Source organism: Lathamus discolor, chromosome 5 (genome assembly GCF_037157495.1).
Source record: "Lathamus discolor isolate bLatDis1 chromosome 5, bLatDis1.hap1, whole genome shotgun sequence".
Classification (NCBI taxonomy): domain Eukaryota; kingdom Metazoa; phylum Chordata; class Aves; order Psittaciformes; family Psittacidae; genus Lathamus; species Lathamus discolor.
This window is the reverse complement of record NC_088888.1, coordinates 116,349,712-116,421,800: the sequence shown is the minus strand read 5'-3', so window position 1 is coordinate 116,421,800 and position 72,089 is coordinate 116,349,712. Positions and strand designations below refer to the sequence as shown.

At 41.7% G+C, this 72,089-nt stretch overlaps 1 long non-coding RNA gene across 3 annotated transcripts; it reads left to right on the top strand.

Moving 5' to 3' along the window:
• The first annotated feature begins 36,512 nt into the window (after positions 1–36,512).
• Positions 36,513–52,329, top strand: LOC136015805 (uncharacterized). Of its 3 annotated transcripts, XR_010613359.1 has the most exons (7): positions 36,519–36,559; positions 36,984–37,111; positions 46,487–46,629; positions 47,467–47,542; positions 48,329–48,439; positions 50,405–50,582; positions 50,686–52,329. It is a non-coding gene; the product is annotated as an uncharacterized LOC136015805 (long non-coding RNA). The 3 variants fall into 3 exon arrangements; XR_010613360.1 differs by lacking the exon at positions 36,984–37,111 and having other exon boundaries at positions 36,513–36,559; positions 47,471–47,542; XR_010613358.1 differs by lacking the exon at positions 36,984–37,111 and having other exon boundaries at positions 36,513–36,559.
• Positions 52,330–72,089: the final 19,760 nt, after the last annotated feature.

The window sequence follows — 72,089 nt, the reverse complement described above, 5'->3', positions numbered from 1 at the left end:
TTTTCAATAGCTCTTCAGTCATGATACAGGAACTGCTTCCATGAATAGAAGAGCACTTTTCTAAGGAGCTTTCTTTCAAATCATTTCGACTGGCCCCTCCTAGCTGCCAGTGGACTTTGAATCCTGTTTACATTAAAACAATAGTAGCAGCTTCATAAATAAACAGGGGCACACATGCCTCAAAGCCGTCTTGTAACTGGAAAGTTAACGTTTTCTTGTGCTCAGGCTCTTCTGTTTTATCCAGCTTATTGTGGGTTGAGCTAAATTTAAAACTAAAATTCTGTCTTTATACTTATAGATCATATTCTGTTCATGTGCCCTACAGTGAAAGTTTTGAATTAAAACATTGAGGTTCCCCTATGTCAATATTTTAGAACCAACAGATATTTGCTAAGACAAACAAACACTTTTCCCTCTCTCAAGCATGGGGTAACATCCTGTCAATACCTGTGAGTAAATAAAACCTCAAGACTGAGCAACCTTTTATGTGCTTTTGAGCTACTGCTACTTTTCTGTTTGTTTTCTACCTTTTCCTCTGGCTGGCTGCAAATGCCAGGTGATGGAATTAGGGTGATGATAGAGAGATGTAATGTGTTGGGTTACCTAAGAAGTACTTGTCAGGGGTCTTTTAAATCTCTCATATCTCAGGTTCAGTGTTTGCTCTGGGCACTATAGGAAAATGTCTTGCACTTAATTTTTAATCCTTTTACATTTAGCATTTCCAACAGCTTACTTGTAATTTCGTGCTCAGAAATAGGATGCAAAAGCACCTAAGTGACTCCAGAGTTAAAAAAAAACCTGGGTAATACTGAAATCTGAATTCAGCTGGCCAGAAGCTAGCTCAGACTCTGAGTTCATGCTGAGTTAACTGGACAGGTAAGATGCTGTGTATCTGCACATCGGATGTGGCTGTAGATGTGATAAATTATGTGTACCAAGTTAGGTACTGGTCTTAGGAGCAAACTCACACTGTCACATCTGTGTGATGTGTTATCAGCAGACCTTTGCACAGGCAAAAAATCTACTTGTTGGACCAGCTGACAGTTTGCTGGCCATGGGCATTGTTATGAGCATTCTGGTCTCTTAAAGTGCCACATAGAGCTGTGAGTATAATAAATGCCTGTGGATAAAATGCTGTGCTTTCCATTTCCTTTTGGAAAAATATACCCATAATTTATAGGAACTTTCTGTAATCAAAGGAAACGGAGTTCTTTAAGTTGCACTGCTTATAATCCAGCTCCAACCTCAGAAACTTGATAAAATACTTTTAGCCAGGACTATTTATATTTCCCCCCTGGCAAGTGAAACAATGGCATCTCTAGCTGGCCTGACATCCTTCCTGGCACGTCCAGAGGAGCAGAGGGCTGGGAAAATGGCTCAGCAGTTGGCTCAAACACCCCATGCTTCTCTCGTTAAGAGAGAGGTTTGGAAACATTTCCACAGCTCTAATTTGATCTCTGGGAAACCGAAAGGTTAATTGCACAATGTACAGGGGCAAAATAGATTTCCAAGAACATCTGGCACTGTATTATTGAGTCTGAAATGAGATTAAAGCCATTCTTCTGGGACACAAGCTCTTGCCAGCCACCATGGGGAAGGTGTGCAAACTTTATCTGGGTTTAATAAAGACATGGTGTATATATTTATACACACATACACACACATGCACATGTTGCGTTTTTTTTTTTCTTCTTTTGTCTATGGCCTGTGATACCTGGGCTTGGTTTTACAGGCTTTCCTTCTCACTTTATTTCCACAAGTCTCCATTATGAGACATTTTGGTTCTTGCAATAAATCTGTGTTGCAGGGAATGTGGTCTTTTCTCTTTCGTTTAAAAATGAAAAATCATCAGGCATCTTTTCCTCTCGTATCTGCTGCAGTTGCTCTTTGCCACCTATCAATAACCTGATGCCTCAGAAAGAAATCATGGAGAAGGGAATATCAGGGGACACAGCAGTAGCTTTTGAAAGCCACCATAATTAAAGGTCAAGGCAAGCATTTTCCATGTTCTAAACACCAATTTTATCCTGAAGATAGCTGGGAGTGTAATTAGGGATGGAAGAAACACTTGCTTGGAAAACGTGAGCTGTGCTTGTGTCCGAGGGAGCTCTGCAAAAAGACCTGTCAAAGGGTGCAGGGGTGGGAGTGGGTGGTGACGAGGTTACTCATTCCTTCTCGGGGAGTTTTCCTTTGCCGAGGTTGGCTGTGATCTACACCCTGTTGCCCAGCCTTTCTAAGGATGAAGGAGGAATCAGTCAGCGGAAGAAATGGTAATGAAAAATGAATGCAGGATCATCTCTTGTACTGGAGAAGCCCAAGTGGAGAGGCCCTCTCTGAGCCATCCGTTTCCCCGAGCGGATGGCTCGCTATTACTGGCTTATCTGCCTGATATGTGACACTCTGGTGTCTTTAGTATGTCACAAATTCTGACAGATTTGGCAGGTCTTTAGCTTGGAGATCAGCTGCAGAACTGGTTGGTTGAGTAGACGGTAGAGGGCAGTCTGAGACCGCTGGTGATGGGCTGCTGCGTCTGCCGGAGGTGGGCAGGGGCTAATATCGGCTACCTGTGAGGAGGGGGTTTGGGGGGTAGGGAGGGTGGGGTGGGGGGTGGTGCGGCGTGTTCGGGGGTGGAAAGATAAAGGTAGAAAATAAGGGGGAAGCTGCTTTGTTGGATTTGCAGTAAATGTTGATTTGGCTTCACCTAAAAGAAATTCTATATAGGACTTTTCTTTAAACTCTCCCCCTTCCCCCAGCTTGCTGTGTCTGAAAACAGCTAACGCTGCTACTGGCCGAACAGCATGCTTTCACACTGCAATCACTCTTCGAGGGAGAGAAGCAAGTTGTGTAAATCCTTCTGCTGACAGTTGAGATGATTTTTAGTCCGTTCACAATGAGTTTGACTTCACCACACAGTGAATGAACATGATAGCGAGCGGGGTGGCGTTCTTCACACACCACTTACTGCTCGCCAGTGCCACAAGGCAGACAGCAATCCCAGCATCCGAGGTGGGGTGCTGCCAAGGCAAGCACCAATGATGGATCCAGTGATAGATAGGGTCTCCCTGCAAGGGGAGGCAGGACACGGTGCTGGACCTGGGCAAACAGGATTTTGCTTACATGAGGGGTACAAAGCAAGCTCTTGGGCAAAACTCTTTAATTTTTTTCATACTCAGTCTGTGAAGTGTGAGAGTTGGGGCTTGCCTGAATAGTTCAATCCTGCCGGTCTGCCCAGGGAAATGTAATGTAGCCATAGCTGTGATATTACACGTTTCAAGTCAAGGGCATGGATCATTGGCAGCTCTCTTAAAGATGGCAGTTGGGGTCACCAGAAGGGGAGTTGCTTGACACAGGAGCTCCTCTCTTGATGGTCTCTTCATGATGAGGGGGGTATATCTGAGGTGTCTCATATTGTTAGTGAAAAAGGAGCAGGCGCTGGTATAACTGCAATGTCAAAACAGTCTCACTTTTCTGCATGAAACCCTTCATGAGAGAGCATCATCTGAATTAATAAGCTGGAGGAAGGGATTGTTCCTGTCTGATTCTGAAATTCCTGGCAGCAAAGTTTTTAGCTGCTTTTTGCTTTCTGCAATAATCAGAGCAACAAAAAGCTACTAATAAACTGCTACCCAGTTTTCTTCTCAGGATCTGATCCTACCGACTTGATTTCTATAATTACTCTTCTATGCAGTCAGGATCAGTCATGCAGAGCCTGCCCCTGTAAACACCTTCATGCGTATTTTTATTCATGTTAATATTCTTTTAGATTTCATTGGAACAGTTTGTGCTTGTAAAGCCAGAGTCTGCAGAATTTGGTCCAGAACTTCATTTGATTTTAAGTACCCTTTCTTTCTAATAAGTCTCTGCAAGGCAGAGTTTTTTTCATGTAGCTGCCCTGGTTTTGATACTGGCCCTTTGCTTACAGTATGCATGGTATTTCTTGCCTGTCTTCTGAAGGACTTAGTAGTTGCCATTATTAACTTAGCTTCACAGAGCTCCCTTGGAGGGGATGGGAAGCTTAGAGCCTGTGTAAACTGAGGCAGAACAAAGCCAAGAGGTTGTTTTCCCTTAGGTCTCACGGCAAGCCTCTGGCAGAGCTGGGAATGCAAGTAGCTTTCCTCATCCCCAGCCCTCTTCTGTAACCATAGGCAAGCTGGAGCAAATTAAACCCAGGCAAAGGCGGGTACAGCTCCTATAGCAAGCAGGGAGAATTGTGCCCATTGCAGGAGCTCTGCATTTGGCCCATTGCCTGCATGCTCCTAGAATAACAGACATATGGAACATGTTGCCAAGTTAGGCCCTTAAATCAAGCTTTTATAAATGAGTTCAGGAGGAGAGGAGACATATTTTATTTCTGCAGAGAGAGAGGGGGATTGAAGGAGGTGGTGTTCAGCTAACCCCAAAGGGGGAAAGTTTATTAGGCCAAGTGGCCTTTTCCTTCCCTGTAATGCCTTCGGTTCATAACTAAGAATTCACTTTGCAAAAAGATAACAAAATACCAGCCTTGCTTCCAAGTACATGTTAACACTTTCGTTTCAGGTGATCAAATTCTGGTAGGGACCCATGCTGTATCCCAGCTGTTAGACCAGCTAAGCAAGAGTCTGCAGTACTGCCTGTGCTAGAGGAAGGAGGAGAGCTCCATTTTTAGGCTGGAGAGCACATATTCCACGCGGACCTCTTTTGCAACAGAGTAGGGGTCCAAGAATCCACTTAAGGCAAAAGAATGCTGCCATGCTAAACCCTTGGCTGTAAGCCTCAGTCAATTGCCAGCATCAACAATTGCTTTTCCCATGAAAAAGGACATTTTCTGCTCTGGCAATGTGAACATTGCCTGCTTTTAAATCAAGGCAGACTGTGCTGATACAGGGCATGGCTTTGCAGTGCCAGCCTATGCTGCGTTAAAGCATTTGCAAACTCTCCTCCATTCTGTTTACTTCTGAGCTCTGACAAGGTCTTTTCTGTTTTCTTTTTCCTTGTTTTCTTTTCTCCTTCCTTCAGTGGGTGTAGACTTCTGTAGTATCAGCCTGTAACATTGTGAGTCGCTCAGATGCCGTCCATCTTCTTGTGCTTGATCTTGTCTTACTAAAAATGAGCTTTGGTGGGAAGGAGAATTTTAAACCAGACAGTCAGTTTAGAAGGCTTTGCAGCCCACGCCATACCTATGTGTCCTGTGGGCTTTCATAAAGTGACAGTGAACGAAAGGGAGACAAGATGGCTTACAGCAGAAATTAGGTAGATTGCTTGGCTTTTCCTTTTAAGCTGAAAAATGCAGGAGAGAATCTAATTTGTGTGCATTAGGATCTTGTAGAGCTCTCAGGAACATAGACTAGAGAACTACATACTTAATGTCAGTGTTTCCAAGTAGAACTAGTGAAGTCCTATGTGCTTAATCAATCTTTAAAGGACTATTTGAGGCAGTCACAGTGTTGTGCCTTTCCTCTTCACTGTCATACTTAATAAGCAGAAGTTCACTGTTCTCACAGAACCAGCTCTGTCCTCACACAAACAGGAAGTTTACTACCTGATTTTCTTTGCTGTTTTATCAGAAATTAAACACAAAAACCAGAATGAAAAGTAATTCATTCAGGATCTATGAATATTCTATCAAAATGACTAGAGTGTGTAAGCTGGACTTCACAAGTCTTGAATGGAGGATGCTCAAAATGAACATTTCATAAGTATTGTGTTGGCCGAGGTATGTTCACATCTGTTCTTTGGGGAACAAACCATGTGTTAACCCTAAGTGGTTTCAGGAATGGACAAAACTATGGTTTTCAGGCAGCTTATTCATGACCAAGAATGCAGTTAACTCTGTTACTAATAACTTCTGCAGACTTCTCCTTTCTTTATTTACAAAAGGAGATCCTGCATGGTGAAGACAGGTTGATGATAAGAATCGAGCTGTACTGGGTTGTTGGCAGAGACATCTAAAGCCACATTGAACTATTTACCCCATTTAGTAGTTTAGCAACTGAGAGGTATTTTTTGAATACAGTAAACAGCGGCAGTTTTCAGTTCTGCTAACAGCTTTATCAGGTTTTCCCCATAGCAATCTCCATACACTAATGAGATAAGTCTCACCCCTGTCCCTATGCCAGGTGGATAATCGTTACTGCATCCACTGTGTAGGTGGCTATGTGTGCACAGGTCTAAAGACTTCCTAGAGATAAAGAGCAAGTCAGAAGCAAAGAATAAGTATCAGTTTCCAGACCTTGTGCTCCTCTTTTCTAGCTCCTACGACTGAAGCAGTCTTTATATAGGGTTTAAAACTCAAATCCACCTAAAAACTTGCAAAGATCATAGAATAGAATCATAGAATAGTTAGGGTTGGAAAGGACCTTAAGATCATCTAGTTCCAACTGCAAGTCTGACAACTTCAAATGTGTTCCTTATTTACAAATACTTTCCCAGTGATTTAGGGAAATGAATCCTGAGCTGTGTGCAGAATACCTGCTCTGATGAGTAGCTTTTTGTGCCTTGTGTTTGGATATGATTGTCTAACTCATGCAGTACTTACTCTGCACCCTGACTGGATGACAGAACTAGTTTAAACAGAGGATAACTAATATCAAGTTTACTGCAAACAGAAGAGAGTATTGACTCTCCTTATTTGCATGTGAATGTGTATACTCATATGAAAAACAGCTATTCCTTCTGTGTTAGGGTTGTTCAGTTTTCTGCTTCATAGCACTCTTCTCAGCCTACTGTACTTTTTCTCCTAAATATAAAAAAAAAGAGGGAGTAGGGGGAATAAACTCAGGCTGTTGATACATACAGGGTATGACCCTAATGAAGAAAACAACTTATTGCACTTACTTTGTTTTAGACAGTCCCTTGAATGAACACTCCCCAGTTACGGCTGAGCAGAGGTTGTATGTTTCAGTTACCCTCCATCTGAGAATAAAAAAACCCTTAGCAGTGCATTTTTGTGCTGTTGTTTAGGGAGGTTATCAAACATATCAAACATGCTTGACCACTTTCTTCTCTGGCCACAGAGCTGTTTATTTTGGCAGTGTTGTGAAGATCCTTGGTTAGTATTGACTTCAGTGCTGAATTGGGGCTAGCTGAGACTCTGTTGTCTCCCTCAGCATTTTATCCTTCATTAATGTTTTGAGTGAATGTTGAAACCAGCAATAAGAAGTTCAGACTTAAAACTGAGCCTGCTCTCTGGTACTTCAGGAGTCTCCTGTTAGTTGATAGCTGGGTTCTCTGTGTTCTGAGGAGAAATAGATTAACACCAACGCTTGGAGAAACCAGTATCTCTCTTCAGAATATCCCAGTGAGACTATCCATCAGTCAAGAATCTGTCTGAAGAACTTCACAGAACTGATTCTTATTTTAGTCATATTTATGTACGTTATGGTCTTTTATAAAAAATTCTCAAACAACGTATAAATTACATCTAATCCCTACTGCTAAAGCTTTTCTCTACTGCTGAATTCCTGCATGCGGGAATCAGTCCTTTCATTTGTACAATTAACAAGAAGTAAGCTTAACTCCAACCTGGAGATACAGATTTTTAAATAGCAAGGATTGGAAGTATTCCATACTAATTAAGTAGGAAAAGTAGCATATGGAATCTAGAGTAAGAGCACATGGGGGAAAGACATCCTGCATTAAGTGGTGTGTGTACTTAACATTGCAAGCACTAGGCTTGTAACACACAGTCTGAGTGACAGTCTGTACACATCCTCAGCTGGTGATTGATAATGCAACTGAGAACATTTTAAATGAACAAAAGTGCATATAGTTGCTGTTGGCCTCCTTTTGAAGTGCTTTTAGAGCAACTGAGAGCTGAAAAGCCACTCCCTGCAGCTGCAGTGGGGACATGAAGAAAGCAGCTGCAAGGGTTTGTTTTCATATTTCATACTCATGTGCCTTGCAAACAGGAATGCTGGAAGAGAGCTGGTGTGGGATCATGCACCTACATGGTATGGACCCAGCCTTCAGTGCTTGCCCAGGCAAAAGTCCCATTGATGGACTTCCGGCAGCATTTCCATTTTTCTGGGGAGCTGCAGCTTTGCTTTCAAAGTGAAGACTGGCTTTTGAGCACAAGTAGAGAGCAGTAGCTTGCCAGCTGTGCGATGGGCTGTGAACCTGTTTGTGTGAGCACTTGCAGCAGTCTCTGTGATGGGAGTGAGGTATTTCAATAAATCTGGGACTAAGCAACACAGTTTACTCGGGATGGCTGTTTACATGGGATTCATGTTTTCCCCAGGGCCTGGCTCAGTGTTAGCTGAATGCAGTGGGTGGCTAATCCCTGACCACTTTTTCTTGCTCAGTTTGCCTTCAGGAAATCCTTTCTGAAAAGTTCCAGGTCAGGCGAAGTTTTCTTCTGAGCGCAGCTTGGTCGTGGCTTAAAAGAGCTAAGACTAAGCAACTTGCTGTCTCAGAACATGTATCTTTCTCTGCTGTCCTGTTAACAACCTAGCAGACAATTCAAATTAAACGTGGTAGAAGGAGATCTCAAAGTTTCATTATTCCAACATGCCTTGTAATGAAAAGGCAGCAAGGTATTGGAGAGAAACCCTATTAGTGTCTCCACTGGGGAAGGGGTTTGAGCTCATGCTGTATTAAATCCTGAAGTGTCCACCTGAAAGAGCCTTTAATAATGTCCCAAACTGGAAGAAGCATACACCTTTCTAAAAATGAGGAACCTGATCATGAGGAGCAAACCCATAGCAGAGCAGAATTCATACATTGCTTACAGATTTTTAATTTGTGGCATAAAGTAGCTAATGCCAATAGCAGCACAGGTCCAAGAGTGAAATCCACGTATGGACATTGTGATTTAAGGATTTAAAACTGTTGAATCTAGGCTTCCTGGAATGGACCCATTTGTAAATAATGGTTTCACTGGTGGCAGCAGGTTTCAGGTGAGGAGTAATTCTGCAAGAGCTCAGTGCTCCATGGTGAGCTCTCAGAAATTCCCACAGTCGTTGCTCAGCTCCAGGTGGGATGAATAAATAGGAAGGTGGACTTCCCCTACCACGCTCTGTTAAAGCTGGGGAGCAGTTTCCTTCATAGTTCTCCTTTCACTCAGCTTATGCTAAGAGTTTTCTTTCCTGTTCTCCAGCTCACCTAATTAATTTTTACCTGAACCTTATCCAAACTATCTGAACTTCTGCCTTCACAACTGCTCAGAAAACCTCAGACTTTCTAATGAAATTTCCTTTTCCTTCTGTGTCTGCCTGGGCCAGTAACACCTCAAGAACAGCTTTTCCTAAGTGTGTCTGTAGTTCTGCTTCTTGGCGATTAGTGTGCGAATTCATTAAGTAAAGATAATGATTAAAAAAAAAGTTACTCGGGTATTTTTAAATCCACATGAAGCTCTTTCTAGTCCAAATCTTGAATTTGGAGTTTAGAATTGTGAAATGATACAAACGCAGAGTGCAGGAAACTTACTCCCTTGTAGCTGAACAGCCCTTTGAAAACCAGGCTGCTGACGCCAGATTCCTTCCAAGCCTCCGCACTGATTATGTGAAGAGGGAACCACAGATCTGATTGCCCCCATGGTACAAGGCTTAGAGTGATATAGTCAAGGATTTCACTGACCTTGTTGGCAATCCTCTTGGTTTATATAAACATAAAATAAAAAAGAAGAAGAGCCAACAGTTTGTGGCAACATTTTGCTTGGAGAAGATAGACATTCCAGCTAATGTATGGGAATTACAGGTTGGGGAATGTTAGACTAGCGTTTTAGAAAAGCCACAGATATTTGGTTTGTGATTGCACAACAAATATGTGCAAATTTTCTAAGCAACCAGTTGTAGCTACATCAAGTTATGCAGAAAGGAAAATAAAGCCCATTTCCTCCACAGCAAAATAAATACATGCAGTAATGAGAATGATAACTGAAGTTCTAACATGGATATGAGCTAATGTAATGACCCATACTGACCCACATAATGAATTGCATAACAGGAAATAAAATACTAACAGAAACTCTTTTGGAGGAGTTGGGCTTTTGCCTTTATTCTTTATAGCTTTGTGTCGGTGGCCGTCAGATATCATCTTTAATAATGAATTATTGCTGGATTTGAACAAGGCAGTGTCGTTTTACCAGGTATATTTTCCCCTTAAAACCCTCTAATTATGAACAAGTTCATTTGAAATTCTGTTTTATTTGTTAGTTTTTGACTCTCAGCCCACTTCTTTCTAAAATTGGGCCCTAAATTTTACTGTTGTTTTGCTTGGGGTTTGATGATTAGTTTTGGAGGTGAGAGCGGAGATCCCACTTGTTGCCAGGTTTGAATTTAGTCTCTCTCCCTTATGTTGTGGGTCATTCACAACACATAGTCAACCTGTCAGCTGTGAGTTGGATCCCCTGTCTTGGCACTGCTCATCTGAAGCCTTTTGGCAGAGTTTGTTTCAGAAAGCCTGTGAAAGCTTCAGAGAGATGGCAGCTGATTCCGCACCATAACTCCCTACCACTGCAGACACCAAAGGGGAGAAAAGTGGGATGCTACAAAAGAAACAAACGTTTGAAATTGGATTCATACTGTTAGGATTAATGATAGGAGGTAGAGGAAAACTGGAGCTGCGTTCCTAAGCCAACACATTGGAATGATAAATTGCGTTAAGGCACTGAAAAGAACAACAGCTGCAGTCCGTGAAAAGCCAAATTTATCTAAATTTCTCCAGCTGATCCGTCAAAATCATCACTGAGACTTTGACTTCGTGGTCGCTTTTTCACAGAAAACCAGAGCAAGCACAGAAGGAAAAAAAAAAAAAAAATCCTGAATTTAGGGATATCTGTATGTATTTTGCTGAATATTTTGTAGCTGGTTACCCCTGATATTGCGGAATTCTGTATTGTTTATTTCCACATAGCTTGTTGAAGCTTGTTCGGGAATAAACCTTCTTTTCCCAAGAAAGTGCAGTACGGGCCCTCTTTAAATAAGCAGCAACTGTTTTAATTTGGAAGTTCAGTATCTAGATGAACTTTTGAGGTGCATGTTTTGAGGTAAGTTCTGCCAGGGCTTCTCATAGGGTAGAATAGGTTACTGCATGGACATGAGTCAAGACACTCGCAAAGAGCTGTCTGGACTTTATTATAGCAGCATTGGTAAGTCTCCATCATGATCAGATATAGGAGGGATTGTTATCTCCAGGGAACAACAGGATGACTGAGATGGGGCAGGGGGTTGAATTACTTTTCTGAAGTGTGTTTTGGTCAACTGTAGCAATCCAAGGATTTGAACCCTCTGTACTAGCAGGTCCTGTCCAAGATTGCCTTTTTTATTCTTTCACAGCTAAGAAATAAGAGACTTCCTACACTTCTAAGCCATATATAACCTAATGCTAATTCAGTGTTTTGCTGTTGATGCCTCCGCTGCGATCTGTGATGTCTGTGAAGTGCTTTTCCGTTATGGTTTACTGTACATACATCTGCTGCTGTTCCACAGAAACAAGGAGAAGGGGTAGTGGGACATGGTTACTAAAAGAGACAGCCAATTTCTAAAGATGGGGTATGTTAGTCTGTGTTAATAAACATAAATTTTCTTATTTGTTATTGCATCCAAAAGTATCTTCTTGGTGCTATTTCAATAACCTCAGATATTCAATAGCATCTGGAAGGGGCTGTTCATCCTGTTCAGCTCTTAAACAGGCCTGACCTGAGTGAGGTCTGTATTAGGCACAGCTTTCCTGTGGACAGTGGGAAGTGTCTGAAATTCTGTGTTGCCCCAGCAGCAGAAAGACACTTTTGGGTTTTTTGTTTTCATGTTGTCAGTCTCTGTAAGCAGACATAGCCTGAGAGAATGTAGGCAGGGACCTGATCAAGCTGGGCACATTTTGCTGCTTGGGCAGCCAGTGGCTTGCAGGCAGCTCCACAGAGCTCCTGTGTTGGATGGGTGGGTGGGGAGGGCATCATCTCCTGGCTTTGGGAAGGACTAAATGAACCTGTTGGGGAGGAGAGGAAGGAGGGCTGGCTCCTGGTATTCTTGGGGGAGAGAACAGAAATAGGGTGCATGGAAGGAGAGGAAAAGTAAAAGCTTGTGTTTCTCTTCTTCCTCTTACAAGCCCCCAAGCGAGGGACAAGCCCAGGATGAATTCAGAGTAAAAGAAGGAAGTCCAAAGCAGAAGTTATTCTGAGAATCCCAGACGGCTCGAGGGGAATGACACTGGGTGTCAAATAGTAATCTGTCAGTCTGTGTGAGATCCATGGGTTTGCCATCTGCAGCTCCCACAGCCCTTTCTGTTCCATGTTGTCTACCACCTACTTGTATGGGACACCAGCTCTGCTGTGAGCTCCTAGATGAGATGATAATGCTAAACCAGCAGTGTGTCTGACACTGGGAACAGTTGAAAATGATGCGGGCTCAGTGCAGCTCTATACGTTAGAACCTGGCTACATTTTGCAAGGGAATCAGTTGAAGCAACTAATAGGAAGAAGCTTTGTCTACCTGAGCAGGCAGGAACCATGGTGGCTGTATCCTGCTGGATTGTGTAGCTCTGATATACCTGGAACAGCCTGATGACAACTGTCTGTCCTCCTCAGTCCCACTGTGGGATCAGGGCCAAGGAAATGATTAAAAATCATAGAACCATAGAATAGTTACGGTTGGAAAGGACCTCAAGATCATCTAGTTCCAACCCCCCTGCCATGGGCAGGGGCACCTCACACTAAACCATGTCACGCAAGGCTCTGTCCAGCCTGGGCTTGAACACCACCAGGGATGGAGCACTCACAACCTCCCTGGGCAACCCATTCCAGTGTCTCACCACCCTAACAGGAAAGAATTTCCTCCTTATATCCAATCTAAACTTCCCCTGTTAAAGTTTGAACCCGTTACCCCTTGTCCTGTCACTACATTCGCTACTGAAGACTCCCTCCGAGCATCCTCATAGGCCCCCTTCAGATAATTCAGAAAATACATTAACTTGGCTATCTGGTCCTCTGGTCAGCAGGTGTGTGTGATACAGCAGAAATGTATGTTGTATTTCCTCCAGTCATTTTCATTATGATGTGACTTTGTTCCTATAGTCTTACAGGAATAATTTCATCCTAGGCAAGTATACATTTATTCATCTTTTTATATCATTAAGTATGCTTTGTTTAGGGGTATACGTGTGTGCGTATATGAATTTTTCTGTGATTGGTTTATAACATTAACAGAAGCTTCCCAATCTTGTGTTCAATTGCAAGTGCTTTAAAACATGGAAAGGAGGTTATTTTCCTTCACTTGGATATTTTTCTGCAAAATACAGCTGTGGATCACTCTAAGAAGCAGTGTCCTTGTCTATTTTGTCTACTTGTTCATTAGGAAATGCTGTTTTCTCTTGTGTTTCCATCCATTACCAGCCACTTACCCAGCATCCGGAGCTGGGTCAGTGATACAAGGTAGTTCCGGTTTCCCAGTGCCAAGGGAGAGGAAGCCATCCCAAACCTTGACCCCCTTCCCTGTATATTCACCCTTCCAAATTCCTGCAGCAATGGTTTCATTTCCTGACCAGCCCAGTAACGCCAAGAACTGAAGAGTGAGTGTTTAACTGCCTTTTGTTTCAGCCTGTGCTCTGTTTATTTTATTTTCTTCCTTTTTGGTTACATTCTGCAGGGGTAAGAGCATATTGAAGTGACAACTCAGCAGCTACTCAGAAAGGTTAAAACTGGCCACTTTGGAGTTGCAAAGTCAATGAGAGTTTCAGTTCTGACTCTTGTGCTATTTAATTGGTGAAACTTTCTGCTGAAGGACATAATATTCTGTTCTTTTGGACCACATTTGTTTAACATGATCAAAGGGAGGAAATACTTGTTCTCTTCAGGGTAACTGAATTAAAAAAACACATATTTTGATTTGCCTGTGTTCATATGTGATTCAATCTTGAGGGCAGATTTTAATCTAGTCTAAACGTGTGTAACTCCATAAACTTCATTGAAGTTGTGCTGATTTATAGCAGCCAAAAATCTGCCTTTTTGTGCTCACATTGCACCAGCATTTGAGTGATGGACTATTATTTGCAGGAATATTCATGAAATACGAAATACATACTTTGTATATTCATTTGTAGTATTTGAGATGTGTGCCATGGTAGTTTGATTACTTAAGCCTTGTAATCAAATATTATGATGGTCACAAGATAGCATTATGTTAAAAATGCTGCATTCTGAGTAGGATTTGTCATTTAATTTTTTTTTTCAAGAAAGCTGACATGTCTTCTTCAATGAAAAAGGCTTTTCATCAAATCAGTGGTGAAAAACAAAAACCCAAATGAAAAATAATTCAACATGTGGGTTGTTACTTGTCCATGGAAAATTAAAAAGGGGGGAAAAAAGAAAAAAAGTGTGCTGGAATCAAAAATATTTCCTGACCAGTCCTGCTTAGAAATTCCTTTTTTTACCATGTCAGTGCCATTCCTCCTTTGCAGGAGCACTTGAATAGCTGCTAGCTCTGTAATGCAGTTTTTATGCAGGTTCTAGTAATGATGCCACGTGATCTGGGGCACTGGCCGATACACCCTGGACATTACATTCAAATGCTGGACATTCACAAAGATCCCTTTGTTAGCTGTCCTGAAGAAATTCACAAAGGAAATCCAAGTGTAATTAGGATTAACAAATAGTCTGCAGCAATTGGTGACGTTCGAGCCAGCCCGCTTCTCTGGCCACTTTTGAGCTGTTGTTTCACTCCTGAGGTTTTGCTGCCTGCAGCACTAGAGACCCTAAACCTTTTCATTTATGAAGCAGTTGGGCCAGAATTACTGTCCTTGTGTTTACAGCCCTCTGGGCACTTAGTGGAGACAATCTGCTTTTGGCAGGTGTTGTATTTATTCTGTTTTTCATTGCATTTTACGTATCAGTACAAGAATCTCTTTTATTTCAAGTTTCCAGAAGCTTTAACCGTAATTAGTTACTATCAAAGCTGCTTTTTGGAGTATGTTTTCTTAATGTCTGCACACTTCTATGTTTGTGCAAAGGACAAGCATTCCTTCTAATTTAATTTCTTCAAAGCATCATATTTAGATATTTTGATCTTTTAATCTCAAGTTCTTCATCTTTTTGCTAGAAAGTAACTTCATATGTCTATCTACATTATCTATAATTTTCTTTGGATGTTTCAGTTGTTAGGAGGATTACAGTTGTGTTTTCTCTGACAGTAGCATTCACATTTGTAGAGGTAAACAAGAGATTTACATCATTAAAAATCCTGTGAATTACTCTGTTACATAGCTGGTTAGAAGGTTTGAGGAAAACTCTTATGGGCATGTTTGATCACCGTCATTAGCTGGTCACTAGGACAGGCAATCGAGTAGGCTGAGGAGTTGCCCACAGTGGGGTTTTCTTGGCTAAATTGTTAATGGGAATTAATTCAAAGCCTCTGCCTAAGAGAAGTACTTTCAATACTTATCTGAAAGCCTGCTTGATGAGGATCCCAAGTACACACAGATATACAGAAATGCTCTTTGCAGAGCTAATGGACTCATTTCCTTAATTTGGGTGCAACCTATTAGTCTCTTGGTAATCCAAGCCACTAATCGGGGATGAAAAAGCCTCAAATAATACAGGTTTTGAGGACTTATCACCGTTAAATCTACGAGTGTGTAGAGTTGAGGAAAAAGAATGATTTATACTGAATTCTAGTACACATTTGACACAGTGACTGATGCTTTTAAGTTTGATGATTATAGGGAAGATCCATCCGGTCAGGCAGGATTGTGTTCATCCTTGTTCACTGTGTTCTCTTCTGTGCACTTGTAATAAAGGGTGTAAATATTCTTCTAAAGGTTTTGAGTACAAGACCTGTTAAATTTGTCTAACTCCTGATCAGAGGTATACTTGCGTATAACTGTGGAAGAAAAAGTGACTCAACTTAAAATGCATTTGGGCATGTGGTTTAAAAATTTGGAGCATAAATTTCACAATGCATTTCAGCTGTTGTTCTGTCCACAAGCATTTTTCTGCTCAGCAAACATAAGCAGGATAACATTTTCCTTAAGGTCCTGCAGAAATCCTTAGGTACCAAACTAAAATGCCGGTTGTTCTAGGCTCCATGTTTAATGAATAGACAGGTAAGTTCTGATGACCTAATTTAGATTGAAGTTTTGTGTGAAGGTGCTTACCTGCTTATTCAGAGAGCAGAAAAGGAGCTCTGTGTACTTTCCATGTGCGGCTGCCTCCTGCCAGAGTAAGTGACAGGAATGGATCACTTGCAGACCACTCTTCATGATCGGTAGGTAGAAACAGCCAGCTTTGAAATTTAGTCCTCGTATTTGTTATGAATTATGCACTCAGTACTAGAAAATGAATTCTTAGCCTACCTACTCATAGCCATTTGAATGTGTGTTTTCAAGGGATAGTTTTAGATTCAGAGAAAATAAAGCTTTTTACTTGATTCTTGGACCTGATGAATGGGATTTTAACACCATTGCTTCCTGGTCTACCTCTGGCCTTTATTATGAGATTAATTCTTCGCTCCACTGATATTGGTGTCTGTCTGACTTAAGTGCAATCAAGATTTTACCCTCAGTGTTTTCAGAGACAAGATGTTACATCAAAATTACATACACTTTGTGAATTCCAGCCTAAACTCTTATCAAGGTACATTTGTTGTAGTTCACAGGGATTTCTGGGGATCACTTTTCCTGGCAAGCTGTTTTGACTCAAACACTTTAAACAGCATCCTACCAATATTAGCTTTGGTTATGCCCATCTTCCTTATTGGATTAGTTTTATTGATTTCAAACCTTTGATCCTTAATACCCATTAGCTAATATAGTGATCTAGCTACATAACAGTATCTAAGGAGTGGCAGCTTGTAAATGAAGTATGTACATCTTATACTGTGTTGTGTATCATTACTTTATCTGAAATTATATTGAATTTTGCATATTGGATTCTGTCTTGTTATTGACTAGTCTTACATAGCTTTTAGAAAGCAACCTTAGCCAGAAGTTACACCCTGAAATAATCCTGCTGTGTGTCATTGCTTGGTTTTGGCCAAATTATCCCTGGTCTAACTCCAATCAGGTCAACAGAGTGAGTGACTTTTATCCCATTGAGTGAAAAGAAGATGAATTTGCCCGGTGATGGAGCTGCAGAAAGGGGGAACATAGTTACCTTTGCTATGGGAATTTATCAGCCATTGCTTGTTGGCCTCACTGGACTTCTGCATGTACTGACTTGCCACTCCTTAGGCTGAATAAGAAACTAAGAGCATGAACACACACTATTCTCACTTAAATGCCTGCTCTTGTGAGTCTGGCATCCACACGGTTCCTCCAGGTTGTCTGTTTTCAATTTGGATTCATCTCCATAAAGATAAAGCAATAACCTGATTTCAAGTAGTATAAACTGTACAAAATTAAATCTTTGACATGGACGTTGAATACTGATATCCTGGTTTGCTATCTCACATGGAAGGTGAAGGGAAATGAAAGGAGGAAACATACTTATTTGAAATGAGATCTGCCCTTATGCCAACCCCTCACCCCCCCAAATGTATAATAACTAATTTCCAGGCCAGGAGTGCCTAATGTTAATCCAACCTTTTTGGCCCTGGGGAAGAAAGTGAGTGTGTCGTGGGGGAGGGGGAAAGGCTTTCATTTGCTGACCTGTGAGAACTGGATTCAAGAGCCTGTATTCAATATTGCCTTTGGTAATACATAGCTTCTCCTACATATTTAGTCTCTGCCACTGGCTATCAGGTCTCCCCCAAAAGACTGTGTCAAGATGTCAAGTCTAACAAGTGGAAATCACACTAGTCAGCGTTACCTCTTTTGTTTTTACTTATATACTTGTAGGAACTGGCAGTTCCTGCAAGCACTTCTGTACAGGGAGAATGTGCTTGTGATGCAGATCGCTTTGATTCTCTGAAGGATTTCACAGACTCTGAGTTTGTCCCTGCAGGGGATTCTACTTTTCAACTCTCTCCGCTGTGCGTGCAGCTCTCTTCTGATCTGGGTTGTTTTATTAATTAAGATCCTTGTGTAGCGTATCACAGTTGAGCAGATACTGCTAGTTTGCAAGGACTCGGTGTAGAGGAAATCTAGCTCTCCAGAAGAGGAATAATATATTTGTAAGTGGACACAGACATTAGGAAATGACAGATAAGAAAAAGCTGGATGGATCGATAGGAAATTGTATGGTAAATTATTTACTGTAAGATTTCTGGAGTGTGAATGAGAATTGATGTCTGAGATCCCCCGTGGCACTTCTGTATAGCAAGCTTAAATTCCGTTAAACCTGACCTATTTCAACAGGTTGGATTTAATGTTTTGCTGGATGAAAAGAAAGTGTGAAATTGACAGAATAGGTTTTGTTTGTGAAAGACGTTGGGTTTGTGTTTTAAGTACACTTGAGGTGAAGTATGTTGAATAAGTATGGACTATTTAAGGGCAGAATTACTGAGGATTTTATTAAACAAAACAGCAAGAAGCTTTGTCATTCCAAGCTGGAAATGATGCCTAGCTGAGCCAGTAAAACACACATCAAAAGTGTACATATGGGTTACATTTTAATATTCTTTCAATATTATTGCAAAGACCTGTTACTAATTTTAAACTGCATTGGTAAAAACTAGGTTTTTTTTTTCTTTTTTGTCTTTTCTTCTATATCACTAAATGATGTAAATCACTAATGTCAATTTTATGCTGATTTATTCCAGCTGAGGATTTGGCCGTGAGAGACATTTCCCCTCTGAATAATCACCCCAAATAGGGAAGGGAAAAGAGGAGGAAGGAATGGTGTCATCTGGATATGTGAATAGTTTGGCTATAATACAACTCTGGAATAGGCTCTGATACAAAGATGGAAATATGGGGATTATCGTAGAAACTCTTGAGATAATCCTATAAATAGCAGAGGAAATTCTGGCTAGAAGTTGTCTATTGAAGCCATTTTGGAATGAGATGGCTGACAGGAAGAGAATTTAAAGCCAGAAACCACAAGGCAGATCCTCACCTGGTGTAAATCAGCATAACTACATTAATTTCAGAGGCATTGACTTGAAAGAACTGTGATGATCTCCACCAGCTGAGGATCTCCAGCTGTAGGTACTGGGAGCCAAATGCTCTCACTCACACCAGTGTAAATCTGGAGTACCTCAAATGACTTGGTGGCGTTATTTTGGATTAACGCTACTGTAAATGAGTGTAGGACACAGTCGTTTGTGTTAGGAGAGTGAAGACAATTGATACATAGGATGTGAAATGTGTGTTTTCAGATCAAGGAATACATTTACTTGAGAGATTGTTTTAGTCTGGTATTGCAGATGTAGGCTGTTTAACAACCAGGAATTTCCTCGCTCACCCTGCTGTTACAGAAAGGTGTTGACTCCATACAAGCATTCATGACAGCCTTGGCCCCATAGCTAGCACATCAATAAATAAGCTAATAAATTCTCCAAAAGGGGAGTGGAGAGCAGTGTTGCATTACATATGTTCCCTACATTGCACTAGTAATGACAACAGTACGTGGCCACTGCAGTTGACCAAGTTACTTTAGTGTTACACCAGCATCAATAAGGAAAGAATTTGTCCCTGTGGTATAAATTAAACAGTGGAGTCAGAAGAGGGGTTCTCTCAAGTATGTGTGTTCACATGTATGTTGTAAGGTCAGTGCAAGTTCTATACATGGGAACATGTTGATGTGAGGGGAAGCCTTGGCTCTTCCTTCAAAGCTATTGCTAAAGGGCCAAGACTTCTAAAGTGTGCTTTCCTTTATGAGAATACATTTGTAAACACACCTCAGGGCCTCTATTTCGCAATCTCTTTTGGTAATTTTACATCTACCTCCTACTATCTGTTAGCATTTAGGACCTAGATCGGGCCCTGGAAAATGTTATCTGTAAAACACCCCAGAAAAGGTTACACAAACGACATTCTGTGTAGCTGCTTTTCCATTCTCTACAGCCAGGGGCTGTATGTGTAGCAGGGAAGGACCTTCTTCAGCTGAGATTGCCCTGGCAGAAGCAGAACGCATGGCTATGCATTTCTAGTTGGCAATTCCTAATGGATCTATTATTAACATTACTGCATTAATACCTCCTGTGGGATCGCAGACGTGAAGCAGCTTTCAAACCATGGCAAGTTATACTGTGCCTTTAACTGTCCTACTGTGCCACATTTTCTAGCTGCTAACATGTGATAACTGTGTTTCAAGGCCACAGTAGACTTTACACCATCTGCTTTCATCACTGTGCTCTAAATAGCATCTAAACCAAAGGGTCCTGGTCTGGATTACTGGGGTTATATGGAAACATGAGAAGAACCAGAAAGATAAATATTTCATATTGTATCCAGAGCATTTCCTGTAATTGCTCTGTTTCCTGCTCTACTTCCTACAGAACTTCTCTACCCTCAGCTGTCCTTTGCCTCCCATTTATTGTATTAACCTTTACCCAGTGTCCCTGAGCATCATCTGTTCCTGGTGACATACTGAATCCTACATCCTGCAGTGCCTACCCCTCATTCTGTGACTAGCACTGATTTTGACAGTGCAGCTCAGCTGCTGTTTCTTAGAGGCAATATAAAATAGTAATAATAATAAAAATAAGTGGCTGCTCTGGATTTATTTCAGCTTGTTCTGTGGGAAGGGTTATATCTCTAAAGCATTATGTAAAAGTTATGCTTCTGTAGCTGGATCTCTTTACCAAGTTTGATTAATCTGTTGGTGCGGAGGCACTCAAGGCTGCTCCCTCTGTTTCCTTCAGGCCTCCAGAACAGTTTTTAGAGTCTTCTGCCTTTTTTTACTTTTGTTTCTCAACTGCTGTTGTCCTGAAAGGACCTATGGACTGGATCGCTGGAGCCAGAGTAGTGATCTGGATCAACAGGTCCACTGCAGTAGCGTGAACATTATCAGCATTATTTACCTTTGACGCAACTGTACTTTTTGGTGACTCCTAATCCTGTCATGGCATTGGCTGGGTTTTTGGTACAGGACTGTGCGTACAGGTGTTGCACATATGCACACAGATACACCTTCAATGTCTCCATGGTTTGGAATTCAAATTCCCAATATAGTTATGACAAAAGTAATCCAGTGAGGACGATGTGGAGGAGAATGAAGGGCAATGATCTGGAGGAAAGGGCCTTGTACTGGGGCTGGGGAGAACTAGTTTATTTTCTAGCTCTGTCTCAGACGTTTCATTTGGCAGACTCCTTTGAGAGGTATTTAAAAGAATTATTTGCTCACTATTGTCCGGAGGAGGACAAGGATGCCCTTGATCTCTGCTGTTCTTTTTGTGTGTGTTTTGTTGGGGACTGGGCCCTGCAGTCACTCTGTTGGATGTCTCCCATCATGCCTTTCTCAGGCCCACTGAGAAGCTCTGCTGTTGCTGGAAGTCAGTAGGAACAAACCATTTAACTCTTGGGTTTGCCTTTGAAAATATCTCCTTGCTCTTTTCCCATGTTCTCCAGTTGCAAAATGAAGATTCCCTGCAGTAATCCAGTTTGGATTTAAATGCTGAGTTACAGTAGCCAGAGGGCTATCTAAGAAGAGCGATGTTTTCTGTTTGTATGTGTGTAGTGTTTAGTGGTGTTGCTGTTGTCTTTGGTTGTTAGTTGGGTTTGACCTTTTCCTCAATTCTGGGTGGGATTTATTGCTCCAGCTTTAGCTATTTAAAAGTTGTCTTAGCAATTTGATCTTAGCAATTTCAGTCAGTGCAGAGAGAAAACACATCTCCAAAAATGGAATCATCCCATCCAAACAGAAGTATCTAGGACTTGAAGGTATGGGAGGAATTCTTATGGAAGAAACTTTTTTTTTTTTTAATTGTGAATTAGACGTAGGAAGAAGATGAAAGTGTCTATTTAAGATGTGTCTTACACATCTGGCATGCAAAACTTACTGTTCCTTAAAATTGGCCAACCTCCCCTTAGTATCCTGGTCAGTCTTTCTGCACACACAGGAAAATGTTTGCCACAGAAGATCTGATTTTAAACCAAAGCAACGATGATACAAGAATTTATAAAAGGATTTTATTCAAACTGATTCCATCCATGTATTCTCAGTTAAGTTTTGCAAGTGTTTTAGCATCAAAATATAGCTATGCTTAATATTTTGCCCCATCAATAGAAAAACAGCTGCATGACTGGTGTAAATAATAAACTTGTATGGTAGGGTGATTTCATTTTACTTTTAAATACAAAAGAGCTCTTCAGGGATTTCGAAGAGGAAATGACTACATTTTCGTATCACCTGCCTGCAAGAGACATGTACTTTTGTACCTCAATTGATTGAGGTGAAGTTAGAAAACCCCAAACATCCCTGATTTATTCATAGCTATATGTACTTCTTGTTTAAAACATTATCTTTTAATAGTGCTGATTTTCTTAAAAACCCCCTTTGCCTGTTTGTGAGTGCTTTCAGCATCTGAGTTTCTCTCTCAGAAGAGTTTAATGAACGCTTCTTATGGGATTGTTTGCACACTTGTGTTTCTTGTTTCCATTCTGCATAACTCAATTTATGTTTGTAGGTATGGGCTAGAAGGGGTGTGACTGCAGGGACTTCAGGTGGGGTCTAAGCAAGAGCAGTTGGTGGGTGACAGAAATAAATAAAGGTGAACTTAAATTGTACAGATAACATGATGCAATATAGAATCATCTGTTGTAGGGATTCATAAATTAAAATCTTATTTCAGATTCTACTTTTCTTTTCTTTTCTTTCCCTTAGAAGTTTTCAAAATACCTCCACTATCTTTCCAGGGTCTTTTCACGTTGGATGAGATGAAAACTTCTGCTCCTCTCCTGAGCAAAAATTGCTCTGATGTTTGTAAAATCTAGCACTGTGAAGCACAGGGTACTGCAAGCAATGAATAAGAGTGGTGCGAGTATTTTGATGGTGTGAAAGAAGGAAAACCTGACCCATTTTGGGTTATGCCCTCAGTAAAGATAAATGATGACAGTATTCACTAAAGCAAATTTGTAATCATGGAGATTTTGGTGCAAATGAAATAAGATTAGTGATTTATTTATAGATGTCTCACAGAAACCGCTTCATCAGCTGCTTCTGGGTCTATATGGCAGCAATTTTCCATGGAAACATCACACAAGAAGTTATGGACAGTAACTGAGAGGAGGTAGACAGGAAGCCTTTTGAGACTAGGAGCCTGGGCAAGGCTGGGCAAAGCTCTGTTGCTCAGGAGGGAGTAGGAGAGACAAAAGCAGAGTAATAAAAGGCATAATGCTTAGTTCTGCAAAGCGGTGATGCAACAAATATTTATCATTTTCAAGTGATGGTGAGGTCTTTGACCTTAGGCTTTATCCTGAAGGTGAACTCTTAACAGCTGTAGCACATTGGTGCCAGGTGCTCTTTGGATCTGGAGATATTGATTCCCTTTCATGCAGCAGATTATCATTATAGGTCTGAAAAAATATGGTTGCTGTTTTTTACCATGGCTTCCAATGAGTTTCTGAGCTGTTCTGACTGGGGAAACCCTACAGATACCTCAAAGCAGAACTTTGGATATGAGAGGAAACTTTCAGCTCAGTTGGGAAGATACCTAGTAAGATTAGGAGCTACAATTTTGTCTTTAGGCATTCAGCTTCTACCTAAATCATTGACTGGATTACTTAGCTTCTACCTAAATCATTTACTTTTACATAGTAATAGGTCATTGACTTACAAAGCTTGTTTATTGTGTTGCCTGTCAGTTCTTGTGAAAGGCAGAGCGTAAAATTGTGGGTTAGCTTTAGTCACTTCTCCTACCCTGAGACAGAAACAGTCTCACTGAATTTTGGCTGTTTAATGGGATATGGCTGATCCTGCTGTACAGTTTTGACCTTTGTGGAAGGTGGATAACAGATTATCTGTAGAGGTCACCTGTAGTAGCCAGAGCTGGCCACCCTCTGCTCCCTGGAGAAGGTGCTCCAGCAGTTATCCATGTCTTAGGATAGAGGATAGGAACTACTGCAACTACCACCAGCTACCAAGGAATTTGGTTCTGGTTGAGGCTGACTACGCAAGTGCCAACGGTAGCCAACACAGACATGCTGGTAGGCAACATGTCAATACGTCCTAAAATCAGATTATGAGAGGGGTGGAACAAAACATATCCTGGAGAAAAACCAAGTCAAATCGTATATACTATGCTCTCCATTATGATTTACAAACAGCAGGGGAGGTATTAACTCTTGTGTAAATGAGGGAGAGGATCATACTGAATGGAGTTTGACCGGCAGATATGTGTCTGGGCACTGGCATTGGCAAAACATTCATGAAGATTTTCAGGAGCATATGATGAGAAAGAGACTGCTTGAAAATGCAGATTACCAGATCTGAAGGCCAGACCCTTAAGGTCATTTAGGTTGTCTTCTTACGTGGAAGAAATTCCCTAATAATTTTTACTTCAAACCCAAGTATGTTAAATGCAAGCTGTAGTGCAAAAAACCCAATAGTAATCTGTCGCACATACCTTGATGAAATAGCCATGAAGTTTAAAAGGCTTAAAATAAACAAGTGTAAAAGCATACTGTGGTTTTTTTCTTCATAAAGATTTTTCAGTTTTGTGCTTGGAGAAGCTTTTTACTGTAAGAATACAGTTTCTGATCTGCTCTTGGTAATATATATATAGTGGGAAACATGTACTGGCTCCCTTCTCTGCAGAGCCAGCATGTTCCCAGCCTGTACCAAGCCCAGGGGCTCTTCTTTCCTGGGGCAAGACTTTGCATTTGTCCTTGCTGAATTTCACTTTCCTCCACCCTTGCTCCCTCTGGGGAGCAGCCCCAGGCTGGGGATATATCGACAGATCCCCAGTTTGAGGTCATTGCAAACTGGCTGAAAGTGCTCTCCATCATCTCCTGGTAACTACTGAGGGTGTGAAACAGCCCAGGTCCCAGGATGGGTGCTGGTTCTACACAGTTGCCTCTGACCCCCAGGTGGAGCCTGACCCGATAACCACTTTCTTCTGAGCATGGTTATCCAGCCCATCTAGTTACCTTGTAGTTGAAACACAGTTTCTGGAATGCAGTATATGATTAGTGATGTCACATAGAAAGTGAACCGAGAAACAGTTAAAATGTAATAAAAAGAAAAATCAGCTTTTTGTGTCCTTTTTTTTTCAGAAGCTTGGCAGTTTCTCTGTTGTATTTAAACATTTTTCTTACGTTTTTCCCGAACAGAGGAGAAGAATTCTATTTCCAGTGTATTATAGAAAAGAATATAATACTCAGCTGCTAAAGAAAAACACTTGTGATACAGGCAACATGTATAATATTTAAAAGCACTGTCACTGATAATCTTGCTTTATGTCATTCAAAGCTTTTAAAGCTGCTCTCTGAGTAGGGATCAAATGTGTAAATGATATTCACGTTACAGTCTATAACTCTGATTGTCACTGTGATTTGCAGAGAGAAAACTATAAGCATTCATAGCAACCTAAATAGTATTTTCTTTTTCTCTTTGTTATAATCAAATGCTCACCTTTAGATTTGAAAAAAATCTAATAATGACTAATGGGCAATGATCGTCTGGATTAGCAGCAGCGCATTCACTATCTCTTTGAGTAGCGATTGCCATCTTTTTTTGGGGGATAGCAATTTAAAGGTCAAGTGCTTTCATAAAAAAGGTGATTATCCAGTATTTCATATGTTGAACAAAAGCTTAGCAAGATTCATTGTGTGTCAGTTTCTTTTGTATATAGCATATATGCAGTGAAATGGATTGCTTAATTATCTAACTACCTGTCTTCGGGGAAGGTATGTGACCATGAATAGGAGCTGTCAAATAGGTGCTTTGCTTTGCTTGTGATATTTAATCAATTACTGTGGTGATTGCAGGCTATAAGTTGGCTTTTTAAAAACAGGCAAAAATTTAAATTACTCCTGTGCCAGCAGCCAGGGATTTGGTTATAAATGGGTGATTTTATTGGGAATGGAATGTGGAACAAAGATGAAAAGGAGAAAGGAGCAAAATGAGGCTAAACTCATGGCTGATCCCTTTCTCTTTTCTTTCAATACTTACACAATTCTTTTACAACCAGGAAATATTTTCTGTTTCTCAGACGTGAAAAAAACGGCTAGGGCTGTACTTAGAATAAATCCCAGCAAGTGAACTGGAAGCTGGTTTTATTCCCTCTTTTTTTCATAATTTTAATTACATAATTTTTTCTGGTGGATTTTTTTTTTATAATTACTACTATATTTTCTGGTGGATAATAAAAACCCACCAGAAAAAATAATATGTAGTTTATATATGTATTATGATATAATATTATAAATATATTTTATAATATATAGAATAGTTAGGGTTGGAAAGGACCTTAAGATCATCTAGTTCCAAACCCCCTGCCATGGGGAGGGACATCTCACACTAAACCATCTCACCCAAGGCTTCATCCAACCTGGCCTTGAACACCGCCAGGGATGGAGCATTCACAGCTTCCCTGGGCAACCCATTCCAGTGCCTCACCACCCTAACAGGAAAGAACTTCTTCCTTATATTCAATGTAAACTTCCCCTGTTAAAATTATAACCCATTACCCCTTGTCCTGTCACTACAGTCCCTGACAAAGAGTCCCTCCCCAGCATCCTTATAGGCCCCCTTCAGATATATATATATATATTTTATATATATTATATATTCCAATTTAATGTAATTGGAGCTATCTTAAATATATTCAAACAACATTCCTAGCAAACACTTCACATTTTTATTTCTTACCAAGTTTACTCTTTCCCCCTTTAGTAAAGTAGCTTGCTTACAGCTGAAGAAATTCTCATTCGTATTGATTAATATGGATTACTGCCTTACTTTGTACATGTTTGTTCTGTTTGCAGATTTTTTTCTTTTTTGATTGCATTCTTTTTTCTACTGATGTGCCTACCAATTGCCAAATAATTCATGTGTGTTTAATCTATTGCGTTTCAAGAAACACTTCCTGTTGGTTTACTGTTTGGTATTTGTGGGATTCTCTTGGTTGCTTTGCATGGCATTGTTACTTCTCCCTTTGTAGGAGAGAACCTGTTAAAATTAGATAGTAATAATTGATGCCCAGTGAATATACTGGGAGCATTGGATCACTAATAAGGTTTGTTGTTCTTCAAACAAAACTTTGTATCTGCGAGAAGAAGGTTTGTGTCAAGTATAGCTGCTGTTTGGACTTCTGTACAGAGATCAACACTGAAAAGTAAAGGTGTAACGAGTGACTCTGTGCTGTGAAGGTTTTTATCAAATGCTTTTGATAAATCAAGTGGTTCTTGCTTTTTTAAAAAAGTAAAATGTCTCTAAAAAGATAATTTCCAAATAAAAAATCCTATTACTGTTGTAGAGGTTATCTCATAAATACTTCAGACATCCCAAGTAGGCTGGGAGCTGTAATGCCTTTCTCATTTCTGGAGACTAACTGAGGATAACCTGTTTTATCGGCTGTGGGGGAGAGGAAGGAGACTGGGAGTTTTATAACATCGTAGATTAATATGAGGGGAAAAAAAAGAAAAAACCCATAAGTTTTCATTAGTGTTATTGTATATTAGTCCCACTGCAAGCATGAAAGTTCTTTTTTAATTATATGAGAGGTGAGTATCAACGCAGTTAAGATAATTCACTTGATGTACACTGCAAAAACCTGTGTTTGGCTTTTGGTCCCTGCAGAGTGTTGTTATCTAGTTCCTGGGTGAACATCCGTATTTTAAACAACAGGCGTTAGCTATTCCTGAGCTTTGTTGCTTCGTTTTTAAAAAGGGTTTTCCTTGTGGCAGCACACATGGTAAATCTTTAACGTCAAGTGTCCTTCTGTGGTGACCAACTAAAATATTAGCAAAATAAATGTTTTATGGGAAAACGTTGGCAGAAACCCCAGCAGAAACAGGTGGTATTGGGCTATTTCAATATAATGTAATGATGCAGCCAGGTTTCCATCTGGACAGCATGTGGTTGTGTCTACTTAGAGAGTATCAAAGACTGTGAGTATGCACCAGGGATAATGGTGGTGCACAAAAGTGTAGCTGGATGGCTACTTTACAAAAGAATAGTCAAGGTTCTAGGTCCTCTGGGTTAAATACTTTTACTGTCAGAATCTGAATTTCTTCATAAAATATTAAAGATGAAGCAAACCTCTGACATGCAATACCGAGCCGTGTAATTATAAGGCAGTTCCTGGAAGCCAAGTATTGTTCACATTATAGCTAGGCGTTTATTATAAAAGAGTTCATTACCCTTGGAAACTAAGACATATTTCAAAGAGAGTGCCCTGGAACAGAGGCACTTTCAGCAAGCTTCACTATACAAGAAAAAAGCCCCAAGCAAGCTGATCAGAATATAGTTAGGATATGGGAGAGGAATTAGTGGATACATGACTGCCGAGAGCTGAATCTATACATAGTGGACCAGATGTGTATCTGGAGCAAATGGCTCCATCCTCACTGACTTCAGTGTAGACATGCTGAATTACACCAGGTAAGGCATTTTTAGTCTAATGTCGGAGGTGGTTTTGCTTTTGGCTGGCAGATGCTCTCACAAACCGCAGGGCACACTTTGCAAAGATATGCCACAGACCATCTTCACATATGTGTGCTCTCTGTACAGAGACAGATTCAATCTGATCACATACACTGTCAAAGACTTAACTGGGGACAAGATTTAGCCTGTTGCATTTAGGAGGAGATTTGGAAAATACCTTTGTAAAACACCTTTTTTATGGGCAAGGGTGTAAGAAGGGAGTTTGCGGAGTAATAGAAGGAGGAGGAGAAACAAATTCAAACTCACTTGGGGCTGTCAGCAGGAGCAGAGTTGACACAAAGCTGTTTCCATCACTTGGAAGTGTGGAGCCATGCATCAACTCTACCCCATGGGAAACAGGCTGTTAATGGATACACAGGGCCTGATTCTTCCCTGCCTTTGTATTTTGTGCACGTTTAGACCTGGTTTACAGTATCAATCAGCTTGATCGTATTTGACACCCTGTGTCATTTGCTCAGCACAAGTGTAAATCATAAAAGCAGAGCTGTGGAAAATTAAGACCAGGTCTTAGGTTGCATGAATCATGTAGCCTTGTGGTCTTCTCTGATGATCCAGTGATTTGCACCAGCTCAGAACTGGCCCGGGCCCTCTTTCTCTGCTGATATATCATTCCTATAGATGTATGTGTTAACAGTCTCAATTTCTCTTCCCTTGCTCTTGGATGACCTGATTACACTGAAAAGAGTTCTTTATGCCAGGATGAAGAACCACCCAAAAGTTTAGGGTGCTGGCCAGCAGCACTTGGCAGCTGAAGATCAACATGCTGCTGCCATTAATCAGCACTACCACACAGAGGTGCCAAGAGCCGTGGAAAATAGATGACATCCAGCAACTGATGAATGTGACGATTAAAAAATCAGCGAAGTATTTAACAGTAATGGGTAGTGGGCAGTTTTTGGAAGAAATGGCCCTCTCCATTCAGTTGATACTGAGAAAAAAAAAGAAGTACACACAACTGATGCTGGGGATAATACCTCTTTGAACCAAATGTAGGTTTCTTCCCCCTTTCCTGGACAAATCCAGCCTCTAGATTTCTTCCATAATGCCTCTATGGAGAGGAAGTGTAGTTACAACAGGTCCCAAGAGCCAGGCATCTCAGGCCTTGATCCAGAACAATTAGGAAAACAGGGAACTTCATCTTCAAGTGACATCCCACTCAAAGTGATGTTATCTCACTTGTATCAGTGCTATAACTTGCAGTCTCAAGTTGCAATATGCTCAAGTGCTTTGCTGGATCAGGGTACTGGATGGTTTTCATGGGGCTTCAGGGATTTGGGGGAAGACACATGATGGTCTAGCCTCAGTTTATTGCTCAGTCTGACTGTCTTTACAGTGTCTCCTATGGGGATCGTGCCTTGGTGTACTGTATTTCATTTCCATTCCCTTTGCCCTTTGAAGATCCATGGATGAACAGTTCTGTTCAAAAACGTTTTACAAGGGCTGGATTGTGGCCTTCTTTCAAGTGAAATCTTTTCAGCAAACTGAAAATATTGATGTATTCCCAGTCCTCTCCAAGTTCAGACCTGTGGCTACTCAGGCCATGTGTCTGTGCAGCTTTTTCTCTTCCTTTCTGAAAACAGAGCCATGCCCAGAGACTAGGCCAGCTTGTTCCTGCGCTTGTCACAAGACTGAAGTTGTTCGGGCAATAGAGAGTTTATCCAGAGGGAATTAAGAAGGAGAAAAAAGCAACAAAGCAAATTGTATATGGCTCCTGAAGTCTCCACAGAAGCCTCAAATGTGACAGCAAACAGGCTGGAAGTACAGAGCTTATGGATGTTGATGCACATGGCTGTTCATCTACATGCTGATTGCAACAGTGATGTAATTGATCTGGTTCAAGGCTTCTTTGCTGCATGAACTATTTGAATTTTGTTGTCCCAAGGATGAGAAAAGCTAAAATGTCCCCGATCTGAGTGTGACAATGTAGGAACGGGAAAAAAATGGGGAGGAGGGTATGACTAACCACCAGTATTACTTATAAAGCCCTGCCATCTCCTGCCTCAGGGATGTTGCTGGAACAGCCCTTTGCCACTTGACTTTCCAGCGCTCTGTGCCTAAAACCAGCCTGTCACCACAGGTAGACTGTAAGTGTAGTCCTTCATGCTGAGATTTTAAGAGTCTTGACAAACTAAGAGGAAATTTGGTACATTCACTCCTGCTCAGAGAATTTTTCATTCAGAGACTGGCTGTGGAAGGAACATGGCTTCTTCGGGCCTGGAAACAGCCAAGAAAATTCAGTGATGCCTCCTCTGAGGAGGCTGTCAGCTGAGAGTGAGCAAGTGGTTGCGGGGAGGGGGAGGGAGAAGAGGGAAATCAGCAACTGGAGAAGCAAGAGCCTTAGCTGTAAAAGCAGCCCTAATTTTTGGCCTAGCATCCTCCCCTGCCACACCTGTATTAACAAGGAGAGCAACTCCTTTGGGCGCTGAGTCAGGCTGAACGAAAGTCATTACCCTCCACTTGTGAAAAAAGAGCAGATGGTCTCAGCTAGTTCCAAGTGTGTGGGAGATTAAGTCATGAAACACACATCAGGAAAGGGAGATTAAGGATCTCTGTTGGGTGACACAAGAGGGAATGAGCTAGTAAGCAGAGCTGTGGATTTCTGCTGGCACAGCCTCTTTGTGCTGTGGGATAGAGGAAGCGTGACAGTGTTAGTGGAGGAGACCTGTGGTTCCCATTCCTTTGTTAACCATTGCCATGAAGTTGGTACTCTGGTGGGATTTGGTTTAAAGGTGCAACTGGTGGTGCAGGGAGCAAACAGCCAGAGGATCTCCATCATCACAAATGGACCTATAACTTTGCAGGGCTTTTTTTTTTTTCCCTTCCTAATCTACAGGTTGACCTATGTAAGGAGTGCTCTGATGAGGACGTAACATTTTAGTGGTTCTGACCCCCTAAAACACTTGGCCAAGCTCTGGGTCTTTTTATGGTGCGCATGGTCCAGAAATACTGCTCTTGCCCAAAAAGCTGTGGAGGTTCCTCAGCTGTCAGCTGACCTCTTCTGCCAGTGCGCATCACAGGTGGACTCGCATCCTCAGCTTGTGGCCTGACGTAACAGACGTACGCAGAGAAATAAGGCTGCCATTTATGCTCCTGTGTGGGATCTCATGACCCCTGGAACGGAGGTGCAGCTCAGGAGGATGACTCTAAAGCCTAAAAGGGACAGACTCCTCTCTGGATTTTTCACATGTACCTGCTGACTTCCTTGTCCCTTTTGGTTGATGGGCACACTGCATCCCCTCAGCATATCTGATATTTCCACTTGAAGCCTGCATGTCGCTTTGAATCGTAGAATCACAGAATGGCTTGGGTTGGAAAAGACCTTAAATATCTATGATACTATTTTCTAGTTCCAACCCCCTTGCCTTCCCAGCCCCATCCAGCCTGGCCTTGAACACTTCCAGAGATGGGCCATCCACAGCTTCTCTGGGCAGTCTGTCTCATTACACTCACAGTGAAGAATTTCTTCCCAATACCTAGTCTAGATCTACCCTCTTTCAGTTCAAAGCCATTGTCCTGTGACGTATCCTTACATTCCCTTGTAAGAAGTCCCTCTTCAGATTTATTGTAGGCCCCCTTTAGGTTCTGGAAGCTGCTGTAAGGTCTCTTGGAAGCCTTCTCTTCTCCAGGCTGAACAACCCCAACTCTCTCAGCCTATCTCCATAGGAGAGGTGCTCCAGCCCTCTGATCGTCTTTGTGTCCTCCTCTAGACTCACTCTAACAAGTCAAATATGACTTTTCATCAACCAACACCCTCAAGTCTTTCTCCTCAGGGCTGCTCTCAATCCAGTCTTTGCCCAGCCTGTGTTTGTGCTTGGGGTTGTCCCAACCTATGTGCAGGACCTTGCGCTTGGCCATCTTGAACGTGATCAGGTTTGTGCTGGCCCACCTCTCAAACCTGTCCAGATCCCTCTGGATAGCATCCCTGCCCTCCAGTGTGTTGTCTGCACCACACAACTTGGTGTCATCAGCAGCCTTGCTGAAGGCTAACTTAATCCCACTGTTCATGCTGCCAACAAAGATGTTGAACATTGGTGGTCCCAACACTGACCCCTGAGGGATACCACTGAGCACTGGTCTCCACTTGGACACAGGGCAACTCTCAAGAGTGTGACCAGCCAATCACATCTTTGCTTAAAGGTCTTCAAGAATGGACCTAGTGGCAATCGGGCACAAACCCCACCAGCACCCAGAAACATTTACAGAAGGGTTTTGTCCTGTTCGCAGTAGGGAACAACTGCATAGCTGCCTTTGAATTTGAAGGCTTTCCATTCCTGTTTTGACAAATGTAAACCACCTGCTATTTACCGAATTGAGGCTGTGCCTGTGTCTGCCACCATGGTTCAGAGGTTTGCATCTCAAAGAACCTTTGGTTCGTTTTGGGTCTATCTGGAGCGGAGAAAGTCTGGGCAGCTGAACTCATTCCAAAGCAGTTCATCAATCCGTAATGTTTTCAAGAAAGTTTTATTTCGCCGCTGTGTCTACTAAAGAGTTTAAGGCTGCCCTGGCAGAGGATCAAAACCTGTGTTATTTGGTACTGCACTGACTTCATAAAGCTTTGCAGCATGGACTCAATTAAGTCTGAAAAATCAAGAAGGTGTGTCTTTCTGGTCTTTACATTAAACACATACTGTATCTCAAGAATTCTGCAGTTGAACATGTGCCATGTTTTAAAGCCAGTATATTTGAAAGCCAACAAAGAAATATACTATGCTAAATATCATATATCTCCTGGAAACAACCTCAGTTACAATTCTATCTTCTCCTGCCATGAGAGATGCTAGTAAGTACTTCCAGTAAAAGAGCGTGTAAAGGTGGATCCTAAAAGCAAGGGCAAAGGATTGTAGAATATTATTATTTATCATTGAGTAACATTGCAAACCTCTCCATCTTCATTTCATTGGAACCCTGGCTGAGTGCTGAAAGGCATAATAAAAACAATCAGTATATTCTCATTTTTCTGTGTGAAAAGATGAAGTCATGGCATATGGTCAGCTCACCAGTGCTGTTAATAATAAACCACAGATAATTAAGCACTGATTTATTCCTCTACGTAAGTGAAACAAATTGCTTTAACGGCTTTTGCTGAGGACCATCTAGTCAAATGGATTATGTATAGGAAGTTCAAACTAAAAATTATTAGAGATCATATTTCAGTGTGGTGGAGGTTTATGGTAGAAACAATTAGAAACCTAACAGAATGTGTCCTGTATTCTCTTTGATGGAAAATCAGATATTAATCTGGGGAGAAGTCTAATTCTCAACACAGCTGCTCCCCTTGCTCTGCTGCACCAGATTTAAGCTGGATGAAAATGGAAACATGTTTAAAAAATTGATCATAGCTTATAATGGCAATAATCACCTTGAAATTGGTTGTTACTATAGTTAATGAACAGAGTATTAGAGCATAAAACGCCCGCAGATTCCCTCAGGCTATTAACTAACAAGCTGGTTGTTAACTGCTGGTCAGATAGCGTCTTTATTTGGTAACTGTCTTTCAAAAGCATGGAGCAGATCCTGGGAAGCTGGGAGATGAAGTGGGATGGGGTAGTGACAGGGACAGAGTGGGACCTTAGGTTACCTCCATTGCGAGACACCCCTTCAGCGGTATATGTAGTCCAGTTCCTCCATCGTTACCTATGCATGTGAAAGCTATGCCACTGGCTGTGAGCTTCCGCCAGTATTCCGTAGCGAGGGAAGATTTTTCCCCAGGATGAGGCAGGGCAGCATGTGGTGGCATATTGCGTGTCTCACACAGGCTCTTTGCAAGCACACGCTTGGCTGTTCTGAACCGAGAGAGGTCTTCCCTTTTCAGAAATGTGTTCTGGTATTTTGCACTCTCACTGGTAGTACTATGGCTTTGTGGCAACAGAAAGGATGACACCAAGTTTCAAACCCCAAATAGGATGAAGAAAGGGAATTAATTCCAGTCTTCGCCCCTAAGCACATTCAGCCAAGAGTGCAGTCTTTACGCAAAAGCAAGTTCCAGCTTTTTTAAGCTTTTGCTGCCTCTGTGGTTATATTGGTTTTGTCCATTTTGCTTTTGGGTTTTGCCCATCAGATATCTTTCTACACTTGGAGGTAGAATCATGTATTAACATGATACCTGATAAGCTGGCTTGTGAGCCGATCAGGTGGCTTGTGGCTTGAAGAGGTCACAAAGCCGCAAGTCTTTTTTTTTCCTTCAAAGGCCGCAGATCTTCCAGTTGTCTGAATTGAAATCCTCTTTCAGTTCTGTGGTATCTGTGATATCACACAGTGCAGTTTCTCCAGGAGGCCAGCAGATTCAACAGCATTATTTCAGACTTTGAAGCTGCATGTGTCAGATAGATAGCCTCATCTTGCAGAGGGACACCATCACTGCTCAGGTATCTCCTGTTAAAGCTCAGCCAGGTCATGACACGATGCTTGGCAATTTCTCACTGGTCTTTGAGTTTGAAACTTTGTAGGAAGAAGTTCTTCGCTATGAGGGTGATGCGGCCGTCGCACAGGGTGCCCAGAGAAGCTGTGTCTGCCCCATCCCTGGCAGTGTTCAAGGCCAGGTTGGACAGGGTTTGGAGCAACCTGCTCTGGTGTGAGGTGTCCCTGCCCATGGCAGGGAGGTTGGAACTGGAAGAGCTTTAAGGTCCCTTCCAACCCAAATTATTCCATGATTCTATGATTCTGTGTATGATCACAAAAATCACAGGAATGCTTCAGTTTATCATACAGAGCTCTGCATAATCTATATTCCCTTTTTGTATTGATTACATAGTCCCTTACAAAATCCAGTCTGACATGGAGATACTGCTTTAATTTAGATGCATGTTGCTTTCTGAGCTGTGAAGTAGTAAGGGGCTAATAAAATGATATCACTGGAATTGCCTTTGCAAACCTAAAGATTTGGTTTTGCCCTCTGGGGTTTTCAGGTGTTCATAAATTTATGGTTTACCAGTCAAAGCTGTGCTATCTTTGGAAAACTTAATGTCACAGAGCATTTATGACTAACTTGGTGTCTTGGTCCCAAGAGTCTGAAGTAATAGGAGCAAATTTCACTATTGCACGTGCTACATTTAAGTATTTCTTCTTTCAGCACTGTTGGGGCCCTTATTCCTAAAGAAATAGCTCTTTAGTTGAAATTTGCGGCAGCAAATTTTTTCCCATGACATGTGACGTGTCCTCGACATTAAAAACGCATATGGAAAAAAGTGGGTGATTTTTGATTAAATTTCTGAGTATTTGATAGGAAAGGTTAAAACAAAACATTTTTTCTTGACTAATACCTGGGTTATAGCACTAGAGAGGTTTGTTGTGCAGACCACCACAAGCTTTTTATGGGACTTAAAAGCAGTTTATATCATGCTACAGCTTCAAATATAATTACGCTAGCTCAGAAAATGCTTTGCAGACATAAAATTCCATGTGTCAGCCTATAGGTTCGATGTCTTAGGTGCAAGAAGGACAGGCTGCTTCAGCAAGGCATTTCAACCCTGTGCTCTGAAAGCTGACTCATTTCCAGGTTGCAAATACTCCGTGGTCTGTTGTGACCTTTTAAACTTTCCTAATCAAATTGAAGAGAGGCAACTTGCTGAATATAATCTCTGTAGAGTGGAAGACTTAAAATAGCATCTTTTTTTCCCCCTTGTTTTTACAATATTTTGGCAGAAGTTATTATAACTTAATTTTCTGTGGCAGCGTCAACCACTCTTTTCTCCTCATTTACAGGCTCCCTCCTCCTGCAGCGCCTGGCAGCTCACCCAAAGCTCCACAGAAGTGGAAATCTGGACCCCATGGCTTGGGGGACTGGTGAGGTTTTCCAACTTGGCCTCACAGCACCCAGTTATGGACAAGCTAATAGCACAGGCTGCTGCAGGGAAGCTGGGAGCAGGGACCAGGCAGTCGCTGCCCCACCATGGTGTAGTCCTTGAGCAGGACCATGGGGCAGCAGTGAATGCTGAGCAAACACTGGTAGCAGACAGATGGGGACAAAGCCAAGGTGAGAGGTATAGTCAGCCTATCCTTTAGGAGCAAGGTAGTTGGGAATCCCAGGTGAGACCCATCAGGGCAATTAAGGGCTCATTAGTGCCCTCAGGAGCCTGGCAGCATTATAAGTGTTTTCCTTGGTCCCCTTGAGGGAGTTGCTTTGTAAGAAGAGATCTGTTTTTTTGAAGATAAGGAGGAGTTTTATAGGTATGTTGAAGGTAGCTCTAAAGGGGGCCTACAAGAAATCTGAGAGTGTCTTTAATAAGAGCATGTAGTGGGGGTGGCTTAAGCTGAAAGAGGGGAGATTTAGATTAGACATTAGGTAAAAATTCTTCATTATGAGGGTGGTGGAAAACTGCTGCAGGTTGTCCAGAAAATCTGTTGCTGCCTCATCCCTGGAAGTGTCCACAGTGAGGTTGGATGAAGCAACCTGGTCTTGGATGAACCAAGGAAGGTGTCCTTGTCTGTTGTGGGGGAGTTGGAACCAGATGATCTTTAAGGTTCATCTAACTCAGACCATTCTGTTATTCTATGCAGGAGAACCTGTTTCTAGGCAATAATTAGATTTTGATGTTATGTTGTCATTAATAGTATCATTTGAGGAAGGTGAGAACAGTATTTCTACCTCTAGGTGTTCTGTTGTGATAGATCGTGTGTGTGGAGAAGTGAAGGTTGGACTGTGCAATTGCTGTGGATGAAAGTAGGACTGTGACCTTCCACCTCTGCTCTGGGTGTCCTCTTTGGGCTGTAAAATTAGTGGTAACTCTGTCTTCTTTATACCTGGCTTTTACTTTAGCAGCGGAAATGTCTGTGTTAAGCGAAATGGTGTGGTTTTTTTGAAGTCTGGGTTTTCTTGGCTCAATGAGATAAAAATTAAACCCATTCAAATTCACTTCAGCTTGTACTGAAGGGTTTTTTCTTTCTTTTTTTTTTTCCTTAGTTTTCATTCAGCTGCCAAATGAAAAATAAATGATTCACACAGTGCTACCTGACAGTTTGCTAGAGAAATAGTCTCCTGAAAAATGTACAAGCTTCTTTTGTAAAAGATCTGTGGTTTCCTCTATGCAAGACTAAAAGCTTCATCCAGAATTGAATGAAACCTGTAGAAGGTTTGCAAAAATTTAATAGGCTTTATCCCAAATCCTGTAATGTTTTCTCTGTAGGTATGGCTACTCAACGCTACCTAATGAGCTCACTGGGCTGATCTAAATTCCATTGAAAGTATAATGATGCTGTTAAAATGTGAACAGGATTTTCTGTTACTGTATGATAAACTACCTGAAACTTTGTAACTAAATGGGTTATTCTGTTTCTGCTGGGTTGTGCTTGATGTGCTCTACTTTGCTGTTAGAGCAAAACAAGTGTGCTATCACAAGTGAAATTGTGGGTGAAGAGCAAGGCTTTTGGGGCTTTGGTTTGTTTTCCTCTTTGTTTAAGACCATTGTTGTTAACGTTGAACAGAGCTGTTGCAGTTAAAGTTGTTTGAGAACTGTGTCCAGCAGCCAAAGAGCAGAAAAACAATCTTCTCTGATGGAGGATACTTACCAAATCTCCATCAAAACCGAAGTGGAAGCCTGTCTAAGCCAGCTGATTTTTCTGATTATCCTATTTTGACCCAGAGAACAAAACAAGAACATGAAGCAGCTACCAAAACAAAACCCAAAAGCCAAACAAACACATACGGAAAAGTACTTTCAGGGTTGAATTTTACTTCCAGTATTAATTTTGAGCAAAAACTCCCTCTGCTAATAGTTTTATTTCAGTAAGGTTGTAACCAAAGTATACTTTGGTGTGAATGAGGTGAGTTGATCTTGCCTCTAACCAGCCTGCAGATAAACTTGATTTTGGTATAGCCCCCCAACCCTGAAGGTAAGTACCGTAGAGGGATTTTTCCGGTGATGGTGAAAGCTCAAGAAATACCTTTTGTTTCTATTGCCTCTTTTACTATAACTGTGAAGAAAACTATTTGCAATCTAGCAGTTATTACATCTTCTCTTCCCCACAAGTGTAATGAACTGGCATTTTACTGCTTAGCTCTGTTTCCTCAACTAATGGTCTGCAAGGAGTTATTTTCCTGAAAGGTTACTGAAACCTAGAGAGAGAAAAAAACAGACTTGAGCAACTGTATTTACCGATTTGCTTCAGCACTGTAAAGGTGTTGCCCTTAGTTACATTATTAAGGAAGCAGGTTTCTGGGAAGAACTGGTAGCATAAGAAATTACATCATGGGCCAGAAAGGAAATTTAGGAATTGGAGTAGAGACACCAGGGGCTACAGCTGGTGGGATGAAGATATGAAAGCTGGGATAAATTTAAGTTTCTCTAAGCTACACAGAGTAGGGTTGGGAGAGAAAAAGACAAAAAAGCAGCTTGATGTGAACGTTATTTCCAGAACCAGCTTTTCCCCCATGAAGTTTAAAACTTTCTTGATTCTGTGTGAAATGAATCTTAACTACAGTGGAAGAATGGTAGGCCTGTGCCAGATTTTTCTGAACCTCTGAAGAGATGCTCAGGGTGAGGCTTTTGGAGGTCAGTTAGATAACAAAATAAGGACAGGACTTCCAAAAGGGAAAAGAATAGACTTTTACATAAACTTCAGCATGTAGTAAGCTCGCTTTAGCCAAACAGAGGTGACAAGCAGTTGTTGGTTTCTTCTTTGGCCTTTACTGCAATAGTTCTGCATTCTGGCTTAGACAAAAGCCTAATTCCCCCTTCAGCTCTGTTTTGGGAAAACAAGAAATTGAATGAAATCCCAATGTTGAGTCCTATTGCACATTTTCTGTTCAAGAACCCTGATGTTAGCAGTGCTCTTTTCAAGCTGCTTTGTGAGTATTTTTCTTCCCCAGTCACTTTCTTCTTTTTCTTGGGTCTGTTTCCAGCTGAGCTCCAGTGTGTTTTCACTGGAGTTTTTGGCCAAGTACCACTCATACTTACTCAGCCCTCACAGTAGCAGCGCTTAACTCCCACTTCTTGTGTTGCCCATTGTACAGTATGTGGCCTATCCATATGTTCTCTTAAGAGACCTACCTCTGTGTCTGTTCATCCAAGCAGTGTGTCGTAATTCAGTATACACCATTGAGTGGTTGTTGCTGATGGTAGCAAAGCAAACCGGTTGTGTGTGTTTTTGTGTGTAAGTACAGACTTTATTAAAGCTAGCTGCTTTAGAAAGCCTGCAGATTCATATTATATTAAACTCTTACAGTAACTGGTCTCCTGGAACAGTACATTTGTTCTTGTAATGGGGTTCAGATTTGCACTTTATATTAAAGTTCTGCTTGTAAATAGTTTATAAAAAGTTAATTATTAAGAAGTGCCACAGGTATAAACAGCTTGGCCTGAAGCAAAGGCTCTACACAGATCTCCAAGGACTAAGTAACTATTTGTTTAGATATACTTCACACTTGGGTGGCTTACCTTTGTGTTTTGGAGTTACTCACATTCTACCCCTCTTAACAGAAGTGGCATGCTGCTCTATTGCCATAAGGAAAAAATTGGTCCAGGTAGACAGCAGAAATGGAAAACATCTTACATATTAAAAAAAAATTATTTATTACTTCCGTTAATTGTATTATCAAGTGAAACTAAACTCTGCGCTTAACTAATCTTGACCTTCTCACCCAGTTTTTGTATCTGTTAATTCAACATCACATTTCATCTGGCTCGAATTTGGCATGTTGTGCACATTGTAGTGGTTGAACACCTTTATGGAGATGGACTTTTGGGGGCCATTAAGAGAGGAAACCTGCTCAGCAGATCTGCTTGTTGAAGTGTGCTTCTTCCCTGTGCGTTGTCAGTGCTCCATGGATTTGGAAGGGGGGACTCTTCATGTAAGAAGTCAGAAGCAGCTGCCGCAGGTTATGTATCTGCACCTTGCTTGGTCCAGGACTGGACATGGAGACCAGCAAATGCTAGTGTAGCTCATGCACTTAGTGTAATAATGTGTTCGGCTGACAAGTGGGGAAGTTTCACTATTCCCTCAGACAGTAATTGTCTTCAATCTCCATGTTTTAAAGTCTTAACTAATGAGCCCTAAGATGGACTTCTCCCCAACCTCATTAACTAATTAAACAATTCAAAATAAAGAGTTATTCAGGCTGCAAAATATTGCTGAGAGGGCCTTTAGTGCAAACATTAGCATTTCTGCAGAATCCATAACCATTAGAAAACAGAAGCATGATGCCCCAGACAGTCCTGTCTTTATCATTTCAATATGCTCTGCTATTGCACATTAGCACTTCTTATACAGCTCCTCTCCCAAGTGTGCAGGTCTCTGTGCCCCCCTGGACATCACGTATTGCTGCTTGCGTCTGTGCTTTTCTCAGTGTCTGGTTCTGCAGTGAGGAGTGTGGGAAAAGCAGCAGTAGCATCACTGGAGGAGTCTTGTTGATTTGCTGCAGTTTTTCTGCAGCTTGTTTACAAGTAAGTGATGCTTGAGATTTTTGAATGGGAATTGTTGTTGCTCCTCTCACTTGCACAAAGAGTAGGAAACTACTTTGAGTAAGAACATTGCATACTTCTCTCTCAGAGCAAAACAGCTTGTTGTAGACTGAAAAGCAACTAGAGAGAGAGGGTGAGGAAATCACAACATGAATAAAATATTGCTATTTTCAGGAGAAAACTTGAGGGAAGGGAATGTATTTTTGGGGAGGTTGTCCGACAGAGCGTGTTATGTTGCGTATCGTTTCCTAGACTCTGCTGAATATCTGACAGCACAGAGAACATAGTTGAAGGTACTAACGGTACACAGTGTTTTGCCAGTGTCGTAGGGAGGAACCGATTCAAATCTTTCAGATAGACTAAATACAAAGCGAAGTTAACACACAAGTACTGTGGTTTTTACCCTCCTGAGACCTGGCGAAAGCTCTTCAGTAATTTTTTCAGTTGGTGCCAAACACCACTGAAGAATAATCCTGAGTGATTTAGATGAGTTTGGATCAGGTAAGACCAAAGTTTGAACAATTGACATGGATAGATAAACATGAAAAAAATGAGCTGAGTTGTGAAACATCAAACTGTGGGAGTTGTCACAATTTGCTTTGTTCAGACTGACTCCATCGTTGGAAAACTGCCACTATCCAGCATCCTTGGGGAGCACAAGTTTAAGGCAACATTCAAGAAGTGGTCACTTACAGCACTGAAATGGTTGTCTTAAGGGAGGTACATCATGCTTCGCAGTAATGTCTGTGGATCTGCGCCTGCTCTTGCTTGTTAGGACTGCTGAAAACATGGGCCAGCCCTGCTCCTCATTAGAGGCAAGAATGAAACAGATCCTGATTTGATCAGTGGGGCGAGGGAAGGAGATCTGGTCTGTCCCAGCCCCCTGCCTACACAGACCTGCACAGATGCTCTTCCTCTGCCTTGTCCTTTCCTGCACACATGCCTGGCAGTGCCTGTAGGAGTTGCAGCCCGGCTGTGGCCGTTTTCCTACCAGTTACTGTTTCAACACAACCTGTTTTGGGGGGTTTTTAATTTATCTTAAAGCTACAGGGCTGAAATCATAAGCTTCAAACAATAGGTCACTTTTTATTTATGTGCACTTTACGAGCGTGCTATTATAGGATGTAATAGCTCTTTGGATGTTAACTTTTTATTTATGCTTAGCTTTGATGTAGCCATATGCAAAACATTGGAAATGCAGTTGGGGAAACAGAAAGGGCGAGTGAAAAATAGCTGTAAGCCTAAGCTAGGCTCTTGGATATAAAATGCCATTTTAAGGAGCAGTAATTGTTGTAGATGTTCTCCCTGTTGAAGGGTCTCTAGAGAAATTGTGAACAAAATTAGTGCACCCGAATGTGCCACCATTCCTGTAATTCAGTGATCATAACTATTTTTCATGAAAGTGGAACTTGGAGTTTGTCACATCAAAGCACTTTTTAGGAAGGAAAGTGGATTTTCGGTACTTTTCACTGTTTTTGTCACCGTATTTTCTTCATTGGAAATCTACATGAAATACTGACCAAGGGGAAATGGCTTTAAGCTGAAAGAGGGCAGAGCTAGAATAGGTATTAGGAAGAAATTCTTCACTGTGAGACATTGGAACAGGTTGCCCAGAGAAGCCCCATCCCTGGCAGTGTTCAAGGCCAGGTTGGACGGGGCTTGGAGCAACTTGCTCTAGTGGACCATGGCAGGAGGGTTGAACCGGGTGATCTTTGTGGCCCATTCCAACCCAAACCATTCTGTGGTTCTCTGATTAGACTGTCCAGTGCCACTAAATGATCGTAACTAAGAAAAGAATGATCATACTGAGTCAGACCCACGGGTTCATGTAATCGTGCATTCACTGTTGGGCATTGGCAGACAATTATGGAGTATAAGAAGCCAATATACATCTTGAACTGCGAATCCCACACAAAGTCAATTCAGACTGCACAGAACTCACAGCTTTGTTTTGAGCAAATATATCTTTTAAAAACAGTATTATTGTTAAAGGGAGATACTAAGAAGTATGTTGAGGGCAGCAGATCACAAAGGTTGTCATATTACCAGAGTCAACACCACAGCTGGGGTCAGATTTTTAGTGCTGTAAATCCTAGTGGTTCTTCCACTGGAGACAGCGATGTTGATCCGCTTGGGTCAAGGATGTAGCCTGTAACTTTTATGCCTTTAAAGTTTATCTACGTTTTACGTTGCTCCTTGGTGGATATTATCGTGGTGTTTTTGTAATTATACAGATCTTTAGGGTAGGCTCCCATCTGATAAGCCTTTGTAACAGGTTTTGAACTCTGTGTTCCCCTGTAGCTGTTCTCGTGGGGCAATAAAGTCCATGCATACTAATGAACAATGGGGGGACATAAACCCTCAAGAAGAAAATAAATTATTCTTTTGTATTGTTCTTTGAACTCTGTCTCAACTTCTCATCCGTTTACTCATAGCAAAGACTGTGTGTGCAGTGAAACCTATATGCTGCCTTACAGTCTGTACCCCCATCTGGGCAATGTGATGGGGAAAGTTTCAGTCTTCCAGACTGCCAGATCATTTCACTGTGATGTTCACAGTGCCCCTTACTCCCCAGCCACAGACTGTCAAGTAGAACTCATTTTCCATGAATAGAGAGCTCAGAAGATTAGAGGGGCATCAAAACCAGTGGTGGAAGAGGCTTACTGAAAACCACCTTCTCTTCTTGCAGATGCATGGCTGTACCATACTGTGATTTTTATTTTTTCCATCCTTTGTCTAGGTAGTTTCAGAAAGACTCAATCAATAGCGCTCAGCCATTTCCCTGGGGAGATTATTCCACAGTCAGATATACCCACTTTTGCTAAATGTTTCCAGATAGCCATTTCTTCTCCACCACACACACTTCCCCCACCCTCCCTGTGCTCAGTTTCATCCTATCAATTCTGGTTATACTTCCTTGAGCGAGCTGATTCAAAATCTTTTCCATTCATGGGGGAAAAACCCTCTCTTTTTCGGGAGGAAGAATCAAAGGCTTAAGATGAAACTTCTCCATTTCCATTGTCTAAAGAAATTCCTTTCTTGCCCTCCCTTCTCTGGCAAGTGTTAATAGCTGGAGGTGCTTCACACAAACACCCTGAATAATCTGCTGATTATTATAAGTATTATATTCTACTATAGCATTAAATAGTTATGGAATAATGTTGAGTACAGCCTGGAAGGTACTGTAATATGGCTTCACCTTATCCTTTTGCCAGGTTAAGTTCAATCTCTCAACCCTGCAACAGAAGCCCTTGGATACCAGCTCTATTTCATTGGTCAGTGATTATTGTTTTGTGGGTCTTTTTCTTGAGAGCACTCTAGCAAATGCACTTGAGTCTCTGTACAACATGACTGTGAACTCAATTGTACCCCTTCTTCAAAACCCAGAGAGGTTTGTCCTGTGCCAGGGACAGTTTGCTGTGCTGGGTGACAATTGTTTTTCTGAAGACAGATATTTCAGTCTAAGATTAATGGAGCTGGCTAAGCACTGAAATGCACTGAGAAGGCAACTATGATTCAGACTTGGGTTGTAGCTGAAGGTGATTGGATGCTGTAATTTTTGTTCACTTCTGTAAGCAACCGCAATTTAATAAATCTGCTGCTGTCCTTGAAGTTGAATGAAGTCTCCTGAAGCAGGAGGTGCTTGGTCTCATACCGATGCCTGTCTCATTTAAAGTTGGTTTTAATTCTTTATTCATTAGACTGATATCAGAGTATCTGGAAAGGAATGATTCTGTGATTCAGAAGGGTTTAGCTCTGTTCTGTAGTGCTGTATCTGGCCTTCTGTGTGATGTGTTGCACAGGCACAACTTCAAGCTGAAGATAAAAACAGTGTGTACTTACCTTTTTCCCTTCCACATGATGTCTAAGCATCATGACCACCTAGGTGAAGAGCTGCTTTGGGAAAGCACTAGGGGGATGGAGAACAACAGGGTACATGTAGCTGTTGGGCAAAAATGTGGTGGTGTTTTCCTGACTCATTTGAGCACAAGCATTACCCTGAAAGCAGTTGTCTAGGGCCGATAAGCACATGAGCAAGACATGCCATACTGGCCAGTGTCATCTATCCCCTGCTCATCCTTGATGTCTCCTGTGCTAACCTTTGCCAGCTAGCTCTGCATGGATGTCCTCCAGCCCTGGCACTCCTAAAGGCCTGCTGCTGGCTCCCTGAGGTGGGGCTGTGTGCTCAGATACCACAGTCTGGGACTGGGCTGTGCAGGTAACATTACCATTTTCTCAGTTGCTTTGAGCATCTGGCTTCAGCTTGACCTGGCTATAGCATAGTCTCTGGGATTAGGAAGTTTTGCAGACTCCAGGTGCTGGAAGCTTTGAAGGTTCTGGCTAGGAAACGAAGGGTTTGGGTATCTTCGAGGTGGTGCAGCAGCTGTGCAGTGGCTTTCTGAGAGTCATTGTGCGAATAAATCATACAAATGGAGTAGATTAAGTGATCAGGTTTTAGGTGCAACTCCCTGCGAGTAGGTGTTGTGCTTTGACTAAACAGCGGTAAGGGATCACTTCCACCTTTTTGCGCCATACGAGCTCTACTTTTTTTAGAGGGTGATTTGAACCTCCCAGTTCTGACTTTACTCAGACTGTACTGACAAGAGTATTGAGGTCTTTCTTTTATTCTCTTCTAGTTTGGCTCTGCTTTCTCCTTGCTGTGGTTTTCCCGTATAATGTCAGTCAGTAGAAATGATCTTCCAGAGGAAGACTGTGTCCTAGAAGATACACTTTCTATATTTAATCATCCTTGGAGCTTTTATTTTGCTAAGGGACTAAAGTGACAGCATTTAGAGAATAATTATATGAAACACCATGTGTGAGCAAAGTGTGAAATGTCTCCAGTACCAACCAAAGCTATAGATATTTTTATTAAATATTAATGCCATGCATTTATAAAGGGTTTGCCAAGCAGATGTTAAGCTGGTCTTTGTGGTAATTTAATTGAGCAAGGAACATTTCCTGCCATTTTTATCAATGTCAGGCTTTACATGACATTTTAAACTAAAAATATAAAATGGAGAGAAAGAGAGAGAGAAATAATTAATAATCAGTTTCCATTCATGACTATCTGTTAATATTTCCCTTCAGAGGATTTAGTGTTTCTCCTGAATGTTTTTCTTGGAGGCCGATACGAATCTGAGCTAACTTAGACTCTGTGCAAATTCTTCCACAGGGCCTCTGTCTGGAGTCTGGCCCACTCCTGCTAATGCAATACTTACTTTTCTATTTGTAAAAAGATGATGATGGTGATAATAAAAGCAAACCTTAAATTATTCTGAAAGCTCTGGCTATGTGGGGCTCTGAAAATATCTGTGGATAGAGCCCTTCTTTCCTCCTCAGAGCATTTTTCAGTGCTTAAATGTCACAGCGGGATCTTCCTGTACAAAAATTATAGATTGATTAAACTTACTGACATTATGCCTCTGCAAAGTGCAATGTCTTAACAAGATTTAGCGTCATAAAGCATTTGATTATATACAAGTCATCGAGCAAAAATAAATAAGAAAAATAATAAAACAAAAAGGCAATTGAAATGTCTGTAGGTCAGGTGCAACATAATGATCCCATTCATGAAATATGACGGAAGGCCCCCTCCTCACACGTATGACATTATTTACATGGAAAAAGTGCGGTCACACTTCTACCTTGTGTGTGTTGTTTCAAATTTATGAAACTCTGTATTTTTTATCCCCAGACGTAAGTGGGCTCGTCTCGGTTATGGTCCCCAGAGACAATGTCTGCCCCCTGGCCTGTGGGCAGGTGATCGCTGTGCTGAAGGTGACCAGCTCTAGCTCCAACAGAAAAAGGAAAATATAGATCATCATAAATCAAAGCATGGTAAGGCTGGGATGAAATGAAAAATCACCAGCTTGGTTTGTGGGTTTAACCTGCCTGCTTATAATGGCACAAGCTTCCCATCAGCTCTGGGAACTTCTGTAGGCACTTCTGAAATAGGTTACATATGTGCTGAAGCCCCAGAATTATGCTCTTCACCCACTCCACTCTATACTCTGCCCCTGCCACAAAGGAGGTATGGCAGATTCTATCGATTCACTGAATGCATCTGAGAGGGTCCTGCTTAAGGCAAAGAAGGTGTGTGTACAGGCTGGCTATGGGATATTGAAGATTTGGGTCCACTGCTTTGTGTGGACATGCGCATGTTTGCCTACAAGGAGGGAAAATGGAGAGGGGAATGCCATTTTGCAGTCTACTTGCATGCAGCTACTTACCACTGATGCAGGAATGCAGCATATGTTGACTGCCAATACCATGCTTAATAAGATCTGTACCAAACCCAGATGTTGTATAGGAGGCTCAGTGTGTTACGCATGCAGCACAAAAACACGGAGTTTCCCATATTTCTTGTAGAATAAACCCAAAACGTCGTTTTCTTGCGGTACATATGCTCAGAGATAAAATACTGGTTTTCTTCCAGTGCTGTATGCAAGAGAGTTTATTTTACATGCTCTGAATGGTGTTTTCAGTGAATTGTCCCACTAGATGGATTTGAAATCAGTATGACTGGTTGACAGGATGAGAAAGCTATTTATCAGTGTTGGAAGCAGGCCTGAGGGCTGATCAAACTATTTCTGTATTATTATTTTGAAAGAAGGCTTAATACTTATTTGATGTTGCTTGCTGTCCACTTACCTATTTTTCCACTCAATTGACAAGTCAGCAGAGTGCTGAGCAATATGACTGACAGACATGAAAATAATGATGAAACGCTGCCCAAATACCCAGGGTTCTGGTAAGTAGCAATTGACAGAATTATTCCCCGAACTCTGCAATGAGCTTTGAGTTCTTTCCATCGTTCCTGGCATCTTTCCAGCTTCTTTCATGCTTATTTAGTACCACTTGGCCATATTCATTGCAATGTCTGCAAAAAACAGCTCTCCAAGAGGCTGTGACACAATGGGAATGTTTTGTATTCTGTAGGAGTCTAATGCCATAAAGAAACACAAAACCAGGGAAGGGGCAGGCAGAGCTGCTGTGTTGCAGATATCTAGTCACCTTTTTGGAGGTCAAAGATTCATCTTGTAGTTTGGATCTTGGGTTTTGGAAGTAATCAGCAGATGTTTTCTCAGCAGGCTTCTGCCCAAGATCCTGGCTGTAAGTCATGTGCCTGGTGCTGAATCAGCACCCTTGAATCCGTGATGTAGCTTAAATGGGCTTAAAACCCCCAAAAGTTTCAGGAAAGTGGTTCATCAGTGTCACTTCTAACCTCCCCATTTTACAAGCACCTAGAACTGGAGGTTCTGCTGTCTCTGAAGCTGAGCTCCTCATTTTATCAGTCGTGTCAGTAGCAGGTAGAATTCCACACTTTACACTTCACATGGCTTGTCACTTTTCTTTTGAGGTTTTCCTGTCTGAGTGAAAATGGCTTTGAGTATGCAACACTTTCTGGGTTTTGATGCAAAAATTGGAGGACTGGGGATTCATGGGCAGGAAGTAAAAACAGGAAAACCTTTGATGTTTGACTTCCTTTACCCCATGTCTTCTTTTTATGAACTATGACAAACTCCTGGTTTTTCAGGAAACAAGCCATCTGCATCTTGCTTGACCTTGTCATTCATTGTATAAGGAGGAGTTCTCACTGTATAAAAAGGAGTTTGGGCCCTGTGTCCAGCCATCAGCGTCCCTTCAGGTATGGCTTCCCAGAAGGATGAAAGCTAGTATCAGTTGAATTTTGTGTGTTTTTTCTGATAGGGAAACATATGGTGCATTTCACTGCTCAGAGTTTATATTCCCCATACGATGGGCACACAGCTCCCATTAACTTTAATGAGACTTACATGCACAAGGGGGGCATATAGGCCACATCATGAAGCTCTGGGTTTTTATTGTTTTGTGTTACAAGCTGTGATAAATTAATATGTATCTGTACTGCTTGCTTCAGTTTGCCAGCTCCAGTGTATTTTGCCATAGTCATTTTGATTGTTAACTATACTGTACATTTTGCTTAGGAGGCAGTCTGGTGGTGAAGACAGGCCAAGCTGCTTGGCCAGAGACTTGAATCTGACTCAGAAAATGAAGCGAGGTGTTGAAAAGTACTCAGAGGACACTGTGTGCAATCCAAAAGACTGTGCACTGTGGAAATTGGAGGGGACAGATCAGCAGTTGGTATTTCTTGCCCAGGTTCATGACTTGTGCTTTGTTTCTGAGCAAAGTATATTGCTGAGATCCTACTTTTCAACAAATCCTGAAGGGTTAAACTCTAAACCAAGGTATCTGTCAAGATTATTGCTCTGTGGAGCACATATATACACTACTGGGGATTTGACAGTGTGCTCCTAGCTTATGATAGGTCAGCTGTAGATCCAGCATCTCAAAATAAGGGTCCTAAACAATGAGTGTCTGTGCGAGGGAGGTTGGGCTGACAGTGCCTGAAACTTGCTTGGGTTCAAGAGACCTGACCAGGCATGGGGAATCCAGAGCCCAGGACTGGCAGTACAGGCTGGTGTCTGATTGCAATAGATAGCTGAGCCAGGTCTGTAAAACAAGCCTTTGCAAACACAAACAACAAGCTGCTTTAGGGTGTAGAATGCATGTAAACCAATGGTAAGTATGTATTACGTGTCCCATCGTTTGTAGTAATTTTATGAAGAATATATTTGTTCCAGCCTCTCAGAGCATTAGTCCAAGCAGTAATTCCTCATGCACATGAGCTCTGGACATCTGCATCTTGGTCCCAAGGCAGGATACAAAAGCCCAAACAGGATTTGCATTTCTGCTGCTATCTATGGTACAACCAGTGGTAAAGCTTTTATCTCTAAGGCCTGTACTTTTTTGGAGCAGAGGTAAAATACTAATTTCAGCAGCTTAAAAATGTAGAACCCTTAACACAGTTTATTAAAACACACGTTTAAAAGGAGCATCAAGCAAAGCCTAGAATCTGCCCTTTATTTTGGTAAGAAAATGGTAATAGGGACCACCACCCTTTTAAAACAAGTGCTATAGGGTAAACTACTTGACTGTCTTGACACCTTGTCTACTGATGGCTGTGTGTACATTTGGACAGATACATACTTTAGTATGAGTAACCTTCCCTTGAAGGTCCTGGTGAGATTTGTCATAGGTTTATGAATTTGCTTTTGGTAAAAGATGGTGGTGGGTTTGTTGTTTGGGGTTTTATTGTTTGTTTTTGTTGGGGTTTTTTTTACTTCTTGATCAGAAATGTGACTTTAAATCTCTTAAATTATGTTGTTTGACTACTGAAGTTTAAACAAGAGTTTAAGGCTGGAAATTGAAAGTTCAGTCAGATGAACACATGGCTTATGAATAAGGAGAGGTTGTCCAGCTCCAGGCTAAGACTGTGGTCTTTCACAGGGGAAAAACTGAGACTGAAATAAAACTGGAGGGTTAAAAAAGAATTGGGGAAAAGGTGAAGATCTCCTAGCCTGTGGAATGATTATTTCAACACATTTGTTTCAGTGGCCGTGAATATGCTCACTCATTGTTGAGGGATTTTGCTCAAGATCTGGTAGCCCAGATGAATGGGGTGTGTGTGATTTTTGCACAGATAGGGTCATATCCACTTTATACCTACAGAAGTCAAAGGTGTAAACTCTAGAGATGAAATCCATTTGTGTATTTGCTTTTCTTTTGCCAGAGTCCATACTGAAGTAGAAATTCTTGGCCACTGCAGTAGCAAGAAAGGAAAGAAATGCCAGGTTTTCTTGTCCTGACATGACTGCATGCTGTAACCTTCATTCTCCAGTTTAAATACTCCAAGATCATGAGAAACTTCAGTTTGAATGAACCACTTAACTCTGATACGATGAGAGAATGTGAGTGACCTTAATGTTATGGAAAGAGATGTCTGTGCTTAGTGCCAAATTTCCTGATTTGAAGGTTGCTTTCTTCTGCTATTGATGAGTTTTCTTTCTGAAGGTCTCAGTCTTCATCTCCTGGATAAGGATCAGACCGTCCAAAACTTGGGTGCCCCAGCCTGTCTCCTGCACAGCCATGTTTTTGGCAATGCTCAGTAGTTATTCAACTTGAAAGCTATTGCTCGGGAAAATAAAGGATCCTGTTAAGCTGGGCAAGGAAAAGAGGATGGCTGAAGCAGTGACCTGCCTTCTGATGAGGCTCATCCTTATTACAGTGTGCTACTGCAAGGGGAGATGTGAGGCCAAGGTGTTTGCAGGTAGCACACTTCTGAGCGGAGTGATTAAGCCCTGGCAAGAGACCAAAGAGCTGCTCTGGATCAATCAAAAAAAAAAAAACAAAACCAAACCCCACCTTTGGTGCTCATTACATTTTAATTGGGTGAATGTGCTTGGCGTAGGAAACAATTTTTGACATCTTTCTTTTTACTGTGATGCAGTTATCAAGGGGGACTTTGATTTTCAAGTAATACTGCGTTTTAATGGTGGAAGTCAGACATCTTCATGAGAGCAAACCAAACCAGTAATGGCTTGCTTCAAAACTCCTCTGAGGTAAAATAGTGGATCTTTGGGGGGTTTTGGGTTTGTACATGGGACTAATTGAAAATGTTGAATTTGCAGCACTGTTGAATCAGCTGGTATTACTCAGCTTCAATCAAAACTTAGAGTTGGGCTGCACCAAAATACCGAGTGGAGCACGTAGTCTGTGGTCCTTTTGGATACTGAGTTGTTCTTTCAGAGCATGTTTCCTTCCAGTATTCAGTCTCGTCTCTGTAATGCTGGCAGCTGGAAACACATCAAAAATGGCAGGTGAAGTTGTCGTGTAACCGCCTCATTTTGGTGATTTAAAACTTCAGGAAAAATGCCAAGTATTGAAAACTTCCTTCCTGGTAAGAGTCCTGTGAGTTGGCAACCCTACCGATCCAGATTTTCTTCTCTTCCCCCCTCACCCAGTCCTGTCAAGGGAAGTTTCTACCTGCTGAAATATCTTGTTTTGCCCAAAACTGCCTCTTCTGTTAAGAGGAGTGATCTACCATTGCCTCCATTTGCATGAAAATCATCATGCTCCTAGGGAGAGTGTCTTCTAAAATCAAGAATGGCAAAATCTTGACAGCTGAGTGACCTTTGTAGTCTGTCTGATGCCACACAAATGCCGAAATGTTCAGCCTTTTTGAAGTCCTGCATTTTCTTTGTAGCCACATGTCTGACTAAATCAAATATTAAGAAAACAAACTAACCACAGCCTGCTTATTTTCTCAAATAAATGCATCCAGATAAAGCTAACATCAGGGCATTTGTCTTGTGTCAGGAGGGGATAATGCTCTTGTGTATACTGCTTATAGACATGAGCATTTTGGGGTGGCATAGCTGCTTTTCTTGTATGTTGTCAAGTTAATTTGGCTGTAGCCAACTTTAGTAGCCTCTACTCTGTACAAGGGTGATAATACTGTGCCAGTAGCTAATGCTACTGAGCAATATTCTTTTATTTTGAAGGATAAAGGCCTGATTTGGGAAGCAGAAGTATAGTGTTAGCCCCAAGATTGATTTCTGTTCCTCATCCCCAGCTGCCCTACAAAGGTGACTTTGAGGCAGATTGTCGAGTTCTGTGAGTGCATCTATCTCCAGTTAACAATACCTTGGCTCTCAAGCCCCTGTGTTTTTCAGATACTATGAAATATGTTTGCCTGTTGAAAAATTTCTTTGTGTTGTGGTTTTGAGTGCTCTGTAATAGGCAAACCAACAACTTTCCATTTTCCTAGAACTACTCAGCTGCATCCTTTTGACATTATTTATTGAAGGCAGACACATTAACAGTTAACACTGGGTTTAATTTCACCCTCCCCCCAGCGAATGTTGATTCCAGCTCTTCTGATTTTGATGAAGGCTGGCTTTGCTGGCAGCCTGTGGCTGGCACAACTACAAAGCTGATTTCGGGAACCTTAGAGGTTTATTTAGATTCCTTAAATGTTTTGGCTTGATGGTATCGTGGGTATTTTGAAACTTTTGAAGCCTTTTCAATTCCTAACAGCACCAGGCAGGCAGACATAGAAACACACATTGACTAGGATGAGAGTGCCATCTTTCCTTTGTTCTTCAGGCTTGTAAGTATCCCCAAGTGGGCAACTCAGACCAAGCACAAAAAGGAATAATTATAGCAACTGGTTAATGGGGACCAGTTCTTCACTTCCCTCAGGAGAGGAGGGAAAAAGATGATGCTTTGTGTGCCTGCCTTAGTGCAGTTTGCGTTGGTGGAAGGAGTAGTGCAGATGTGAAATTTGGAGCCTGTGCTGTTGTGATCAGGTATGAGCACAAAAGCTGGCTTCTAGGGCTCAGCTTGCCTTGTGCCCTCAGGTAGCTCAGTGCTTTTCCTCTGTCACTGTGCTATGTGCTGTTTGGATTTGTACACACAAAAAATCTTGGCTCTTCTTTGCATGGGGCAGGGAAGTGCGTGTGAAGGAATGCTGGGAACTGGAGCGAGGGAAGAGTGTGTGGTGGCAGCACCCTTTGGCAAAATGTTTTAATTCTGCTCCACCTGCATGTTTGGTGCTGGAAAATCACATATGCAGGTGCTGCTTGGGCTGGGGAGAGGTAAGTTTTGAGTAACAGGGATGTTCTTATATCTAATGTTATAAAAGTGATCTTGAAACAACTGAGCAGGAACAGGCACAAACACTTAGGATTCATTTTATGCATCTGTATTTAGCTCCTAAAAATCTTCCAGTGATTTCTTATTAATGCAGTTATATTAAATGCCTAAGCTCCTGCAAGAGCAGTCAGGAAGAAGCAGTGATGCAGTTTTGGGCTATGAAACATGAGGTAGGTTGGGTTTTGCCTGCTCTGTCCTCATGTGCTCTAGTTCTTGCCCTCAGCCGCACCCCACACAAACTGTGATGTGCCTGGAATAAACCCCAGGCCTACAATAGCCACTTCTCCACACGTTTATCTGAAAAGGGACTAAATGAATGCAGTTAGCCTCCAAAACCTGGGCATTCACCCCTCCAGTTGTGTAGGATTTGGACCCATCCCTGGGGTATTCAAAGCCAGACTGGATGGGGTTTTAAGCAACCTAGTCTAGTGTAAGGTGTCCCTTGCCCATGGCAGGGTGTTGGAACTAGGTGAGCTTTAAGTTCCCTTCCAATCTAAGCTGTTCTATGATTCAGCCTGGAGAAGAGAAGACTGGGGAGGCCTTATTACAGCCTTTCAGTACTTAAAAGGGGCTTATAAGAAAGATGGGGAGAGACATTTTAGCAGGGCCTGTTGTGATAGGATACGGGGTGATGGTTTTAAACTAAAAGAGAGATTCAGACTGGATGTGAGGAAAAAAGTCTTTACAATGTGGATGATGAAATACTGGCACAGATTGCCCAGAGAGGTGATGGATGCACCATCCCTGGAAACATTCAAGGCCAGGCTGGATGTGGTTTTGGGCAACATGATCTATTTCAAGATGTTGCACTAGATGATCCTTTAAAGTCACTTCCAACCCAAACTGTTCTATGATCCCTGTGTGTCACTAGCTGATGCTGTAGCAGACTTTGCTTAGCAGTGTGTACTCAAACACCATTTGGTGCATGTTCTTCCCCCTTCAGCTCCGTCTTCTCCCTTTTGCTCTCTATTCTTCTACCATCTCTCAACTTCATACAGTTTCAGCAAAGCTGTAGAAAGCTCTGCTGTTGTTGATGCTCAAAGAGTTAATTAACTGTCTTGCAGCCTTGAGGCCTGTTTGCCTTTCCTGGTGCATCAAAGCATGTAGGAACATGCTTTGCACATGTGTGCAAGGACTGTGGCAGAATACGGCTGCTTTTTCCCCTGCAAGGCTAGTGGACAGTGTTTCATGTACAGCCATGAGACTTGCTTCATTAGTTATGGAACTGCTTCACAGTGTGCAAGGAGGATGAAACCTCCATACAACTTAAACTCTAATTAATTGAAATTAGAGTGGTCTAATGATTAGAGGGAGGTTATTCTCGTAATATTTTCTTTTCCCCCCTCCTCTTTTGCAGAAGTCTGGAGGAAGAATGAATATGATTAAACTAATTCCATAGAAAAAACTTTTTTCGTGTTAAATGCCATAGGACTTTCCCACGTGGGAGATGACAGACCAAAAAAAAAATAATCCCTCTGCATAGTAGACTGCCCCAGCTACTTGAATTGTTAAAAGTGCGAACTCCTGCTCTTGACACACAGGCATTGTGCTGTTCTGATGGGTGCTGGAGGCTGAATCTAAGCAGCATCTAAGTTTGTCATGCTGCGAAACACTGTGGAATAGTGACTTCACCTACCTCTTTTCAACTCGGCAAGCTAAATATACAAAAAGCAGCTGTGGGAAAGATGGGGAGAAATTACCACTGGCTGCTTGTTCCTTCTGCTGGGATGCTGCAGGGCAGCTCTGCTGTGCCGTACCCAGGAACAGGCTCTTGGCCTCATGGTTGGATGCGAAAGTGGTGTCTTGGGGAGATGCTGCATGAGCAGAACAAGACAGTGTCTCACTCTGTTGGCCTTTCAGTGTGTCTGAATCCTGTTGCTACCTTGTTCCTGGTGTTGCTGCTGCTCAGACAAGGCTGACCTAAGGCACTTGCTCTTTCCTTCTGTGCACAGGTACGTGGCCATGCAGAAGTGATTCCTGGTCTGAACTGGTGTTCTCTGCACAGGCGAGGCTGCCCCTGCTGTGCTGAAAGTAACATTTCCTCTGGTTTTCTTTTAGGTATTATGGGCGTTGAAGTGCTGCTTTTGGGAGGCATTTTGGTAGCAGAGCTGAATGAATGTAGTGCAAACTTCTGCAGAACATGAAACTCAGTGAGCAGCAACTGGGTTTCTCTGAGCTGGTATATGTAATAATGGCAAATGCCTTCTTTTAAGGCATGCTGAAAGGCTGTTAAAGTCAGAATTGATTTTTCCCTTGGGAGAATGTGATAAGAAACAGAATACATTATTATCACAGTTTATAGTAGTTAGGCTGTCTTCTGTAGTAAACCCAGAACTGTATGGGAACAGGACAGGCCTGAGACTAGAAAGAGAAGCTGTTGCACTAAACCCCAAAATACTCCCCTGCCAGAGCCCCAGGTATCTCCAGATTTTAGCAAGGACCCTGTGTCAATTAGCTTCAATGACCACTGGATGTAGCTATTGCTTCACAGAAATATGGCCAAGTAGGCACCTTTCTGCCTCTTTTTGAGATGACTTGACAGAGGTTGTTTTTTACAGGCAATTTCTGCCACTGGTTCTCCCCCCCCAGGCCCCCCCCGCCTTTCTACTTTCTTCTTTCTTTTCATCCTCCCACTCTTCCCCCGCTGCTCCTCAGAAGATGAGCATGTTATGTTGCTATTCCTTTTCTTCATGGATGTTCTGCTTATCAGCCATGAAGAGGACATGAGACTACAGTGAGTGCTCATTATTACACTCACCTCTAAAGTAAAACCAGAGATGGTCCAAACTCTCCATGTATAAAGCCCCAGTGTTATAGAGAACAAGCTCATCAAATGCAGGCAGTGGCTGAAAGATCTGCGAATGAAAATGTACTTGACTCTTTTTATGTGCCAGAAACGTCAAGCCAGGTTAGATATTACAGCATTTTAGATGTTTATATTCAAAAGATTCTTCTGTTCTCCAGGGTGGAATCAGTACCATATTTCAGAGGTAATGTGCAACAATAGATGTGTTTTTTGTAGGCATTCTGTGGAAAGCCAAGAAATCTAGGAGCACTGGAAACAGACTGAATCATAAAGGAGAAAACCACCACATCCCCAAGTAGACCATTTTTAAATCAAAGGTGAAAGGTAGTGACACCTAAGAGGCACAATATGAAATTTCCCATCTGTATTTAAAAATACGAAATTCAGGTATTTTTGTGCCAGCTAAAATTACCAAATGATTCCCTTGGCATTGTTGTTTGGAAAACCATGAGTCATGTTTCAAATGTGGGAGAAGAGGAGGTGTGTTTGGAGCATTTGGTACATTTACTTGTACCAGCAGTTTGCAAATTCTTCAAAGCTTTCCACTTTGATTTGTCAGGAAGTAAAGGTGATTAAAAAAACTAGTATACACCCCCTTCCCAACCTTTTTGTTAGGCAAATAGGCAGGAATGCTGACTGATTGGTACTGTGGATACATCTGATGCATTTAGCTTCCATGTGGTTGCACCATCTTAGTAGTAGTTTAAGAAACTTGTGCTGCTTTGTAGGTTTGGTCAGAGTTGCTAGGATTTTTCTTCGCATGCACTGACAAGTACTACTACCAGGTAAAAGCTACTAGGTTTTATCATTTGTTCTTATGCTCTTTGTTGCAGCTCTATTTGAATTTATGGGTAGTGACAAACACAACAAACACTCCTCTCTTTGTGAAGGAAATCTTCCATCAGCAGCACTACTGTCTGTCTTACTGCAGACTTGCTGGGGCTTGAAATCTGGAATTGGGGTGGGGTATCGCCACTCAGCACTGCTCCAGTCTAAGCAGCCCAGTGTGGTTCACAACCTGCTTCTCTCCTGCCTGCTGCAGGATCAAGGCTCATCTAGACTTCCAGGTCAGGATCTGTAGAATAAATTCCTCACTTCTATGCTGCTAAATGTTTCTGCCTGTAAAGAATTTACAAGGCTGCCCATGTAGACACTTAAGCCTTATTTTTGAATTCTACCTAGCTTACTGGCATTAGTACAGCAAGGTGTATCATTGAACCCTAGCAAATGGGACTAGAAAGGACAATAAGTTATTTAGCCCTGTCTCTTTCCCCAGGGCAGGATCAACTAGATCTAACCCTCCTTGACAGATATGCAGCAAACCTGTTCTTAGAAACCTCCCATAACAGAAATTTGACACCCATCCTCAGGCAATCTTTGCCAAAGCAGAACTTTTCTTACTGCTAGAAAGCCTTTCCTAAGGACAAGCCCGGATCTCCCTTGCTGTAACTTAACCCTTTGATTTCTTGCTTTATCCTCAGAGGAGATAGAAAAGAGGTTTTCTTCTTTGCAGCACGCTTTGGCATATTTCACGGTGGCCACTGCCTCTCCCCATGATTTCCTGTGGACTACGCATTCCAAGTCTTTAATGCCCTTCCCTCATTCACTCCCCCCAGCCCGAAACCATGTTTTGTGGATCTCTGATTGCTCCTGCTGCCCTCCTGTGTGCTCTCTTAGGCCGGTATATTGTGGAACAGCTTTCTTTTTTTCCCCCCCTTGTGCTGGAATGCCCATGGTTGTCTCTCAGCCAAGGCACACTCGACTTTCAGCAGCTAAACCATAATTTTGGTTTAGAAGGCTTTAGGGAGACAATGCATAAATAGTGTCTTGCTACCACTGTATACTCACTGAAAGGGGAAAATGCTGGAGAGTTGCCTGGCTGGGTTTTAGACAAACAGGATTGCTTGGGTGTTTGCTTCCACAGTAGACAATAGAGAATAAAGCTCTGCAATAGGAGAAGAGGGGAGCTATATGAGTAGTGTATTGTGCCCACATGTGAACTTAGGCCCCGCGGTGCTAAACATGCAAGAAGCATCTCCAAACAGTGCAGTGTTTGAGCCAGAGCACAAGTATAAAATTCCTGGCATCCTCGTGGCCAAGCTCTTCCATTCAGATTGCTTGCATTAGCAAGAGCAAACACCAAAAACATCCAAGGAACAAGACCAAAAAAACTTAAACACAGTGGCTCTCTAAGCCACTTCTTTCTAATGCAGCTTTATTTTTTATATGACTCTTAGTGTGAATATGAGAAAAATCTTGCTTTCCCCCCACCGCCTTCCCTCCCCTTTACCACGATGCATTTTAAATCAAGCTGTCCTCTGTAGCTCTGCGGCAAATCTGCACGTTTCTGGTTTTGCTCTTTCAGAGGATAATTTCTCCTGTTTAATGAGATCTGAGAATGAAGTCAGGCATGAGTTGGAGAAAGGTCACAGCATGTGCTCAAAGGTATATTAACTACTGTTGGAGCTGGCATCCGTCGACTTCTGTGAGGACAAAATTAAGCAGCAAACAGTAAATACTTCCACTAGCACTTTATTACGAGCAGGACCATTTACAATGAATAAGAATTTGAGAAGCTTCAAGGATGAAATGGGGATGCTCACAAATAAAAAGAAAAATCTTACTACTTAAACTTAGAATGTGATTCCAGTCAAGGTTAATGGGGAAACAGTTAATGAGGGGTACAGAATCCAAAGGCTGCATCGATGCTGTATTTTGTCTTACACAGGTAATTAATGCTACTGACTACTGCTAAATGGCTCTACCTGAGCACATTTTCTCTAGCAGGAACTTTAAATCCCCCACACTGTATACAGGAGCACTCTCCTGGTGCTTTATGACTCCCACTAATGCTGAACAGGCTAAATCAGAACCAATTTCTTCTACTCGTTTGATGGTGATTTGCATCCATCACCACCACAATACATCCATCACTCAGGGCCCAGTGGTGCAATGGCAAGTTTGGCATCAGCTTCACAGGGGGCAGGATCAGCCCTAGAATACATGTAGTGAGAGAAGAATGACATTTTGCCACTTAAGGAGCATTTCACAGCAGGAAGTGCTGTGGAAAAAAGACAGCTCCCTCTTGGCCAGACTGTTCTCTATTGTCATCTTCCTCTTGTAATTGTTTTTAATTTATTGTTTGGGAAAGTCGCTTTTCTACAAGGTCCAGGCAAATATTGCCTCTCAGTGGCCAGCACAGTGAAAAATGAAAAGCGGCTGAAGGTAGAGGTGGCCCATCAGCCATCCTGTGCCCAGGCAGCAAATAAGGATGCAAACCCCATAGTGTCAGCTAAAACCAGCTCCCTCCAGTGACATCTGCTCCTGAAAGCTGGATTGTGCAGGGTGGGAAGAGGGAGAGCAAGATGAGATTATTTTGAAGGAGGGAGGGAGACTGCACAGGGCTTGCTGTCTGGTTCTGATGTTCAGAAACATTTTGTTTTCCTCACACAGAGGCTTTAAAGTAGGCCATTTGTTTACACTGTTCTTTCCACCCAGTGCTCATTGTATTGACAGGAATCGCTTCAGCTGAACAGTTTCATCAATGTGCTCAAGTCTGTTTGTAGGTGGCATCCGGAGGGCAGATTCCTCTCTTATCCAAGACCTAGGCCTATTCCATTACTGTCTTTAAAACATCTCCCAGGTGCACTTATGTTTTGCTTTTCTTCCCAATCCCCTCTTCCCTCTCCTTTCTCCTTCTGTTGTTCTGAGTAAAATGGTTTGAAAAGCCCAGGCCAAATCCTCTATTTCTTTTGGGTGAGGAGTACAGGATTAGTCTCCATGTTCCACCTGCCCTTGATGTAACAGGGGTATGAAAACTGGCAGGAGGGACAGTCAGTTTATGACATGTAACAGCAACGCACTGATGGCTGCAGAATCACACCTATTGATCGTGGTGTTAAGAGAGAGAGTTTCATCACCTTTAATTGGGCCAATTCCTAAATAGAATGGGGTCAAAGCAGGTTGTGCTGCTGAGTCTAAACAGCCTTACCAAGGAGAGGTAAATGTCTCATAAACAGGCCAAAATTTATATCCTTTTTGAATTCCTTGGGTTCTGGAATTTACAGCCTTCCTGGAAATCCTGTGCTCTGGCTTAGAGAGGAACAGAAAAATGATGCAAGGTTCCAGCACATGAACCTTCCCCTGCCTTCAAGTGCTGTTTCACTTGTTTTGATTTACCATCACTGTGGTGGGTTGGCTTTTGCTGGACACCAGGTGCCCACCAAGGTGCTTTGTCACTCACCTCCTCAGCAGGAAGATGGGAGAAGAAAATAAGATGGATAAAGACTCACGGACAAGGTAATGTCAGGTTAATAAAGCAAAAGCCAAGGCCATATGCAGAAGCAAAGAAAGAGAAAAGATTTATTCTCTTCTTCCACCTCAGTAGATGATGTGCAGTCACTTTCTAGGAAGTAGGGCTTCAGTATATGTAGTGGTTGCTCCAGAAGTTTAACATCAAAATAATGAATACCACCATCCTCTTTTCTTTTAGTGTTCGTTGCAGAGCAGGTGTCATATGGTATGGAACACTTCTTTGGTCAGTTTGGGTCAATTGTCCTGGCATCCCCTCCAAAGATCTTGCCCACCTGCAGCCTCCTGGTGAGGGGAGAATGTTTCAGAGGCAGCCTCAATATTGTGCAAGCTCTGCTCAGTAGTATCCAGAACACTGTTGCGTTACCAGAGCTTTCTAGCTACCACTAGAAAGCACAGCACTATGAAGACTGCTATGCGGAAAACTCCATCTCAGCCAGACCCCATACAGATCACATGCTTCTAAGTACTTCCAAGAGTACAGAGGCCCACCAAACCAGTAGTTTTCTGTGTGCTCTCCAAGTGAGTTTGACCCCAGACAAGCTCCCCACTGGATTCTTCTGTTTATGGGATCTTCCTCAGCACAATTTCTCTTCACTGCAAAGCAGCAGCACAGTCGGAGTCAAATCAACCTGGACAAGTGGAAGATTTGTCCTCCAGTGTAGGAGGGAGGAAAAAAACGCTTTCTTTGAGCATCCTGTTCTTGTCCGGCTCTCCAGCACTTGGAAAATGGGAGTTCATTAATAAATTCATCTCATTGCATTCAGGAGAAGCGTATAGAGTGACTGAATGAATCTGAATTATGCTGATGATGGAGTTCTTCTCTTCCCTCCTTTCTTGCATTTCTGAATGCTGAACTTTGAAAATCCTAGATTGAGTTTGTATTACTTCAGATGCATCATTGTTTTCAGGGAGCATACTGGCATTTTGCGAGAAACTGAGCGGGATTTTTTTGCCTTGGAGAAATGGGTGTGAGTTATAAGTTCATTTAATTCCATATGTGTTTTGGATTTGTTTTTATTTTTGCTTGTTAACATATCCTTTACTCATCTACTACTTGTGTAGTGGTGGGAGAAGAGGCAGATAGGATGATGCTAATAAGCAGAATAAATTTAGATATATTGGAAACTCCACATGAAAAGAAATTTGGTTGTGCTGATTCTCTTGCCCAGCTTCTGACCCTCTAAGTCTATAAATGGAGGAGACCTGTGTATTACCTGCTGTAGCCTAACCTCCCCTTATGTTTTTACTGCCGGATTTTAATGCTTTTTCTCTTCAAGATGAAACCTGTTTTCAATAGTATCTAGTTCATAGAGCTGAAACAGCTTCTAAAGTCCTCAGAGGATTTAATCAATCAATGGATTTGGCCCTCTCCCTTCTAAATGCTGACAATAACAATCCTAACCTGGCTAAACCAGCATGAGGTTAAGGTTAATGCAAAGCTAAATAAATAAAAAGCAACACTCCCCTCATTTCACCCCCCATTTGTCTGGCAAGTGTAGGAGAGTGGCTGGTTTGTGAGCAGGAATGCTTATGAACCTGTTTGTAGGCTGGCTAACGTGAAAACCTTTCTAATCCTGGTGATTTTAACTTGCTTACATTCCTTTGAAGGTCTCCCTCCTTGGTGGGTATTGAGGCTCTATTGCCATGATGCATTTTTATACTGCATTCCCCAGGAGTTAGCACTCACCATGGAGACCTGCACTTTGTCTTTTAAGCAGATAAAAAGAGAGGTCAGTCAGATGTAATTCCCCAACTCCTCGTATAAACAATTTAACTGCTGCAGCAACATACTTGCTTGGAATTACTCCCTCAGATTCAATTCCCTTTTCCTGCTCCACTTGTAAAAATGGTTAGTGTCCTCTATAAACTGCTGCTCAGCCAGGTCCAAGGCTTGCTGTGGAGTTGTAGAATAAATGTTAATCTAATACAGGTTACTGGGTCAAATGCAATCACAGGCTTGTGGGAAAAGCTTAATACTGTTCTGCTTCTTCTAACACAGTAAACCTGGATATTATATGATAGGTTAAATACCACTGAACCATGGCAAGAATTTTCTTGAAAGTAGGATTTAGTACAAAGGAAACTACACTGGAAGAGTGACCTAGGATTGACTTTGCTCTCTGAGAGCATTCTAAGAAGCCGAGGTATGCTGTGAAAGTTATCTCCCCCAAAACATTAGGTACAGAAATCCCCAGGTCAGGGGATGGCCAGCTTACAGCAAGATGATTCAGCTAATAAAAGACTGGATGTGTTTTTATACTGCTGCCTTCTCTCCATAGGAAAGACCATTTTGCTTTTTTTCCCCTTGCAGTGACTGTGAAGCCAGCATGGTGTGGCCAGCTCCAACTTCTGATATCTGAGATAGTGTAAATACACACTTAAAAATATATATCATTATCACTCATATGTGAGTGCTGACAGTTGCTTATTTCCTACAGGCTGGCTTGTGTTATCCCTTGCTGTTATGTACCTCTCTGTCCTGCAGCGATGTCAGTTTGGCACAATATTTCACTGTCTTTAGTGCAGGTTTTGTTTGTGCTCAGTAGGGCTGGGTCAGAGACTGAGAGAAGACGTTAAGTGGAGGTTTGAGGACCCAATCGTGCACACAGACCTGGCTCAGTATGTGCTAATCTGTACCAGCTGACATTCTGGGCCAGTCTCTTCCCACAGTGGATATTATCTGTTCCTCCTTGTTGAAGTCATTTATAGTCCTGGTGTTTGATTACAGAATGAGGGAGAATAGGCACAAAGACAAGAGACGTTGAGGCTACTGGTTTGTATTTGTTACTTTAACCAACTAAAATGATAAACTGTGTTAGTGGGAGGACTCTGGGTGATACACAGGGAGAGAGGACACTTCAGCATGCAGGGCTGTGAGAGCAGCACAGCACAGACATCCTTAGCTGTTAGCAGGAATGAAGTGGTTACACTGGGATGAAACTTGGCATATGAGCATATAACTTTGCAAGTCAGTTAAAAAAAAACCCTAAACCATTACATCATAGCACTGAAGTGTCAGGGTGCTGCCCAGCAATGATGGATATAGCTACAGAGCAGTGTTAGACCTTATTTTACATGTGGGTGGTGAGAGCTGGGGTCAGAACAGCCCATGGCAGAGGCAGGAATGTAGTCAAGTATTTTTGAGGTTGTTTGCTTGGTTTTGTTTGGTTTTTAGTGTTGTTGTGATGTTTCACGCTGAAGACAAACTTCCTGCACAAGAGTTGTTGGGTGCCATGTGCAGCAAGCAGTGCGTAACTTGGCATGTCCCAAACCTTGCTTTTCAAATTTTAATTCAGAAAGGCAACTTAAATCACTTCAGCCTTTGCACACAAGGTGCATACCAGGTGTGCAAAGAGACTCCCAAAACAGGTGGGCTGTGGAGTCAAGAACTTAATTTCACAAGAAATTAGAGGTCAATCCTAGTCGTGCATAGGGAGTTCTTTGTTAGAGTATGTTAGCTCTGTAAGGTCATTCAGATGTTTCCAGCTTTAAACCCCTGGATTTTCCACAGCCAGTGCACCTTGGGCTGCTGAAATGCCATGAGTCAACTTTCTCTGTATCATCTGGGCTAGACCTGTATGATGGTCCCTAACCCAGAGACCAGGAAAAGAGGAGGGACTGCTCATATGGTTGATCTGCAGGGGAACAAGCTGAGAAGATGGAAAGATCTTCTGAGGCTGAGGTTCAGGAGACCAGTGGAGCATTTCCAGCAGAGGGTTTGAGCTTTCATCAAATGATGTCAAAGCTTTTACATAAATGTGCCTTTATACCTGTTGATATATATATATATATATTTTATGATTAGAATAGCTGCACATTTTAGCTTGTCTGGGAAGCCTAAGAGTCTGCTGATCAAACCTGTGCTGAACAAGAGAAAATGCTTTGTTTGTGCTATTTGCTTTGTGTTGGCCTCTTTAGAGCCAACGTTAGCCTGATTTTACTCATCAGCCAATGAAGGAACATAGCTGATTTGGAGGATTCAGAGAGGAGAAGCTAAACTTGCTGAATTTCAGATCTACTTCTTTGGAAGAAAAGAGGGAGAAATTATAATTACCAAATACTCTGTGGGGCTTCTGTTTTGTGTTCTTTAAAAATCCTGTTTCCTTCCCCAGCCCTCCTTCCCCCCAGCTGCTCAGTCGCCCAAACCTTGGTGCTGGAAGGTATTGTCGTTTAAACTGGAAATGCTGAATGGTGTATAAATGGAAAGTAAGCATCTGGTTTCCATCCAAAAAAAAAAAAGATTGGGGTACATGGAAGTTCTGATCATTTATAGCTGGTGGATTGGTTCCATCCATTAAGATTTCTAATTCTTCACCACAGGAGATGCTCTTGGCACAGCAGGTTCTCTGTGTCTTGGTGAAGATTCATGGTGTCTCAGTGGTAGCAAAGTGTGGTGTACATGGCTTTCCTTGCCAGGTCCTGAAGCTGATGATGATGATGATGAAGGCAGAAAGAAGGCTGCTGAAGTGAGGACCCCCACTTGCTGGGGTGTTTCTTTTCCCTTTAAGGAATAATTTAAAAAAAAATGGTGACATTTTAGAGGGCCATTTGCTAAGCTCTGCATGTTCTGTGTATTTTAGTGTGTGAACAAATTAGATTATGAAAGGTAATGTATTAGTGATTTGACAGTAATGTGGAATCTTGGAGGCATTAATCGCTAATGCGTGTTTCATAATTTCAGCTAAATGATCTCAGTTGAAATGCAAGAAAGGCAATTGAAAAATTCCTTGAGCCTGCAGAGAAACCTGGTACTGTAATGCAGATTACTTTGATTTACTGCAAAATACGGCAAGGCAGTAGGAAATGTTCATATCACATATCTCTGCTGTAACTCTAGTTACTCCGCATCTCTCTAGTTACAGTAGAGATGTATGATGAAAAGGTAAATTCATATATGTATTTATCCTGTAAAATATAAGCCCTATTCTTTATGTTACATTAAAAAAACCCCCCAACTGTACGTAACAGCATACTATTCTTCTCATTTGTTATTTGTATTACAAAAATATTCAAAGACCCTATGTGAGATCTGGGCCCCAGGAATCTAGTGGCTGTACAGACACTTAAGAAAAGAGAGTGCTTGCCCTGAAGAGAATTGGAGGACCTTAACCACACCCATGGGACTGCCCCACACCCCAGGTATCCATGAGTCTAGCTGTTGGTCCTGCTGCCTCAGACCATTCTTGCAGGACTGGTGACTAAGAGAATGCTGATACTTGCATTTGCCAGGATGGAAACCGCAGAAGTTCAAAGCCAATGTCCCAAACATGACCTGTAGTTGCTTGGAAGAAAGCATGGTGTTTCTGAGAGAAATATCCAATAAGCAGTCAGATGCTTTTTGCTCTGGCTGCAGTTGAGTGAAACCACAAACTGATGTTCTTGCCACACAGAACTCAACCCGCTGCTCTGGTGGGAACATGGGTAACAGTCATGAGTAAGAAATACCTTTGCTTTTGGGTCATTTTTTCCAGTAGATAGGAGTGGAGGGAAGGTGGTGAGGTTCTTCAGGTTACAGCTCTTTAATCAAAGAGTGGATTAATTTTTATCAAGGGTGTAACTTGCTTTCATATTTTTGTGCAAACACTAACCTGCTGAAAGCCAGCATGGCAGCTGTATTCTACAAAGCTTTGCTGTCTCAGTGCCGTGACAGTCTGCCTGTGATGGCAGGTCATGCAAATCTTCATGTCTCTTCTTCCTTGCTGGACTCAGTCAGGAAGGGGAGTTGATGATGGTGGCATTTAAATGGGCATAGTTAGGTTCCAGAGCTAACACACCAGCAAAGCAAATTCACAGCTCTCCTGGGGTCCATCCAGTCTGTAAGGTTAGTCACGGGTGTTCTTAACCTACATGCTTGTCTTTGCAGTTGAGGGACCAAAATCTTGATTTGAAGTAAAAGCTAAGATTATTTTAGGTCTTATATCTTAGCTACTGTGCAGAAAGACACCTGCTTACAGAGTCATCATCACCAAGCTGCGGTGTTCACTTTTGGCGTGAAACGTAATCAGCTTTCAACCGATGAATCCTGCATTGTACGTGGATTAAATATCTCTTAAAGCCTGTTCTGTAGGTAACTGACTCCACCGTTAGTTAAGAATTGATGCTTCCACAGTGCAGGATTTCTTCAAGTAATCCTCTTTCTGCTGAGTAATCCTGGTGACCTCAAGGAGACTTCATTTCTGCTGCTTCTGCCTATGTCTAATGTATGAAGTTTATTTAGGAGGGTAAAGGTGAGAGGGTTGGGCTCCATTCCAATGTCAGCAATATTGGCTGTGAAGTGTTAAGATGGTACCTGACTCCTCTCTCATCAGAAACCATAGAGTGCAGCTGTTTAATGCATATTAAGTAGTGGAGAAGCATAAAGAAAAGAAATTTCCCCATTGAAATGACTTTATTCAGTGTGAGGAAAAAAACAAGGCCAGCCCTCATAAAACCAGAATGCTCTTCAAATCAAGAACATACTGCAACACTATGTTAAAACTACTATGCGTACTGTGTGATGCTTCTACCTTGTGAACTCTCTGGAGGGCGTCTGTTTCCCAAATCAATTACAAAAGCCCAATAAATAAATGGACAGCTACTGTTTATAAAGACGTTTCAGCAGAAGCAACATGGACTCTAATTTCACTACAACACTAGAAAACTGATGTGTTTCTTTGTGTAGAAACCTCTAAAAGGACTCAGTGGGCTCTTTATATCTGCCCAAAAAGGGCTTTCCAAGCCTGCCCATGAAACTGTGATTGTCCCATAAATGTGTCTCTGTATAACTACCCCTTTTGACTAGTGTTGCTGAGTCTTCATGGAATAGTAGAATCTTGCATTCTCATTTTTAAAATGGGTAATGCTTAAAAGAAAAAGGATGTATCTGCGTTTGAGCTTAAATACAGAGACTTCTATGTGTCTGTATGGGTGCAAAGAAGGCAGAGATTTGTCTGCCAGTGGAGCATTTTTAACACCTTTTTATATGATGTCTTTATTATTATACTTGATAGGTTTTAAGGAGCCCAAGGGAGCACTGGGTGCTTTTCAGAGCCTGTAGAAAGCGTCTTTCTCACATTGAAGAGTTCTCATTTCCCGCTGCGCGTGTCCATGCTCGGCAATTGAAAGCAGCTCAAAGCCCTGAGGTAGCAGATCCCTCGAAAGGCAAGCAGTGTTGCTGTGAAGGACTGTGGATATTGTGGTTAGTTTTGCTAAGCCACTTGGCCAAGTCCTGGCCAGGTGCCGCACAAAGATCACCCAACTACTTCCTAGCTACAAATGAGTAGCTCTGGTAACTCTACACAGGGTGGATGTCATCGTTCACCTGGCAGCGACATGTGCAGCTGGCCATGCTCTTTCTTGCTAGGTGTGAACATACTGTCATCAATGATGTTTCTACTCACATACAAGAATTTCTTGGATGAGAAGGTGCAGCCCCCTTCCTGCAGTGGAAACAAACCCCTACTGCTGTTGAGACTTGTTTGGTTTTGTCTCCACTGCAGTATTACCATGTGTAGCAGAGAAAAAACAGTTTTAGAAAATGGTTAAAATATATCTGAAGTGGTTTTGGCATTAGAATTCATTTTTTAACGCTGAGCAATAATAGATTCAGTTTTGTGAGATGTCAGTTTGAAGTTAAAGTACAGAAAGTGTTTTATTTTTTCTGGATTTTGTGAAGAATGACAGTTGGAGGAGACACAGCTATCATAAAGTTACTTGCATCCTAAAAAACCCCAAACAACCCACATGCCAGACCTAAAAAACCCACCTAAACTGGAATAACATAGCATTCTGTCTTTTTTTTTCACGTGAGGGCTGAGTTCTCCTGTTACCCCTGTGATGTTTTCCTGCTTCACTGAATCCAGAATCTGGTTGAAGGTTTCTCTCCTGATGCTTAAGCCCCATGGGATATGGGTGTCCCAGAGATCACTATAGCATGACCCTACACAGCAGATGTGTTATAACAGCCCAGAAAAATTCCTTAAACAGTATTGCAGGGCTTGTAAGTACGATCAGAAACATTTGCTGACGCTGAAAATAGAATCAAGGTTATTTTTCAAGGCAGCCTACGTAGTTTACCTACATAAAATTAAAAGAACAGACAAGTTTTCAAACAGCTGTAATGAAAACAAGACTTCTGAAAGAATTACAAAGGCAATAAAATGTTTAATGAGAAGGTTTCATTGTAAATAACTAACAAACAACACCAGAAAATAAAGCTGAAGCAAACCTTAGTTCTGCTGCTGGAAGAAAAAAAGAGTTGAAACCCTGGGAATTAGTTTGCCACAACTGTGTTTATAAATGAAAAATGAATGTGACTATTTCTTCATTATACAATCTAACGGGAGGGGGTAGTGATAACAAAACCATCATATAGTTTTATTCGGATTTTATAGTGTTCTAGGATTTAGTGATGAAAGGTGCTAGAAAGATGAGGGTTTTTTCACCAGTACCTTAGTCAACAGCTTCCCTGCACCTGAAAACATGGTATGAATGTGGGATTTAGCCCTTCCCACAGGAGGCTTGGTGTTTGGCTGGAGGTGTCAGGACATGAAACACTGAGAAGATCCTGGGGGCTGTGGAAAGACCTTTAGAGCAAACAAAAATGTATCTTATTTATATATGGGCAGATTGTGGCTAAGGTTTGAAATGCTACTTGAGTATCAAGTCAACCCAAAGTAGAAACCTCAACTTTCTAACCTCTTATTTCCTTTCTTTTTTTCCCACTGTGTACCTCCAAGCAGCTTGCAAAAGCTTTCCTGAGAACTGGCCAGAGCAAGCTGCTACCTGACACATTTTCTTCTTTTGGTTTAAAGCCTCATAAGCATGTTTCCACTGGGAAGGTTTTCACGTGTAACCACTTGTCTTCCTCCGTAGGTAGTGAACAGGTATCAGCAGCCCCCTGTGAGAGTAATCCAATGCACTAGCAGCTCCCAAGTGCCTGAGTACAGCAGTAAACATCTGGATATTTATATCCAGGCTATGGGTAGAAGGACAGTCTTAAATGTGTTGCTATTCTTCATTTCCCTGTATTTGTATGTTGAGAAGTCTGGTGTTTGATACTTTGTGCCAACTTGCCTGAAGTACCTGAAGTGTGCTCAGAAATGCAGAGGATGCTCAGCTGGCATAAGCCTGCACACACCATCAGCTTCAGAATTGCACCGAATTGCAGTAGAGAATTTTTCACGATGTTTCTAGGATGCTGTCTCATGGGGACAAGTCAAAGTGCACAACAGTGAAGTGTCAAAGGGTGGAGCACAAGGTTACGTTATATTTGCAGTTAAGAGAAGAATTTTGTTTTAGTCAAAGCTGTAAAAGGTGAAAAGGTGCTGTCCTGGTCTCCCTGGAAGGGTAGAGAGGCTGTGTGCTGTGATGCTATCCTGAGTCTTTCAGGTTCTGCCTTAGTTCTTTTTCCTTTTCTTTTCACACACCCTTTCATCAGGTAGCAGAAATGTTTCTATTTGTTCCTTGGGAAAGCAATTCAGCAGCCTTGTTTACTGCTTTGTAATGTGTGAGGCAGAATGTAAGGTCTAAACCTTATGGGAGAGTTTAGGAATTTACACACACCTACATGGGAGAAAACTTCTAAGGGTTTTTGGGTTTGTTTTCTAAATGAGAAGTCATTGATTTAGGAGAAAACTGACCTTGCCAGATCCACTAGTTGGATGTATAAAATAGATAAATTTAGGCTGTAGAAAAGATGCACATCTTTACTATTAAAGCTCAATCATCAGTGGAAGAATGTCCCAGGAGATCTGATGGATTGAATATTTAAATGAAAACTTTCTGAATGAAAGAAGTCCCTGAGGTGAATTCTTCGGTCTAGATTAGAGAGAAGGTCAAATGATTATCTAGAAGATAAATGGTCCTGTCTGGCCTTAAAATTCATGTATGTGTTTTTAATAAACAAAACCCAAACAGATTTACAGCCTCATTTTCCCTGGTACTTTAGGGAGGAGAAAGCAAGCCAGCACCACGGTGCGTATGTTCTCTCTTGGCACAGGAAAGGAGCAGGGCTGTCCTTGCCTCTCAGACAGCTGGATTTTGTGGGTGTGTATGTGCAAAGACCTTGCCAAGGGTGGAGCCTTTATGAGAGGTCTGCTAATAAGTAAAAAAGATTATTGCTGAGTTAGTTTTATTTGGTTTAGGGTGTCAGTTTTAGAGGTGGAATGAGCTCCGTTACTTTTGCTGGCAATGAGGATAATAATAATTTAAAAAAGGTAATATATATATATGTATATAAATACATATATGAAATAAATATATCCCTAGAAAACAAACTTGATAATTTTGGCTACTTCAAACTATAGGTTGTCTAATGGGTGCTCCTTAAATTTGGTTGGTTATATGATGTATAATGAAATTTTGATAACTTCACAATATTCTGAGCCGCATAGCCAGTAAACAGGCACCTGAAATTACTAGCTACACTTAAAAATGTGGGCACCACCTTTAAGCAGAGTCGTAGCATCTAGCAGACACTGTTATGTCATCCTCATGGGGATAGCATCCCAGGAATCCAGGCCGCGGTCTGTTTGATGTAGAGAATACAGGGCCTGCGGAGGATGCTGAAAACCCATAAATAGCACTGGGATCTGAAACGTATTTCCAGAGAAAATTTGCTCTGCCTCCCAGCAAGCAGTAATTTTCTACCACCAGATTTGTGTTAGGGCAAGTTGTACAAGATCCAGGTGTAGACAAATTCAAAGTTAAATGTTCCTCTCACTGTGGCTTGGTTTTAAATGAGGTGAAGAATAATGCATTAGCTCATCCAAATAACATACCTTATAAATTGAAAACACTGCTGAGAGATTCTTTTAGGGCGGTTTTTTTAACTCTATAGCACTTAATTTCGTGAAAGCGTCAGGTAGCTGCAAACCATTCAGTTTTTGATGGTTTCAAAGTGGACACTGATTTTGGTTGCCTGATTTGCTGCATTAAGATATCCATAGTCTATTCAGCCTCACTTTCATACAGTTTTAGTGAGGGCTGCTGCATTTGAAATAATGTACAAGGACAGAAACGAGTTCATTCCTTGGTGACAATATGATATGGGGATACTTTTTCATAATAAATTCTTTTTCCTTGGAGAGGAAAGGAGTGGTGAAGGTGTTTGCCTTGTTGTCTGAAAATACCATGAAGCTGCTGGAGAACATTTTATGGCTTCATTTTTAATTTGGAGAAACAATTTTTTTATATGCAGTATTTTTCTCACCTAAGAACTGTTTACCCAACATTCATTGATATAAATGGAAAGCTTCCTTCAACAGTAAATACAGCTACATCCCTGCTTGCCTGTATTTGACAAGACTTTCTCATCAGTGGAATGAATCTAGGGGTTGGCTAACAGTCATACACACCATGGTTATTTTCTTCTTTTATACTCTTACTGTGCCAGTTTTGAGTGTATCTCTCTTTTAAAAGGAAGTTTGAGATTTTTGTTTATTTACAGAACAATTGTCAGACTTGAATCAAGTTCTTCTCTTAGATCTTCACTTCTCATAAGTCTGTATCAGAAATAGTAACAAAACCACCTGAAGCATCCATTCATATACCTAGAAATAGTTTATGGGGACACTGAAAGACACTGATGTTATCTTTTTAATATTGTAAGGAATAATCCTATTAAAGAAGAAACAAGGAAAACTGTTATGCCCACAAGGCA